At 51.3% G+C, this 69,307-nt stretch overlaps 7 protein-coding genes across 7 annotated transcripts; 2 read left to right on the top strand and 5 right to left on the bottom strand.

Moving 5' to 3' along the window:
• Positions 1–21,680: 21,680 nt before the first annotated feature.
• LOC100900360 (cuticle protein 10.9) lies at positions 21,681–23,098 on the bottom strand. Its single transcript, XM_003746626.2, has 2 exons — positions 22,607–23,098; positions 21,681–22,447 (listed from the first exon to the last, which is right to left on the bottom strand). The coding sequence occupies exons 1-2, from the start codon at positions 22,610–22,612 to the stop codon at positions 21,950–21,952; spliced, it is 504 nt and encodes a 167-aa protein (XP_003746674.1). The 5' UTR covers positions 22,613–23,098; the 3' UTR covers positions 21,681–21,949.
• A 637-nt stretch (positions 23,099–23,735) lies between these two features.
• On the bottom strand, positions 23,736–26,626 carry LOC100900218 (COP9 signalosome complex subunit 1). The gene is made up of 8 exons (XM_018640790.1): positions 26,351–26,626; positions 25,886–26,113; positions 25,527–25,728; positions 25,082–25,291; positions 24,802–24,968; positions 24,369–24,719; positions 24,106–24,261; positions 23,736–23,934 (listed from the first exon to the last, which is right to left on the bottom strand). The coding sequence occupies exons 1-8, from the start codon at positions 26,399–26,401 to the stop codon at positions 23,824–23,826; spliced, it is 1,476 nt and encodes a 491-aa protein (XP_018496306.1). The 5' UTR covers positions 26,402–26,626; the 3' UTR covers positions 23,736–23,823.
• Positions 26,627–27,318: 692 nt separating this feature from the next.
• Positions 27,319–30,419, bottom strand: LOC100900075 (COP9 signalosome complex subunit 1). Its single transcript, XM_003746624.1, has 9 exons — positions 30,270–30,419; positions 29,728–29,946; positions 29,379–29,580; positions 29,067–29,276; positions 28,763–28,929; positions 28,330–28,680; positions 28,078–28,233; positions 27,854–27,938; positions 27,319–27,512 (listed from the first exon to the last, which is right to left on the bottom strand). The coding sequence occupies exons 1-9, from the start codon at positions 30,318–30,320 to the stop codon at positions 27,406–27,408; spliced, it is 1,548 nt and encodes a 515-aa protein (XP_003746672.1). The 5' UTR covers positions 30,321–30,419; the 3' UTR covers positions 27,319–27,405.
• Positions 30,420–32,272: 1,853 nt separating this feature from the next.
• LOC100897935 (uncharacterized) lies at positions 32,273–33,757 on the bottom strand. The gene has a single exon (XM_003746692.1). The coding sequence runs from the start codon at positions 33,755–33,757 to the stop codon at positions 32,273–32,275; it is 1,485 nt and encodes a 494-aa protein (XP_003746740.1).
• Positions 33,758–40,437: 6,680 nt separating this feature from the next.
• numb (NUMB endocytic adaptor protein) lies at positions 40,438–45,676 on the top strand. The gene is made up of 7 exons (XM_029112417.1): positions 40,438–40,519; positions 41,783–41,950; positions 43,636–43,716; positions 43,911–44,036; positions 44,168–44,490; positions 44,705–45,281; positions 45,402–45,676. The coding sequence occupies exons 2-7, from the start codon at positions 41,785–41,787 to the stop codon at positions 45,674–45,676; spliced, it is 1,548 nt and encodes a 515-aa protein (XP_028968250.1). The 5' UTR covers positions 40,438–40,519; positions 41,783–41,784.
• Positions 45,677–48,025: 2,349 nt separating this feature from the next.
• Positions 48,026–53,387, bottom strand: Arp8 (Actin-related protein 8). Its single transcript, XM_029112408.1, has 6 exons — positions 53,271–53,387; positions 52,742–52,925; positions 51,925–52,585; positions 51,404–51,819; positions 51,002–51,176; positions 48,026–48,347 (listed from the first exon to the last, which is right to left on the bottom strand). Exons 2-6 carry the CDS (start codon positions 52,916–52,918, stop codon positions 48,172–48,174), a joined length of 1,605 nt encoding a protein of 534 aa, XP_028968241.1. The 5' UTR covers positions 52,919–52,925; positions 53,271–53,387; the 3' UTR covers positions 48,026–48,171.
• On the top strand, positions 49,522–51,174 carry LOC114828404 (protein kinase gsk3-like). The gene has a single exon (XM_029112409.1). The coding sequence runs from the start codon at positions 49,753–49,755 to the stop codon at positions 50,851–50,853; it is 1,101 nt and encodes a 366-aa protein (XP_028968242.1). The 5' UTR covers positions 49,522–49,752; the 3' UTR covers positions 50,854–51,174.
• Positions 53,388–69,307: the final 15,920 nt, after the last annotated feature.

Here is a 69,307-nt window from a genome sequence, read left to right as displayed (position 1 = left end):
GGGAGAAGAAATCACTCAGAGCGCTTTGACTTCCAATCGGACTGTTATTCTCTAGTGCCGAGCTCAACAATCGCAGAACTTGCCTCTTATCTGGGGCATCAGAGTCACCGAGGTGTCGCAACGAAGTGTTCCATCTCTCGACGTAGAGAGCGGGAGACGGAAAAAAAACATCTCGGTGAGGAGTTGGTGCTTGCCGCCGCGCCGTCGCGGACGATCACGGGTGGTCGGCCAAGCAGCCGGTCTGGCTTTTTCTCGCTCCGCTTGCTTCCTCGGACAACAAGGTCTACCGCCGCGCCGCCGTGTTGTCAGAACCGAGAGAACGGATGTGCTCCGTCTCAAGAGAGAGAGACGACGTCCATGCCGGTTCAGAAAAGACGGAGGGGATGTCTGTCGAGCAGCTCCTCGGCGCGAACAAACTCCCGATGGATCAGTGAACTACAAATCTTTAAATCCCTCATCACACCAGCAAGCCACGCAACGGTGCAGTCTGTCCGCGGACGGCCGAAGGCGACTTGCGAACGTTTCTACGAGCAGCTTGTTGTGGCTCTTTCCGTGGGTATAGTATGAGTTCGGTAGGAACAAAATGCGATTTCCATTGTTCGGCGACCGTGGATAATCCCGCAATCAGCTCCCGTCATGATCGTATGAAGCGCGCTCGGACGATTCAATGGGAAGGCTCTCTGATCCGCGGCTCGATAGGGAATTGAAATGTTTTTCTCCTTTTCTCGTTCAAAGGGGTCTTCGCCATTGTCTCCATCCCCCGCCCCTCCGCCTCCCCTTGTACGGATTGACAACTCAGTCGCGGCTGCCAGGTTTAATCTCGTCCGTCTTCTTTCTTCTCAATTCTGCGCCACTCGAAGGTTCGCTCAATGAACTCCCCATTACACTCGTCATTTTTTCACTTCGGAAAAATCAGAGACAGATCTCCGGGAAGCTGATGGAAGCCAACAGGTTGACGGAGCCGCTCCCTGCCGCTCTCGCCCGCTCGCGAATGATTTCCAGCGCATTCGGACGCCTACTCACTCAGTCCGCTCGAGACGGAGACAACTCACCTAACCCGATTTCCTTTCTCTTTGCGGTTGGTACCAAATGAGGAAACACCGATTCACCGATGCCGACGCCGCCGCCTTCCTTGCCGGCAGCGACGACGGCGGCATCGTCGAACTGCACTCCTGGAGACGCACTACGATCCTCGATTAATAATTGAACGTGGAAAGACATTTCAGGTTGCGTTCGGAAGAGTCGGCAGCACACCTCACGCCCAGCACGTCTAACATTGCTCCCTAATTACGATTTAGGAATGATCGAGCTGATCTACTCCATGCGGAGTGTCGGACTGTCTGAGGGTTCGCGTGTTGGCTTCACCACGCTGTTGAGAACCTCAGGAGAGAGTTCCGGGACCCCGTCAGGAAAGGGCTTACCGGAGATGTACGACGTATCCGCCCAACAGGTCTTCTCCCGCTGAGGTTTTCTCTCTGTATATGTCTTCGATCCGCTGGTTCTTCCTCGATATTTCAAACGATATTTCAAACCCGACTTCCATCAACTCCAAAGATCCTACGAATTGAACTGGCTGAGGTATTTTCCGGCCTCTTATTCGTAGAATATACATATGTGCGTAAATCAGTCCGACTCGCGCCCGATGTGCGTTTCGCTCCAATGATGAAAGCATGCTCGCGTGTCACGCGATCTCGCACAACAATTATTGGGAGAGCACTTCGATTGTGGATGAGTGCAGGTCAAAGAAACAATAAACTTATTTTGCTTCGCTGTCCCGCACTCGCGAGGTGAACGAATAACAAGAGAAAGAGTATGAATTTTCATGTTGATTCTTGATCAATGGGAGCATCATTCACATACATGTAAGACGGGATCGAGGATTTGTCATTACGGATCCTGTCGGGTGGTCTGAGGCTTGTTCGCGGACGCGGCACTGTATAGCAGACTGGCAAGCCGAAAATATCGAATCTCCATAGAATTTCTTCTATCGAGTATTGGGAAGATTCCCCTCTTTGTTTCGGACATGTTGGTGAGGTTGTCGTTTCGAGAAGGGGTTCTCCGAGCTGGAAACCTGACCGAGGGAGACTCGAAATCTATGCGAGAACCCTGAAGGACCCCCCAAAGACCTATGGGGGAAGTTTTGTCGGAAGCCCTCTCTGACGACCACCTTAACTCAATCGACCTCCATACACTGGAGCAGCGCCTCACGAAAAAGCCTCCGCCGAGGCACATGTTTCCCTTATTGAGGTGCCGGTCGAGCTGAAGTTCCGAACCCCCCGTTGATCAACCGAAGTCCACGGCGAAATTCAATGAGGAGCAATCACCGTAGAGGGATTGATGTTTCTCTGAGTTCCAATCGTGATAAAACAGCAAGACAAAACTCCCGGAAGTTTTCCCCGAACCCGGGACAGAGAATCTCGAAACACTCAGATAATTTCTGCCACGCATGTTCTCCCGTCGCATTGTGCTGATAACAGAATAGTGAAGTTGTGTCCTGAGTGAACACTGGCCGAGTCGCAGGCAGACCGTCAGGCCGTCAGGTGACGTTGAGGTGACCCTATGAGCACTCATGCACTACGCTGCTTACGTGGCATCCAACCCCTAATCCATGTCTGCGCGGACGCCAAAAACTCAATAGATAATAGTATGCTATTAGCATGTACGTCGTAACCTAGGCTCGGGTTATCGGTGACAAGGGAGACGGTCTCGGGCATAAACGCACCGCCTGCCTTGAGAAAGGAAAAGGAGAAATCCCACAAGCCCATGATTCTGGATCATTACAAAAAACCAAAAGAAAGGAGATGTAGAGAAGGAGCTTCGGATTTAATGGCTCGTGTTTGGAGCTAATGTGGGCAAGAGTGTTGAGTACGCGTAATTCTTTTTGAAAGCTCCGTCAACACTTGAACAACCCGCCGCGACGGCTCCTTTGAAGAGACCGTGGTAGGGCAGGGGCGGCTGTTGAAAGAAACGGATTAGTCCACTCGCGAAAGTCTTGTTCGATGGTGATTGAATTAGCCACCGTTGTTCCCTGACAACATCGGCTCCCAACGCCCGCTCGACTCGGAGAGAAGTCGGAGGGAACCAAAGTAGGGCTTTTCGAGTCCGAAAAATTTCCGCCGCTCAGAACCGGACTCATCGGGAGCAATGCGATATAAGGTTCGGAACCATGGCTTTCGTTACGCATCGCTCGGAGCTGGACTCGAACGAACCGATCCAGACGATGGAATTTCGCTGCGCAACTTCCTCGGGAACTCTATTCGACTCCTTGAGCTCCGCGGACTCAGCCAGATACCGGAACAGTGCTCCATAGAGACCATACGCGACCGTTACCCTGTTTCGGTTTCAGGACGCAAGACAAAAAATCACCGCCGGAGGCTGATACGCACGTTGAGCGAGTTGTGCGTCGAGGTGAGTCTGCTCGCGGACAGATTGATAGATACATACATACATCGGAAAAGAGCCCGCTGAATGATCTGCTCGCAGAAAAGTGAGCGAGCAGGTAAGCAGACCCAGGTCTGAGCTCCTTTCGGAACGGCGAAATCGAATCAATTAATTGCCCGTGCAGGGAACGACAAAAAAATCAAGGGATAGAGACGAGATGGAAAAGAGAGAGATGCGCTAAATCGAGTTACTCCCCCAGCCGAGCCCAGGACGCGCTTCCTGAGCCCCTGTCTGAGGATTTGTACCGCTTCCCCTATTCCTCTTCCCGACGATCCATGCATGTTGCGAGTCGACGAACAATTAGCTCGCTGACTGATCCGCCGCGATTCGCTCCGGGTTCCTCCCGCCTCCGTCGACGGCTCGTCGTATGCGGCGATGAGCAGGGCTCGGCACTCATGGTAGAGTCGCGAAACTTGTCACCTGGAAGCACAAGATGAAATGATTCGCGTTCCGCACGGGGAGACGCCGAAAGCTCATCGTTTTATCAAGAGGGGCAGCAGCGATTCCAGGCCAATTGGAAGACAGCCGGATGGTTCCATGTCGCGGCTTCAATTTGAACACGATGTGGTAGTTGCATAGCTGGGTCCCATCGTTCTGATCCTCGGTGACGAAATCGTCAAGTTTCGGATTCAGAAGCGGAGCTCGGCGTGATGATGAATTCACGTACCATATATACGTATATTCTTCTAGCTAATCGTCAAGGCAGCTTGCCAGCAGCGTGTTCCGGTTGCCGAATAGTGTCAGCTCTACATAGCACCGCAGAGTTCTCATTTTACGCTCGCGGTCTCCATCCGCTGCTTTATATTCTGCGTCCACGCAACCAGACTCAAGTCGGGCTGCTGTCAGGTGGATGGGGGAAGATGTTCATAGAGAAGAGATGATTTTTCCGTCAACGCATCTCTCATCCGCCCGCTAGCTACGAATATCCGCGCTACTGAGCTCTTGCTTATATCCGGCGACCGGCGACGATAGTTTTCCGAGCGTAACGTAACAACGATGTTCTCTCAACGCGTCGAGAAGCTAGCGTTCCCAAGAAGAGCGAAGTCAGTCAATTCTACGGCGATGAGGCGGCGCCGAGCGCGTTCGTGTATCTGCGGCGAAAAACTCTACACATGTGAATCTCTCCGAACCGCCGACTTTCGATGAGGCAACAACGTCGGAAACTGTTCGACCGAGTGATTGCGCACGGCGAGCTGTTGTCAAACCCGTCCACGAGCCACCAGCGTTTTCCTTAATAACTTGAGCTTGTAATGATTTGCATCCCCTTATTTACCTGATGTTCACTCATGCCGCCGCCGTCATTTTGCCGAGAGCCTAAATCCTGCTGCTTCCTGCCGTCGCGTCGCCGACTCGGATCTACATCCGTCGTGTTCGCGAGCCTTTGCGTGCTTCCTTGTTCCTCTCCCTTCGCTTTCCTCAACGTACTCCGAACCGCCGCTGACGATGCATAAGGCTCGTGGTGGGGAATCACTCTTGATTCCCGATACTTGCATGCTTTCTGCAGAAAACGGGTGCTCCTTGACGAGGGAATTCCCAAATGGTGTTTTTCGAAAATCCCCCTTGAGCGTAGGACGTTCTAGCACGTATCGAAATTGGTACCGACATACGAATCACCGAGACATCCGTAGCTCTATGTACATGTAGTCGTAGAGCTCGCTCCTTGGAACGTTCGGGTTTCGTGTATGGGAACCGCGTAGGTGACGGGAACAAAGAACGCGATACAGGGCCCGCTCTGGCGCATTGGAGCTGGTCACATACACACGCAAAACGCCGAACGATAGAACGCGGGATGCCGTGCTACGGCGAGAGTTGTTACGATCTGGCTCGGGGCAGTAATTAGAGGCTGAATCATGACGCGGACGATACTTTTCCAGCGGTGAACCCGAAAATCTGGCGTAGCGGTGGAAAAATGCAGTTCGCCGCTGTGTCAAGATATGCGACACCTCGCACTGCGAGCTCGTCCGCTCTCTGGAGAACTGGTCATTCCTCCCCATCAACGGTATTTCCCCTCATCGAATTTTGCGGTACTGGAGCATTTCTGTGTGGTCACGGATCTAGCGGTCCGACGGGAACACGATGTTCGACTGGTCACCTCTATGGATTCATCAAAGGATAGGAATCAGATTGTGGTCTGACAAGATTGCAGGTATAGAACCTTCCATTCTGCTGGCGACGATGTTTTGCTAATGAGGACATTAATCTCCGATGTAGTGAAGTAATGAGCGCTCATCTTTATCGCTCCCGTTTCCGTAAGCGTCGATCACCCACTAGGGAGCGATTACCATAGCAACCGAGCCTTATTTCCTTTGCGTGGAAAGAGTGCGCCAGCGTGTATGCGCCAGCGTGTATGCGCCAGTCGAGTCACAGGCTGCAAGACACAACACCGCATGTCGCATGCTCCGGCAAACTTCATTTCCCAGTCGGAATCTCAGCTACTCGGTCCCGGTATACGGGACCTGAGTTATCGTCACTCGCCGAGACCAAGAACTCGATGATCTTGACGTCGCGGGAACGTACCGATTCTTTCAGAGATCTGAATGAGTCTCCGCTCTGGAACCTGCGTGAAGAGAAACAGGATGACCATCGGGAGCTTCCATCTGGAGTAATATACTGAGATCACGTAGAATTCAATCCTTCGACGAAGTTCTTGGCTCCCCTCGGCGACGTAACGAGGTTTGGGCGCCCACGAAGAATGTCTCCGCTTTTTCGCAGGGAAAATTTCGGCACATGATTCGCAGCGCCAGGACTCCGTTCATTTCCGCAGATTTCAGAGGAATTGTTGTTCTTCGAGGGATTCCGCCCCGGAATCTCGAGGGGCGTCGTAGTCGGAAACTCAATTTGAGTGTCATTTTAGTTTGCTGAATTCGTTTCCAGCGAAAATACGTCGTTCGCTCGCCGGTCTCCCTCGCTTCCGGAGTCAGCGTTGTTGTCATCACGAGAACTCTTTGGTGTCCTTCTTGAACTCATGATGTATGATGCGAACACCCGGAAGGTTTTTCTTCGGGACCAGGATGAATAGTCCCTCCGATCTCCAGATCCAATCTGCGATCGCTCGCGAGATTCAAACCGATTGAGCTCGTCTATCGAGCGACGAGTGGGGATCCGGAGCTGCTAGAAGGTCAGCATTGTCCGACACAGATAGACCGACTCCTTCTGCGTAGCGTATCGGATCCAGGTGCCAGAGCACCAACAACGAAGACAATCATCACGAACTGTAGGTGGTGGGAATCTTCAGATTTTACGAGTCTTCAAATGGAGGAACACTTTTCTCCCGCCCTTGGGCTCGTTGCGGAAAAAATGTCGAAAATCTTCCGTGACAGCGAACATTCGTTCGGAGGGAAAAGTTCTCGCTTCGAACGTCGGGCCTCTTGGAAGATTCGTCTCGACGCCTGAGCTGCGGCATTCACACGAGTTCGGGGTCGCGAGAGACAGCTGCGAGCACGCCGTTCACTCGACCACCGCGCGTGTCCCAGAGGGGAAGAGGGGGAAATTTCTTTTCCTATAAATGAAACTGTAAGGAGACCCCAGTCTTCTTCGGAGCGAATCTCGCAACTTCACAATAGTGGAACCGCAGAGTAGATCCCGGTATTCGCTCACCCGATAGGGAAAGCTCCGGAGCGAGCTTCAACAGGCCGAGGGCTTCTGGTAGCTCATTTGCAACGAGCCGGATAATGTTCACAGTCCCGTCGTGAACGTATGCAAGTCCCTAAAAACGAAGGAATCCCGAAGATTGGAGAGGAATGGCTCGTTGCGTCCGCCCCCGCTGAATCGTCAAAAGCTACGCTGCGACTCTGAATGAGAAACGGCAGATTTCGCGCCCACGCTCGTACCGTGAGATCGTCACGCCACTCACCCAGGACATTCAATACCTTCGGTGTTCTCGATAGCCGGATTCGCGTTGGACCTCGTGTCGGAACCCGTGAGCGACCTAGCCCGTTAGAATGCTGCGAAAATCATGCGAACTTTGGTGTCCGTCTACTCCTCCTTCGCTGAGTGTGGTTGTCACGATTACGAAAACAACTCGTAACGGGAGAGTTGAATTTCAATGAGGCATGAGAAGGTCCGCATCGTCTTGCTCTCACGCGCGCGGACTTCAACTTCCGTGCGTTCGGAGAACCGACTTCTAGAATCTCGAAGCTGTGCGGTGCGACGAATACTTGAACCAAACACCTTTGAAACCATGAGCCACTTGCGGCAGGCCATCCCAGCTGGGGATATCTCCTGGCACGAGCGATCTGCGAGAGTCGTGCAATGCATTTGGTCTTTCGGAGCTTCAGGTGGAAACGGCCTCGCGCATTCCCAGCGTTGGAAATTGCCGGATTCCAGCTAGGGGTCCAAGATTGAGTCTCGAAGGTTGACTCCGATCGTTTGTCGCATCGAGTTTCGGTTTGCCGGATATTGAAGTCAACATGCTCGGAGGGATCTCTAATCGCAAATTTGGCGCCTCGCAAACAGCGGCGAATTTAATTTATCTTCCGAAACGTCATTCGTATTGTCCCGTTGGCCGAGGAATGAGATTCCGCTTCGACGAAGGGTCACGCGGGGAGATCGATCGGGCTTTTCGAATTGAGCTCTAAACCACTCATTCCGCGGCAAATTCGGATTGGTAATTTTTCCTTCTTCCTCTTCCTCTCGCTTGACCTTTTCCCGTAGAATCCACGCAGTTCCGGGTCGGAGAAGGATTGCTTGGACTTTTGACCCCATTCCGGCCGCCTCCGAATACTTCTCCGAGTGAGAAGTCTTCGGGTATTCGTTTCTGCTGATCTATCATAAAAGAAAACCATCATCTCATCTACGGAGGCCAATCTGATAGGGACCTCACGAAGACCATAACAAGTCGGAAGGCATCGAGCTCGCCGGGAGCGAGCCGAGCGCTTAACGACCTCATCGCTTATCGACGTTATCGTAGAACTCTTCAATTATGCTCGGGCTAACTTGCTCAGATTCCCTTGGGCAGTCCTGTTTCGCTCTTCCCGCGTCCAAAGTTTCCTCCAGCGCACCCCCAAGGTCGGACTTGTTCCCCCTGCTCAGATGGAGAGCTTCTACAAGAGTTTTCACCCGTTCTTCTCCCATCGGCACCCCACGCCTCATGAGTTCCAGAATCATGTCTTCCCTCGGGGAGTCCGGTCGCCCTTCCATCTATTCGAGAATTTTCGCCCATCGCATCATTCCAGAGCATGAGCAAGTATTCCAGCCATGCATTGGGGAACTCATGGTGTGATACACAAGGAAGTTCGGCCGAGTTCAGCGAATGAGGAATCGCATTCACTCGAAGTCGGATTTTTTGGAGCTACCCACGCGATCTTCCCGTCAACCTTGAAGAGCCGTCATCTCATCGGGTTATGGGATGAGACTTCTTTTATTGGCTGTACTTACCTTCTTTGATATATTTGGACTCATTCGTGACGTTCGGACGTAAATTGAGGCCGTACATTCAATAATCGTGCATTTCGGACCTTTCTATGAGTCCGGTGGCTCATTCCTGGTCTATAAGATCCGCGCGAGCATTCCTTTATCCGGATATCCATCGAGTCTGGAAAAAGACTCGAAGCACTTCTCGACGAGCAACATCCGCCACCATTCAGCGAAGGATCGAGCTCACTTGGAGATTTATCCCCTCCGGGCTGCCCGTTCCCGCATGAGTCGATTCCTCACTCTGAGACCGGGTCGAAATCGCCTGTGGAGAGCCGGATAAGCGGATATTCCCCCGTTGAGGCCGAAAAAGAACTCCCCATCGGAGCCGGGAGGCGGACAATCCGCGCGGCCCAGGACCTGTCCGCTTACGTGTCGTCTCTCTCCGATGAGCGATTGACGATCACATGCCGAGCCGAGTTTTGAGGCGGTGGGCTCACTCAGAGCGCGTGGTCGTTGGTTGCCTGTGAGCATTCCGCCCTGAAACAATATTTCAACTCGATCACTAATTGCGCTGAGTCTGCGGGGCAATCTACATTAACTTATCTCGTCCGTGACTGAGCAATCAACAGGCCAATTAACGACATTAAAGTAAGCATTCGGATGATTAATAAGGCGAAAGGCTGCGGAAACCCTCGCTCGACAGAACCCAGAGACCGCAACACGAGGGAATTTCATTTGCTTACGGCTGCCGCAAGGACGTTCTAATGCTATTGCTATTAATCTTCCGCGTAAGAGTCACGGATGTCTACAGAAGTATTTCCCCCGGCGGCGTTTTTTTCGGGAACGAAACAGCAAATGACCGATCCTACCGCAATTCGGGGGAGCCATATTCAAAATAGATACTCTTCGATGGAGTTTCGAGACACTGGGGTGAATTCGCAGTCGCTCCAGCTCCAAAGTACACAAGGTGGAGCAGCCAAGACGGGAAGTCCGACAGGATGTTGTCGCAGAGCTCCCACGTCGTCGCTAAAAACGAACTACTGTCGCCAACCTATTAACGGACAGCGGACGCAAACACCCGACGAAGTAGCTCGCCTTCTCGCGCCTCACTTGACACTGGCAGCTCGCCGTTCTCTAACCAGCTGTCCTCTTCTTCTTTTTCTCCGGCCCACCCATCGCTATCCCTCAGCCACCTCTCGCGCTGCCGTCGACACAATGTTTGTTCAAGAGGCGCATGGCGTACACACAAACTTCCACACTTTCGGTTGCGTGCATTTTCTCTCGCGTCTCATCACTCTCGCAGCCAGAAAGTCACACGCTTCAGCGTCCCAGCTCTCGAGTTTTTGTTCCTCTCTGAAATTTCGGAGGCGAATCGACTCTCGATGCCTACCGCAGAGCATCAGATCGGCGACTCTCCGCGTTCCCCGACTGAGGGCGAGACGAGGCATATCTGCCCTATTCGATGCTCTCATTCCTCCTCGCGGACCGCGGGGTTCCCTCACGCGAGGGTTTTGCGACATCGAACTCCCGCCATTTCTCTCCCCTGCTCAACCCCTGCCGAAGCCCACTTAGGCTGTTCCCGCATGAATCTTGAAGCACGTATAACCCAACCACCTGTGTTCGTGGATGCTGCCTCTCGTCGCTTTATGCCGACGTCTGTGTCAGTGCCATATGGCGCTTTTTACGGCGGCCGACTCCGGCTTGACGTCTCCCGGTATGAGGGAAAAATCTCCGAGTCAGCACTTCGCGATCGGTAAACGTCGGCCGGGGAGAGATTGTATAACAGCCGAGAGGCTGGATGCCATTTGGTTGACCTGGGAGGAAAAAAACGCGGGAACGCAAGCGATATCCACTTCGTACCGCGTTCTCGCGTCAACGGAGGCGATTATTATCAGCACGATATGGAATCAGCCGAGCGTGAGCATCCAAGAAGCGACGGAGACGCGAGTCCGAAGCATACTGGACGAACAGCGAGGAAGAAACGACAAGCTCATGCTTCAGCGGATACCGAGTTCCGGAAAAGTCGAAGATATTATGCGTGTGTATTCAATACGTCAAAAAGGGAATTCCGCATAGACGATCGAGCTCCTCAGCTAGATTATAGCCGATTTTTTATACGATGCGCAATTTTCTCCAAGCAGCGGCTCGAGATCCAGAACGAAACCGAGAGCTCTGGAGTCGTCCGTTCGTCCGGCTCGGACTCCGCTATTTCCTGAGCATAGCGAGTCTAGCCCGTGGCAGCTTCGGTTAGTGGTATATCTTTCCCAGCAGAGCGGCAGTTCCGTGCGGAACCGTAGCGGACTTCTCTGTTCGTGTTGGTGGCATAAGCATGTTGGACGCGAACGCTCGTACCTAATCTATGCGTCAAGCTCACAATACGCGCGGGCTTTTGCTTGCGGCAACCTTCCTCCAATGGACTGCGTCCTATGCTCCCGACTTTGTTCAAGAACCCCGGCGGAAGCTTTGTTATTTGAGAGGGTCAGGCCAAGCGAAAGGTTAGTGGTCGAGCTCGGGGCGATCTTGTTCCTAATTCGGCTCCTATTACCTACCTACCTACGACCCGCCATGCCCTGGCACGATGAATGGAGTTTGAGGACTGGAGTTTTGGAGGATGTTTGCCAGCTTCTAATATTTCCTAGAACAATTTCAGAGGGGGCTCTTCCTCCATTCAGCCGTTTCCTGCATATGCAGTGGAGCAGATTAGTCAGCCAGCCGGCCAGCCGGTCGGTCGGTCAAAGGATTCGCCGTTGTATAAAGCAGTAATCGCACATGCTTGGCGGGGACCATAATAACCATCCGTCTACGTAGATGAGCTTTGAGCTGTGGCAGGGAGTACGAGATAGGGATCGGGACCCGAAGGATTGGATTGCGAAGTTGAACACAATCGCGGAACCAGTGAAGCCGCCTCCCGCACTGACGAGGAAGAGAGCGAGCGAGGATGCGCCAAGTCACGAATCTCGACCCCGGCCCGCCTGCCTTCCAGCCGTTCGGCTTTGTTCTGCAATCAGGATACAACGACTCGGACCCAAATACTTTCCGTGGTTCTCTAAATCGACGATAAAGACCGGGTAGAGATCGATCTCTGGGGCTTCTGCAGAAGAGAGAGCGGATACTTGGAACGATATCAGATAATTCGATCGGATGAAAACACCGATAATTGGACGGACGCCCAAAGGGTCCAACTAGCGAATCAGGCCATGATTACTCGGCTGATGTACCCGGAATCACTTGTCGTGCAAACGCCTATCGCAATCGGCGCCCACACGCCCATTCGCCCTTAGCGGGATACCGATTTCGAGCTTGAATTTCCCATGATACCAGAGCATCTGATATATTTTCTTACTAAGGAATAATCCCCCTGCCGGAGGAGATGCATCTCGTATTCGATTCGTATCTGACGTCGTTGACTCACTCCGATTCGTATGCTGTCTACCTTCTCTGTCAATTGTACGTCGGAGACGCTCGCTGCCAACGATCTCCAGCTGTTACGACCAACGCTGCGAATGGACCGTGACTGCGGCATCAATCGGACTCTCAGCGACCAAGTCGATACAAGAGGCCGATCTCTGCGTCATCGAGGTCGCTCTCGCCAATGATGTGGGGAAAGAGAGCTTGATCGTTGTGTGCCGGTACCGTGATTAATATACTCCGTGGATAGTCAGATTCCGACCTTCTAGCTCTCGCCTTCGCTGAGCTCGCGTCGATAGGTTCTCGCCTCCGGGAGGCATGTGTGACATGCTGACAATTCCCCGAGTGTCAGCTCACATCGACCTGTGTAGGTTCGTGATCAGCTCGACGGGAGCTTCAGAGCTCATGACGATCCCGAACGTAGAAGCGAGCCTGGGTCGAAACCTCCATTTTTTCCGGCTTGCCTCCCCGCTTCCCATCTTTGTTGGCAGCCCGCCATCACTGTCCGTTTGGAACAATTATTGTCCGTCTGACTGTTGTCGATGGATAGGACGGAGAGAACCGATTTTGAGATTCGGGGCGCCCTACGGACTGACTCCCGAGGGGGAATTCCGGAAACGACCTTGACTGTACCGCGATCCCCGGAAGTAAAGAGCAACAACGCCCCGCACTCGCCTTGCTTGGAGTCGAATGCCTAATATTCTCCGGAACACCAATCTTTCTCTTCGAGTCCATGATCGCGCCGATCCCTTCCGCAGACGATACTTTCCTATTCGGGAGCGGAAGTTTTTCCCGAGAGTTCTGAATATGCGTCACCGACTCGGCAGCAAACATCGGAGGAGGACGGAAGTTTTCCCAAAGACATTGGCTCGCGGGCAAAAAGTGAGGCACAAGCGCAGCGCCGCTCTGGACCGGTTTTTCATGGAGGGACGAGATGTAAGAGTACGAGCTCTGTGACACGGCTCCTCCACGCACGCCTTCCGGAGAATCGTGAATTTTCCATGAACTTAAAATTTTGTCTCGAGCGAATGCCTGCGTCGGGATCTCCAGAAGTTCTACAGAGTCTGCCCGGTTACTCGCACCCTTTCAAGAGTTCGAAACGGCCTCATTTTGAAATATTGGAACTTGCCTCGAGTTGGTGGAGGCCTAAAATGAGCACGCTAAATATAGAGGAACATCCTAGAGAGCATCCTTTGAAGTCGAACTGATGAGCGATGCCGCGGGGCTAGACTATGCTGGTTCCTGAAGTACCCGCTTCGACTCTAGATTTCATCTCGGGCCTCCCAGCGGGTGGGAGTCGCATATGCGCTATGTACACCTCTCCCGGGAGGCAAAACCCGGATACTTCTCCTGCCGTACAAACGATATCGTCCTTCTAGGTAGTTCCGTCCCAAGACCTCCGTTTGGAGGCACCGAGTGATTCCGCGAGCGAGAACCAGCTCGGTCTATCCGTCGCCGCACGTTCCTCTCCTCCGGCACTAAGGAGAGAGAAAGTCAGCTGATTCGTCGAGGAACTGACAGCCCTTGTTCAGTTCATTCGTCTTCATTGGCATTGACTGAAAATTGGAGAGCACCGAACAGAAAGGGGTTCGCTTCAGGCGGAGAAATTTCGAGAGCGAAGCTATATTTTTCTTCATGTCAGAGTTATATACAATCTATCGGTGTCTATTCACTATTTTCCTTCCTCTTTCAGAGAAAGCGAATTCGGTGCTGTTCTGCTCGAGAGCTCTGTCTATGAAAAAAAACTTCCGCTCAGACGCTTCGCAGAACGTGGCACGGAAAATCTTGGGTCACGATCAGCTTCCAAGCCCAGGTCGGTGTTCTCCGTTTCCCCGACAGAATCGAAAATTAGAGTTCCTCATTGCAAAGAACAATGAATCTTTTCACGTTGCCTTCTTCTGGCACTGAAGCAACGGCTAGCCTGGCAAGGCCGGGCGAAGGAGAAACGGGCTGGGTGTCAATTTGGCGGGGGCGAAAATGGAGCAGCCTTTCCGAAGCTAGCTTCACCGGACAACCGAGCCTCAATATGGCATGCTAGCAGCATACAAGCAGACGAGCGAACGGGGAGACGGGCTGGATAGACTCACTAGCTTGCCTCCTTTCCACTAATGGAGGAAAGCTATTTAGCTACAAATATGACATGGGAGATCTGGGGAAGAAGTAATCGACAACAAGCCTCGGAAGTAGTAAAGAAATATCTATTACCTCCTACATATATGTGGTGCATTGTCTGAAACGAGGGCACCTGCCCGAAGAGTCGTTACACTTCCATTTTTTCGGTGGCTGACATATCCGGTGCCCAAATGTCTGTCATTCCGCGAGCCAGCTCCCTGATTCCAGAAGAGCTTTCGAGAGCTCGGCTTGACCCTTCCATAATCCGCTCATCCATGGATCGAAGTGGTCGACGATCTCCGGCTTGAGATTTCCATGGGAAAAATTTGCGAGGGCCACGCATCTTTCTCTTTTTCCCTTTCCAGCTTATTGGAGGCCGTCGCCAGGGATTCATCCTATTTGCGCGGGGAGGTACGCGAAAGCTCTTTGATTGAGTGAACGAGACCGTTCCGAGCGATAAGAATGAATTCGACGCTGGGGAAGGTTAATGAACATGACGCGAGCGTAAATGGACTGATTGACGAATAAACGGCTCGCCGCGCTGCCAGGAGCAGATGTCGAGCCGCAGATTCCTGCCGGGGATTCTCGCTCTGGAGATGATTGCTCGGAAAGCTGATGCTCGATTTCGAAGGAAACACTCGCGGAGAAAAGCGGCTACACCCGCAGCTAGCGCTGGGCAACTTCTTTGGAGAACCGAGTTCCAGCTCACATGTCCAGTCTGACTCATCGGTGTTTCTCAGTCAGTCAGATAAGGTTTGACGCATGGAAGGCGCGTTTTAATGAATACTTTCTGTGGTAATTGAAATCAGATGATCTCTCTCTCAAGAAGCGCGGGGAATTATTCCGAGGCGTTGTTATTGGCTCAGCATTCCCGTAGGATTCCATGCTCGCGCAGGCTACGACTCTCGGCCAGTTATAAAATGTACCGCTCACCTATGCAGGCGCAGGCTCCGGTCCCGATCCAATATGCGACTGCGAGTCGAGAAAAGCAAGGGCAGAACAGGAGAATTTAGGAATTGAAACGTCGCTGTTTCTCTCCATGTAATCTCTCGAATTCCATAGTGCGCCGAGCTAACGAGTCCCGAGGTCAGCGTAGCGGCCGTGGGCATCGGGATCGTTGGCGAAGAGAAACCCGAGGTGCGCGAGCGTAACGAGATTTTAATGTGGAGCCCGCCGACCGTTCGACTCACCAAACGAACGAACGAACGAACCAGCGCAAGTGTTGGGAGCCTGAGACAGATTCTGTTTTATGGTAGAAGTTTTCGCGGCAAGCTTATCTGCTTGCCTTACTGTTTTATCTCCCGGTAAATAAAACAAGATACGACGTCGCCAGGCCATCGACCATCACACTCGTTGTAGGCCCAATGACGCCTCTCGCTTCGGTTGGTGCTGCTCGCTCGCTCGCCCCGCGGCTAGAGCCCGTTCGCCGATTCTGTCTCGGATACCCATCCAGCATTGCGTCTCTCCCACAAATCTCGGCTCCTTGCACGCGGAGGTGGGATCTCCGATCGCGCCCCCTGGAGAAGTATCCCTGAGAATGAGCAGATATCTTGAGTTTTGCCTCACATCGGATTCCAGCCCGAGTTTCGGCTCGTTCTCGAGCAAATAGTTGTCGTACCTCCTCGTCAAGAGTGTCCCAACCATGATCTTTCGCTAGAGTCCCCTACGCAGCGAGGGCATGAGAGTATTTGCGTTCTGCTCCTGATGGAGGCGGGCACGCCAAGCTTATTTTGAACCATGGACATTAGCCAACTTCCTGCCCACATGTGCCCCTTTTCGTACCAAGTGCAAGTGCGAACGAAGACGCTCGTCACCCTCGACCCGAACGCGATTCATTTTTTGTTGAACGATCTGCTCTCACAGCACCCCGGTCGCAGGAACTCCCGTGGTGACGGTGTACCGCCGCTGGCTCGATGATTCCAGGGCGACGACCGAGGGCATTTTGTGAGCGAGATCTTCCCGGGCTTCCCGAGCACCTGGGGAGAGGAATAATTCATTATTTCCGAAGGACTTACACCCAGATTCGAGCCTCTTCTCTTTATCGCCCGGCAAGCGAGCCTCTCCTCACGAGCTTGTCGAGCGCTTCTCCGCGTGTGGTTAGACAGGACGCGACGTCACTGATTGGAAGTCTAGATTTTATTAAACCTTCAGTCTACCAAGCCACTCAGTCACCTCTCCTGCTAATCACTGTCTAGCCCACCGTCTCACTGTCTGAACGCCCGCCAGCCCGCCTGCCTATCTGCCTGCTCACTTGGCTCGACTGCTTACGTGCTGTTATTATGTCATTCTGTCAGCGCGTTCGCAGTGATACTTTCCTTGTGAAGAGATGTCCCCGAGCTCCACAGAGTGACATCGCAGTCGGCGTCCTTGCACGCCGAAGCTCCTTCGGTGCCTCACAGCTCGTCTCTTGTCCGGTCTATCCCAAGCGACTGATCCGCCTGGAGATCTCCGAGGTCCCGCCCAAGGTTCCGTGAAACGTCGGCTCCGAGGACATGCATCGGGAATTCCACGACTCGAGAACGAGAGTTCTGGGTATGCGAGTGTACCGCCATGCAGAACACCCGTGTTCGAGAGCATCGGCAGGGAAATGAAAACTGATAGCTTCCCGATGAATAAGAAGATTTGAAGTGACTCAAGTGAAAGTTAGAGGTTGCAGCGAACTTGCTCAGATACCTTAATTGAATCAGCTGTCTGACGATGCGGAAGCAAGCAGCAGTTTTTCCTGTAATCTTGCTCCGCATTTATTCTCCAATACGAGAGCAGTGTAAAACTTCGAATGAACTTGAAGTGACTACGTCTGTCTGTTCGGCGCGTTTCAGTCCTGTTCGAGTCTTTATGGGAAGCCGAATAGAGCATCATTTCAGCGACAGAAGGACAGAAGACGGTCCCGTGGATCCGTCAGCGAGTCGCGCCGTCCACAACGAAAGTCATCACAGCGTCAAGCGACAGCAGAATCTTAGGCACCTCTTGCGAGGCTCCTTTACTGTGTCTGTTTTCCAATTGACACTTCCTTTTAGAGCCTGACGAACGGTAAATCAATTCCTCAATCAATTAATTTCAATTTGATTCCGAGTTGGCTTAGGCCCTAGGGAGCTGTCTGTGCTCTGTCGATGGTCCTCTATCGACAATGGCGACGTCTTCCCCTGCGGGAAACCCCGGGCAGTAGTGAAAGCCGCGACCGACTTTCCTGTCTGGCTAATGTCGCGTCTGAAGGATCAGATGCTGTCGATCGACCTTGTCTTCGGAAATCTCTCCTACTGTCTCGCGAGCCCTCCTCTCGGACGGCGTCTTCTCGTCCCTCTCGGAAGATGAGCGCAAAAGTGAAAAAGAATCTACCGTCGATGGTGACCGATGAGGAGACACGTAATCATAAATACTCCATCGCTCACCATCCGATAACACCAAATGGTGTTTTTTCCGCTATCTCTCGACTGAGATCGAAAATGATCCGGTCTTCTACAATCTGATCGAGCACATTGAAGGGCTTGCTCTAATTGGAAGGCACCCCGAGCGGGGCTTTTGCGAGAGAGAGATGGGAATCATCCCAATGGAATGTCATCCGTTCGGCGATGCTTGCTTGCACACTCGACGAGAGCATGGCAATTATTTCGCAAGGCCCTCACCACGCGCGGTCGTTCATGGAGCTATTCCGAACAGGAAGGCAACTACGATTCATCGATCACGAATCGAGATTGATAGCGGGCCTCATTCTGCGGAAGGTGCATCCCTCGAGCTTCGACTCTCCCGGAATCATTTGGCAACCCGACCCCCCGGCTTTGGAAGCAGCGCCCATCACTGGTAGGCCGGCACGGAATGCTGGGTCGTCTTTCTCTCTTTTTCTATTTATTGTCGTGGACGTGGACGTCTTCCTGCAGAAACGTGATGTGTCATGTTAGTCGTCTTTGCTGCGGAAATTAGTCCTAGTGCGCCGCGCCAGTGCGCCAGCCGGCAGGCCAACCGGTCCGAGCGGCCGATGGACGAACGGGCACCGAGTTGGGAGATGAATATTGCGGTGGTCAGTCGCTTCTGACCGTAATTTTCTCCCCTGGCAGCCGGAAATTGGTCTAAAACTTAAGCGAGGGCCGGTATCTGCCGTTCCATCGCACCGATTTACATCCCGTCCTCGTGTACCCGTATTCGCGCTCGTTCCATTGACGAGAATCAACCGCCTGCATTTCATTCCAGCGAGGATTCGCTCGGGGTCGATTTTCGTTCTCGCAACCGAATCCAAGTCTCGCGGTAAGCAATGGATTCCTCTCCGCTCTCCGTGGTCTACGCAGTCGGGACTACGAGGGACCGGTCGAGCCCGGTCAGGGAAACCTGGGAAAACCGCCAGTTGGAGCCATTTGCTTTGATTCTCAGCGAGAGTGGAACGGCAGCGCAATGAACGAGCCGAGACGTTTCCCGCTCGAGCGGGGATGGCGCTCCTCGGAATCGGGACTCGTCTATTTCTGTGGATAAAGGCGGCTGATATCGATTCCGGGGGCGGGCTCGAAATAGTTTTTTGTCCACCTGTGATCGGAGCCTGAAGCTTCTCGGTTCGTGTCTGAAAGCGAGAATCCCTTCGGAGAAAACAACGAAAAACCTGACTCGTGCCACTGGAGGTCTTCCCTCCTCCTCGCCCCGCTCACTACTGTTATGGAACATTCGGAGCGACGCGATTACCGGCTCTGAACTTTTCGCCCGGAATATCTCCTTCCGATTCCTATCGGATCAGTGGATACGAGGCGAGGGTTTGGTGCTCGCTCTCTTCAGAAGCTCGGAACATGTGTCGTTCGCCGTAGAGCTCCATATTCCGATCGCGCTGAAGTCGGATCTGATACCGTTTCCCTTGAATAATTCCACCTGAATAGGGAATCGGTCTCCCGAGATAAGCCAAACGGTCGGTCGGTCACGTACTCGTCATTCGTTATTGTTGTTCTCGTGGCGACGAGCTCCTCCACAACCTTTAATCGGCTTACGTCTCTCCCGCCTGGCATTCTGTTTTTTCTTCTTCTTCTCAAAGCTCTCCTCTATCCAGGGCTTCTGAGATGGAGCGGGGCGGGTGAGAGGCCGGATGGAGGAAGTTTTCCTGGGTAAGCCATGGGTGCACGTGTCCTCCTATTTCTTTCTCGTTTCGTGGCGTCATCACCTCAATCATCTCTCCCCGGGGCGATCCCGGGTTTGGAGCTTCATCCGAAACCAGAGCTCAGATAAACAAATCAAGCCAAAACGAAGGGTTCCGGAAGCGGAAACCCCCCTTCCCGACACCGAAAGATTGTTGCTCCGTCTCCCTCTCGGAGTGTTTGAAAAATGATTTTTGCCGGTCAAAATCGAGACCCTTAGGCCCGATCGGGGTCGCGAACGAAGGGGAGCGGGACTCTGATTCCCTCTGAGGATCAGCTCTCGCCGAAATCACGAGCTCTACCGCTTCCAACGAGTTTGCATGCTCCGTCTGGGTTCAATTCCGATGCTGTGATCACTCAGAAGGCGGATGAGGAGTTTAACGTCGAGAAATCGATTTGACCTGCAGTTCGATGGAGCATTACCCACTACAGCGAGTATTTTGCTCTACGTGCCAAATCAGAACCGAAGCGTACGGCCCCTCCAGGCTGAGACCCTGGCTCCAGGATGCGATTCCATCGGTGTCCAGATGAATGTTGGAGACCCTCACTCGCCTGCCACTATCCGGCGCAGGAGTGGATAGTTTGTTGCTGTATGGTTACCGCTGGGCGCGATGGATAGATCCTCAGTACGGTCCAGTGCATGTCTTCTGATGACCATTGGGAAACTTGACTATGGTCGCACCGAGGAGTGAGGGCCAAGCTGTAAAATGCTCTCAATCCACTGCGTAAGCTTGGGAGCCAAACAGAAAAGTCCGGCATGTGATATCAGCCTTGGAATTCCACGCTAGACCAAGCCATCCATCGGAGCTCTGAGCGCTCACCTGGTAGTCTGAGCGTCGGAGGCAGACTGAGTCATTGTAAGTGATGGCGTACAGCGAACGGGTTCACGTCGCTCTGCTAAATAATTCCCGCGCACAGGAAATAGCAAAGTGAAGACCCTCATACGAGATGACTCCCCATCCTTTGCTGAATGCTCCCCGGAGTCGAACTTTCTCCCCACAAATAGTTTTTGTTTTGCTTCGCTGACGAGGACGGAGTCAGGACCCATCACGACGGCTGACTTCGCGAGGCAGGAAAGTTCTCCATCGAATGAAACGGTCAAGCCGCTCCCGGAGCCTCTCATCATGACTTCATACCCTGAAGTTCCCGCAGTGTAGTTTGAGAGGAAACTCGCATGTATGCTCCCCACTATGCAGAAGGGTTCGCATGAGCAACGTAGGATGACGGTCGTCTGCGCGCCTTGCACTGTCGCGGTCCCGGAGTAGCTGGCAGAATACTGTGCTGACGCGAACGACCTTCGCAGACCTCGCGATCCTGTACGATATCTACGCATGAACTTGCTCACATGCCCGGGAAGCAATCCAACAGAACTTCTTGTTCTGGTCACACGGAGTAGGCTTGCTCTCCCGTCGCGAGGAACATCACGACTCAGGAGGGAAAAATAATCACGTGATAACTTCCGATGAAAAGCAAGGCTCGAGGTGTTCGAAATGGAGCTCGCCGGAGCGAATGCGGGAGCTACCAACACCCTTCGGCATTCAGACCCCTCCAAAGAAGGAGATAGTTCTAAGACCGCGCCGGGCATTGTAGTCCATCGCGTTATCAGCACAATGTATGATGCAAATCGATGTCCCCCCTCTCATTGGGATCGATACGCATTTGGACATATTCCAGAATTGAGCCCCATCGGCGGAAATCCGAAGGTGCTGGGGCGGAACTTGTTGCCACTCCCCGCGAATTTCGTCCTGCTCGGGATGAATACAGTGAGCTCCGCTTAGTAGGAACACATCGGGACCAGGCGATTTCGATCCGAATAGGCGGAGGATCCGATTAACCGGAGCTCAAATCAACGGAAACCACGGACTGGGACTCTCCAAGAGCGATCCGATTAAGCGGAGGATCCCTTTAACCGGTGTTCCCATAAAGCGGATTTCACCGTATCCAGATCGGCCTCCGATATCGCATCGCTGGAGAAAGTCTGCCGGAAATCTTCCCTCCATCCAGGAAACGCGGGAACAACATAGAGTGGAGCGGCTCCCCGCTGGACATCCAGAGAAGAATGGTAACTGACGAGAGGAGAACGATTCCGACGCATCCAGGGGATCAGATGAGATTGGGTTCCTAAGATTTGGGGCGCAAGCTTCAGCTCGGACTGGAATGTGAGGTATAAGAAAAGCGGCGGATGGCAATTTTTTCCCTGATGAAATTATACCGATTCGGAGAATGAGTGTCGGCTAAGAAACGAGAATCGACTAGAGGAAAAAATTATCGTTCCATATATTTATTATTGGGATATAGGGGAAGGTAGTCAAGTCAGCTTCCATGTCTCTGTCGCTTCTTTAATCGTCTGAGCCTGGAAAGTCTCCTCTAAATCTCCTAAGTTGTGTTGACATGTGTAGAGAATGGAACCTACCTGAATAAAAAATGAACGCGAGGTGAACCACGAACGCCATCCGTAAAAACGATGAGCTAATTCATGGGGAAACGTCAAGAATTTTCAACTCTGTACGAACAGAAATATTACGCGCTCAGGACTGTCCTGGAACTCCCGCGAAGGTCCCGTATGACGGGAGAGCGATTTGGTTGTTAACCTGTCGCAATTGAATTTGGGGACGAGCTGCATACGAAATCTGTCTCTCAGGAGGAGCCTGAGGTCCGTACTGCACGGCGGCCTCGGCACCGGTGATGGCTGACGAGGTGATGATTACGTCGGCGGGATTTTTAGACTCGGTTCCCAGCTCATTGGTGTTCACCTCAGCACGATATCCGTTCTCATCTGCCACGTAGTTCACGGTCCGCGTACGTCCGTCGGCCAGAGTGATCGAGTACGATCCCTGCACTCGGCCTTGCCCGTCCCCGCTTTCCTGGTGGGAATGACCCCCTTCTGCCCCGTCGGAGGAGTAGGCGAAGTTATATGGGGTGGGAACGTTGTCGTACTGATTGGGAATGTACGCTCCGGAGTTATCGATGGCGTTAACCCGCAATTGGGCGCGCGCGGCAACCGCGAGAGTCAAAACGATGACAAACTGTAACAAGCATGGACGAGAACTTTAATTCCCACCACAAGCTTCCTGAACACTCGAGCGAAATCATGACGAATGCTGCGAACTGGATGCAGTATACTGTCTGAAACGCGGAGCACCCAACGACGGAATCACCGTGTTGCCGCAGAAAACGATAAGCACCTTCATGATCGTCTGATTCTTGAGACACTTGACGGGGGAAAACAGCGAATTCGTTGATTATATAGTCCTTCTCCGCGCAGAAACGACAAGAACATCTTCGGTGCTTCAACTCTCTCGCACGCCACCGGCGACGGTTCCGTGTCTGCGCTCTGGCAGCATGTTATCTCCAAGAGAATCTCAATGAACCACGATCGTTGCGCCGCTGGCTGCTCGGCCGTGGATCGAGCAGAATACCAAACAGATCCGCGGCTTTCCCATTCTCCGTCTCATTCGTACGAGGGATCCGAGAACTCTCCGCTAATTCGAATTATCACCGAGAAATTATCACCCGATCATAAGCGGTTTCTTTGTCAAAAGAAAGCACCGCCGAAAAATGGAGAAAATGGCTCCCGCCATTCTCTCCATTTTTCAGAATGTGCAGTTTCAACATTATCGGGGGCTCCATCCATTTTCGGGGGATCCGCATCACAATGCGTTGTCTCCAGCTCGAGTCTCTCTCTATCTCGTGAACTACACGAAGAAATATAATTATTCGGAATGGAAAGGTAAAGCCAGAGCCGCCGTCTCTTTGTTGTGGCTCTGGGAATGACTTACGTTACGCATCTGTTTGGATTACAGTCCCGATAACCTTTCGATGACCTCGTGAGCTTGGCACAATAAGAGACTTCACTTCGATTCTTTTGATTTGGCTCATGAGTCGACGCTTCCAAAGTTGTGCGGACTCGACGGAGCATGTGTAACATAAAAAAAATCGGATATTGACAGAGATGCGTATATTCGGGAGACGTCGATACGTGACGAGGGTTTCAATGATTGCGGATCTGGAATCTTGGCACCATTTTATAACATAAGATCATGCTGAACTCTCAGCTAGTATAACAATCAGCTGTGACCCGTCGCCCATGCAAGCGTCGGTTCTTCGCTCTCCGAGTTTGCGAACCTAGGTTCAGCAGCTACTCTCCGGGAAATCGGAGATTTGCCGCTATATATCTTCATTTTCTGTGGTTCCCAAATATTACGGCTATAGCGAAGGGATGCACGCTGGACAGAGTTGGTATCGAGCACAACGAGAGAGACCAGATCATCTCAACACATGATCACATTGATGACACAGCGAAATTTTGAACAGCCCAGCTTTATTAAAGAAGGAGGCCACCAAGTTTGTACAGGAAGAATTGACGAGTACAAGCTCCACTTAGGACACAGACAGGTTCCGTTCACAAGTTTTTGTTTTCCCTCTCACCGTTCACAATACACGTGGCCATCATACGCGGCGGACATTTGACCACGATTCGATGCTTTATCAGAGTGGCTCTCAGCATCAGTGCCTGCAATAGGGAAGCACGCTTCGTGAAAACGAGCCGAAGATCTTCCCCGCCTAAGCACTCTCGCTCTTTTCCGCAATAGCTTTAGCATGTCAGAATTTGTACTAATACCCTTCAAACGTATATCGCGTCTGCCGAGAGTGTCGATCGCTCCGACGGAACGTGCGCACTCACCTTAGTCCTTCGCTCGAGCTCGTCGCCGATTTCGACGCATTTCTGGAACGTTGTCGTTCTCTGGTCGACGTCTCTCGCATAAACGATCTTGTTCTGAGAGTCAATCCTCGCCTGGATCTGATTATCCAGGATGAGTTGCATGATTTCCTCTTCAACCTGAAATCAAGAGGAAGGGTTCCAGGAATGCCCTCGTAACAAAATCCACCACGGAAGCGTCGGCGGTTGCACGGGTGCGAATAAACTCGAATATAGGCAGTCCCCACCTGCTGGACGGTTGTGTTGAATGCCGATGCCATTCGATTCATATCCGCGCTGCTATACGGCGAAAAGTATTGGATCCAGGCGCGCTTCCGAATCTGACCATAGAGTGCGGAAACATGAGGGGCCAAGTAGATGTCCAGCAGGAGGTTGTCTTGGATCGAGTCGAGGAGAGCGAGACATTGTCCGTAGCGGCTTTCGTAGAAGTACTGGATAATGTCCCGCAGCTGGGGATCCAGTTCGAGGAACTGCTTGAAGTTCTGCTGGTTGATTATGTTGCGAGCGAGCTCCGCCCGATCGAAAGAGGCCAAGGCACAAAGTCCGGCGTACATTGCTACATCCCTCGCAGCCATGATCTGAAACGGTGGAATATCGTTTGTGGGTAGGTAATTCAAAGTCATTTTATCATTTGACAGCGCTTCTCAGTTCTGAACTCACATCGGGGAAATCGCAGTTGTACGCATTCGCTTGCAGGAAATGGAGAGCTGCTTTTTTATATTTCTTCGTTGCGAGAGCCGCTATACCTCGGCAGCAGCGCAGTTTGTCAATAATCGTAGGACTGACCGAGTCCGTACTCGGGCCTGCCTGCGTCGTCGCAGAAGTTGCTAAAAAGCGGGACAGATGAAAAAGAATACGCGAGCGATGGGTCCGAGCACCTTTGTCGGTGCCTGGACATCATCCCTCAGAGCCTAGATACCATCAAGGAATCGATACGCACCGATAATGACTTCCGGTGTGTTTTCAGCTTTAGTCACGTAGCTCTCAACATGCTGCCAATACTGGAGATAGACCGAGACGCGTGTCACGTTCAAACAGTAATCGATTACGTGTCTCCCCGACGTACAGTAATCGCGAGCTCGAGCGAAAGATCGCAAGGCGTTGTTCAGATCGCCGCAATCGAGATAATGTTCACCGAGATCGTCAGTGCCTGCAAGCGACAAATACTCATTATCTACATGATTTCAGCTTCGAGGGAGGCTCAACGGGACAGTTATCGGAGAGATACGTTGCAGGTACATCTCCTCGAAGGCAGGAATGAGAAACCTTCGAGAATGAAACATCATGGGAGGACGAAACGTGGATGATCATCAAGAGAGATGACTTCGCCCAATGTCGGCCATCCGACGAGTCTGAGGAGCGAGTTCCGACGTCCGGATATTCACCTCGTCGAATGCTTTCCTTGATGGAGTTCGCCTTGTAGTTCTTGAGATCATTGTCGAGCTTCTCCGTTTTTAGGGCGACTTGCTTCAATCGAGAGTCTACCCAATGAGCGTCAACCTGGGGGAGTTCGTAGGTATCCGCCACGTCTGGAACACCCTGCGCATTGGCGGCTTGTAGAGCATCGCAAAGCTTTCGGAAGACTTCCTGAAAAGCAGATTCCGATTCTCTCTATGTTATTCTTCCCCGCTTCCGAGGCTTCCGAGGCTCGGTGTTCGTTGGACGCTCGATAGACTATCCCTCGGAAACATCCTGAGCATGTTTTCGAATGCTGGGAATTCGAAGGGGAACGAACGACGCTCACCTGATATTTGTTTACATTTAGTGTCCCCATGACGTGATCCAAGGCCAATCTCAGAGCCTCTATTCGCATTGGCGGACACCGGTCGGCGATGAAAAGCAATCTGTTGAGTTTCGCGAGTCCTGTGTACTGCGCCGCATACATTTCCAATTCGAAGGTTGGATTCAGGACGGAAACAACCTCTTCCGAAGTCGCTTCGGCTTCGTCGACAACCATCGGCTCCTGATTCGGCTGGTGGAGAAGGCAATCATTCAACTTTCTCAATATAATGATAAGATTCCCAGGCAACTCGCTCGGCAGTCCGAGAAACTAGAGCCATTCGGATACGCTCTGAGCAGAGCATGTAGGTAGAGACCATCATGAAAACCGTCGCGGTCGGTTACCTCGACACATCGTTAGATCTCAGTTAGATCTTAGCATCGGAACAGCTAAGCATCAGTTGGATGACACGCGGCTCGATCGCCTCACCTGATTGTGGACCTGCTGCGGCAAATCCAAATGCCGCATTCTGGGTAACATTTTTAGGAGTTTATCAAGGGTTGTCGAGAAGCACAGAGGTAGTTGATTCGGCAGCGCCGTCACTGCACGTGCACACGGTCCCCGCAGCACCCGTGACCGACACTCCTGGACTTTGGGCTCTTCGTTGATACGGCGAATTTCCCGTATAGGCCCTCGTATGCTCGAAGTGGGGCGGAATCTTACGCGCAGAAAAAGAACGCGGGATAGAATCCCACAAACAAGTGATCTATCCTCGGGAGAGAGTGGAGGGGCGATGATGTCAATGATCTTTGATGGATATCGTGGCGGCCTCGGGCGGGTTTCCCTGGCGTCTCCGAATTCAGAGGCTACAGTCCCATGCAGCTCGAGCCTATGACCAAGCTCAACAGATACCCTCTGGATTAAGGCTTCAACAATCATCTGAAACGCGCGTAGATTCTGCGGCATTCATCTCCTCTCGTCCGCATCTTTTTGATTCCGGTTTCCTCGAGCGCATAGTATCGGACTCGGTTGATTCAAGGCGCGGAGGTATTCAATGGCAAGACAGTCATTTGACCCGCGATGACGACCTAGGCGGTTCCCGGGGGGAGGGGAAGAAGAAAGGGCCCATTCATCGGAGAATATTGAACTTGAAATTATGTTGTGGTCATCTCTATCGTACTAGTTTCTCTACAGCCGGAGCTTTCGCTCTGAAATTCAGAAAGAAGCTCGGAGCTGGCGCGCCTTCGCGCAGTCGGCATTCCGGGTCGGAAAATATCGAGATCGGAGAAGATGAATATTTCGAACTCGAAGGTAATTCTAATTAGATGATTGCATAATTCAGATCATAGCGAAAATATAGCTCTTTATTTGCTTCCACATTTTCCCGATTCGAAGCGATAACATTCAGAAAGGTTCCAGGCGAATGGGAGTCGGCGAAATCCTCCAAAGTGATTTCGAGCTCTAGCATCGCCCCAATCCCTGAAACGCGTATCCCAAACGAGTCTTATTTTCAATTCATCCAGGGAGTAAGGGACCCGATCTTTTCACCGATGTTTGTTCCGTGTCCAGACTGTCCACGAAATTTGGTTCGAGTCTGAAACCTCCGTTTTCATTACCCTCTCAGCTGAAGCTCTCTTCTTCCTCTCGTCCTCTGAAAAATGAGCGAATTGCAGCGCAAAATGAACTTGCCTCCTAACGTTCTGAGACTGCACAACTTTATTGGAGACAAAATGGAAGACGAGGACTTTTAGAATCCATGGATACCATATCTCGGGAACCATCTGGAGAACGCATGCGAGATTGCGAGAAATCGGAGAAGAGCATGCTAAGAGACCAATATCATGGCGGTAAGCGGAGCCTCGGATTCTCGGAGTGGAAGATCTTGGGGATATGCTCATGAAACCAGATGGGAGTAAAACTCCTTGCCTGTACATCCGGGATCATTCTCAACGCAGACCGTATCCGATCACAGGTTTCTGACCCCCCTCTCACCATTCATTGCCACTGTTGTCGTCAGACGCGGTGGACATTTGACAATGACGTGATGCTTTATCAATGTTGCTCTTAGCATCAGAGCCTGGAACGGTGAAAAGTGCCGATGAGCAGGAGCCGCAGGAAACAAGAAATAAAACGGGTGCGGTTTTCGCTTCGCCGCTACTCGAGACTCTTTCTCGGAAAGAAGGAGGTGGCTGTTCGGCCGGAGCATAAAAACTAACTCTGGTTTTCCGCTCGAGCTCCTTGCCAATCTCGACGCATTTCTGGAATGTTGTCGTTCTCTGATCTACGTCCTTAGCGTGGACGATCTTGTTGTGTGAATCAATCCTGGCCTGGATTTGATTGTCCAAGATGAGTTGCATGATTTCCTCTTCAACCTGCGTTCAAGGGAAACAATCAGCTCTCTAGAATAATCATCGAGCCCGAGCCGACTTGAGCGAGGTCTCGATAAGCTCAGCGAAAGCGCTGCTGACCTGCCGCACAGTAGTGTTGAAGGCTGAGGCCATCCGATTCATATCCGCGCTGATATACGGCGAAAAATACTGTATCCAGGCACGCTTCCGAATCAGGCTGTACAGGGAGGATACATGAGGGGCCAAGTAGATGTCTAATAGTAGGTTGTCTCGGATCGAGTCGAGGAGCGCGAGACATTTCCCGTATCGACTTTCGTAGAAGTACTGGATAGTATCCCGCAATTGGGGATCGAGTTCGAGGAACTGCTTGGAGTTCTGCTGGTTGATGATTTCCCGCGAGAGCTCGGCCCGATTGAAGGAGGCCAATGCGCACAACCCGGCGTATACCGCGATGTCCTTGGCGGCCATAATCTGAATGAACGCAAAGTCAGATCAGAACGTTCGACCTGATTCCCCGATGTGCTCCATGGGCGGAGAATTGACTCATACTCACATCAGGGAAGTCGCAGCTGTACGCATTGATTTGCAAGAAATGAAGAGCAGCCTTCTTGTACTTCTTCGAAGCAAGATGCGCTAGACCTTTGCAGCAGCGGAACCTATTGACAATCGCAGGACTGACAACATCTCGGTTGGGGCCCGGTTCGTTTGAGCCAGAAGTCGCTGAAAAAAGTCGGCGAACACAGTAGGGTCAGTGAGGAAATGAATAATAAGTAAGGAAACGAGCGAAAAAAAGAACTGATCGGATCATCAACGATCAACGGAAGGATACTCCTAACTCACAAGGATTCGATGCTCACCTTCGATGAATTCTGGTGTATTCTCTGCTTTAGTGACATAGCTTTCGATGTGCTGCCAATACTGGAGGTAGACAGAAACTCGCGTCACATTCAAACAGTAATCGATTACGTGTCTTCCCGAAGTGCAGTAATCTCGAGCTCGAGCGAAAGCACGCAAGGCGTTGTTCAAGTCACCGCAGTCAAGGTAGTGATCTCCGAGATCGTCGGTGCCTGCAGGAAACAATTGAGATATGTAAGCGTGAAATCAGGGAAAGATTACAGGGAAAAGGTCGGGAGCAATACCTTGAGGTGACAGTGTTCCCAAATATCTACCTCGGCGGATGCTTTCTTTGATGGAGTTGGCCTTGTAGTTTTTAAGATCGTTGTCGAGCTTCTCTGTTTTGACTGCGACTTGCTTCAGTCGGGAGTCCACCCACTGAGTGTCAATCTGCGGAAGATCCTGCACGTCCGCCGAATCGGGGAATCCTTGCGAACGGGCATCTTGTAGAGCTTCGCAGAGTTTTTTGAAGATTACCTGGAGGATGGAGTTTCATTCTATCGAAGTTTCTCGCATCAGACACCAAGTGGACGGCCCTCAGAGCCCATCAATCACCGAGAATCCGCTTGAGAATAATCTGATCGACCATCACCGCTCAGAAATCGGAAGCGGAAATTCGCTCACCTGGTATTTATTCACGTTGAGTGTTCCCTTGACGTGATCCATAGCCAATCTCAGAGCCTCGATCCGCATCGGCGGACAGCGGTCGGCGATGAATAACAATCTGTTGAGTTTCGCGTACCCTACGTACTGCGCCGCATAAATTTCTAGGTCGAAAGTGGGACTCTGGACTGAAACGACCTCTTCGGGTCGTTCTTCGGCTTCGTCGACCACCATCGGCTCCTGATACGGACCATGGAGAAGGAGATCATGAATCATGATGTTCAGACAGTATGAGAGCCAGTGTTTTTAAATTTATTTACCCGCATTCATCATTCACCAGAACCCGAAATATTCCAGAATATCGATGCGTCGTCGATACACGGGTCGAAACCCTTGTATGAATTCGTGATCCATGGAAGATCCTCTCGACTCATACGCGAAGGCGATCAGCACAGATGGCGGATTCCAGAGACCTCGGCGAGTCGAAGCGTGAATCTGGCGCTTCGGAAATCATTATGAGCGCAGAGAAATTTCCCTCCACACTCACGGTCCGAGAAGCTTACCTGATGATGGACCTGATGGGGCAACTCCAAGCTCCGCACTCTCGGTAGCATTTTCAAGGGCTGACGCAGCGCAGAATGGTACAGGAGGAGATTTTCCGAGCGGCACCCACACGTAAACACGAATCTTGTGGCACTTATCGCGGCAACTTCCCCGCGGGATTCATCCAGAGCTTTATGTTATTGCGGTATCAGTCAACCTTCACCGAGCATCGACGAATCCACTGTTGCTGGTTGCGTTTCGACCAGCGAAGACACTCTCTGGCTGGGAAGAGAACGTGCACGCTCTCCGTTATTTTTTCCTTGCCGAGCGAAGGTGTGAAAATCCCGAGAGGGAGTCAATCATCCCCCGCTTGAAGGGGAGCGGTGACTACCGAAGAGTGGAGCCGTGGGCGAGAGCTGTTGAGACCAGACATTCGAAACGCGTATATTCACCTCCCCAGCCCGAGCTTTCCGCTTTGCGCGTACTCTCTCTCAGACAGATGAGGATCCGAAGATTCAAGGAAGAGAAGATCTTCTAAAGATCCTCTAATCTCTACGCCCATGATGGAAGAGCGAATTCTCTTCGGACGAAAGTCCTCCGTTCAGATAAAGCCCACGTCTGGGCTCAGTCAGGATTAGGGCACGGATTTTCATGCATTAAGACATGCGTCTATGCATGCAGAATATGCGGATAAATATGAGGATTAACATGCAGAAATGAGCGGAACGTATGCGGAAATAGGCGGAAACATGCAGAAATATGCGAATGCATTCGAAAATAAGCGGGAAAACGCAGAAATATGCGAATATATGCAGACATATGCGAACATATGCAGACATATGCGAACATATGCAGAAATATGCGAAACTATGCGCGAGTTTACTGAATGCATGCAGTATGCATACGTATACCGTAGTGTCCGAGAAACACGCAGAAGGGGAAACGGTCGCGCGGATGAACGCTGCGACAAGGAAAATACCGCATCTCTTCGAGAGGGGCACTCATCCGTGCTCGGGTATCTCTCCAGAGCTTTGGATCATAATATGTTGATCGAGAGCCCCGGAAGGGCGCTATCCATGAGGACCGACGGGTGGTCTAGTGGTTAGCGCGTTTGTCGTTTCTCGTGCATAGCCGCAACGACGCCGCTCGCGCGGGAGGCGGTGTGGGTTCGATCCCTGCCGCCGGAGAAATATGCCGGTACTCGGCCTTGATCCTCCTCGGTACATTTGCTCTATGGATCCGTCCTCGGAAGCAATGTGAATAACAGTACCCGGGACGTTAAACCTTGGCTGTGTGGTCTAGCCCGAAAAAGTTTTATCCATCAGTCAGGCACCTCACTGAATGTACAGAGAAGAAAGGGAATGCCTTTTTTGTGGGAAGAAAATGGAATCGGCACGCTGCATGTCCAGATGAGTTTTCGGTGATGGCACTCTCAAGAGGCATCGCGATGATTCGGGGAGACAGGAGAGCTCTTTCAGACCGAGAAATTACTAGATAGAAATCAAGGGATTCGGAATCAGACTCTGGAGGTTTCAGAAGAGTTTTGAGCGAGGCTAGAATATGCGCAAGATAAAGGGGCCCAGGAGCGAATGTGACGAACTCTTGTATCTGACGAGATCGACATTTCGCTTGTTGTTCAGCCGAAGCGAGTGAGCTGCCCGTCCGAGATCCAAGCATGAGCAACTTCAATCTCAATCCAGGCTCCCCGGCCATCCTCATCTTGCGATTTCCTATAGATCTTGTGAAGTTTGTCCCGTTTCCTCATTGATCGAACCAGACCGGGGGTGACCCAGTCCTTCATTGGGGCGAAGCGTCGACTGACCCTGGTCAGTGAAGTACGTAGTACGATCTCGCAATGCACATGAGCTCATATGGAGAGGCAGTGATGACTTGCCGAGTACCGAGAAGGATCGATCGCTTCTCTGAGGGTTCTCATCTAGGTAATGCCGCAAAACGGGACGATACTCTACATTGAACGCAGGAATTAGGGAATAGAAATCGTGTATTTGAAGGAGACATCGAATCATGACTCTCTATTACAAGCTATTACGACATACTCTCTCAAATGGGCCGCCGTCAGTCCATTCCTGTTCTCCCGGAGAATATTCTTCAAGATCGAAAAGCTTCTCTCGACGTCACACGAGACGATAGGCGCGAATTCGAAACTCGTGAATTGTGCAACACTGTACTCTAAATCACTCGGGAGCTCCCCACCCGATGAAGAACCGTCGAGCAAACTTCGGATCTCTCGCAGCGTTTGCAAGCCGACATTGCGTGCTAGGACGGCTTCGAATTTTTCTTTGACCGGGAACAATTTTTGACGTCTCGTGAAGTTGATCGTTGATCCGAAATCCTCAAGATGTTTTAAGGATTCCCGGAGAGATGCGCCGCTAGCCTCAAGCAAGGTGATCGTCCTGGGGAGAGTGTTCAAGCTCGATGATATCAGAACCAAATCGTTCCGGATAGATTCTAGTCCGAACAAGTGTTGAGCTTCGCCGATTGCCGTCGAGTCTTCGGAATCTAAGTGTGACCTGACGAAGTTTTTCAGCGGTTCGAAGTGTTCGCCGTAGTACAGGGCCGCATTTATCCAGGTCCCCCAACGTGTCACTACGGGTTGCGGCGGGAGGGGAATGCCGCCCAGCATACTACGGAAAGCTTCCACACGCAACGGAGCCTTTAGAAAAATTTTCTTCACCGATGCAATCAATCGGTCGACATTGGGAAAAATTTTCCTTGCTTGCTCCGCGACTCGGTGTAATGCGTGCGCGACGCATGTGACATGAATCATGTTAGGAAAAAACACCTTGAGGCTCTTCCCGGCTGCGATCATGTACGGAGCTGCATCGCTTACGAACAGTAGGACTTTCTCGTGTCGCACCTCATTCTGCCAGAGTTTCTCCACGCTTTTGTAGAAGACTGTCGCTACGGTGTGCGCGTTGGTTCTCTCCACAATTTCACAATTCATGATATACGGGCGGCCGGGCGCGTTGTTGTTGAGGGCTCCAATGATGACATGGGCTACGCTCCTACCCATGAAATCAGTTGTTTCGTCGATAGAAATCCAGATCGCGGATTCGCCAATGCTCTCTCGAATTTCCGCCATTTTCTGCTCGTAGATTTCGTGAACATAGAACTTACGAAGAGTCGACTCGTTCGGGATTATTCTAGTCGTGTAAGTCTCCAAGAAGTTCTTGAGAGTCGGATTCTCCAGCTTGTAAACGGGTATATCCGCGGCCAGCAACGCCCTGCACAAATCCAGCGGGAAGGGCGCTACATCAGACATGCACGTAGCAGCCTGTAGTCTAGCCTCTTCTTCCTGTCTTTTCCGCAAGCGTTCGAGAGCTTTCTGATGCGAGCTCGTCCCGATATGCTGGCTCAAATTGAAGCGCCGGGCGCCTGGGAAAGGCTTGGAACAGGCTTTGCAGATGACTGCCGTCTCATTGCACGAAAACACGTCTTCTCCGAACTCGCTGACTAGTTCGGGAAATTCTTTCTTGGTTCTTGGCATACTTAGAGATGGAACCGAGCGCAGTACGAAGAGAAGACTGACGGCACCAAGAGTGTTCTCGCAAGTGATCATTGACTGATCTGCGCTGCTCCCCGAATGTTGCGATGTGGGAGGCGAACACATATGATGAGACTGGGCTCAGAGCTCAGTCTCACAATTAGAGCTTTTTTGTCGATCTAGATGTTTCGAGAATGCACCGTTGAGTCAAGATGCAAGAAATCGTCACCATGGCTCGGAATAATTCGAATCCTTCGATCTCTTCAGAATCTTCCTGAAGCATGCGGATTAATGCGGGTGTATGCGAGAAAATGCGAATATATGCATATTTAAAAGCGTTATATGCCTATATAAGCATTATATGCCTGAATAAGCATTATATGCATATATATGCATTATATGCATATATATGCATTCCATGCGTAAATATGCGTGATATGCGGATATATGAAAGTTCATGAAAATCCGTGCCCTAGTCAGGATGCTTACTCCCACGCGCCGGATTTCACGGCGCATCCGGTGCTATTACCTCCAGAGAGTACACACCAACATACGACGTCAAAAACTCTCTGGCTCTGTGGAGGTTTGCGGACGATCTCCATACATTTGAGAGGGATGAGTTTTGATTTTTTCTCTCCGAAAAGCGGACCCGAATTAATCGACGTGGGTCTGCGGTTTGCTCCTTGGAGGAGAATACCGTGTCGGGATTCGGGATCGATTTCCTGCAGACTCGCGGCTTGTATGACCGGTACCCTTCAACCGCGGAGACCGGGTCCGTGAGCTCCCAGCGTGCTAAGTAGCGTTTAAGACTGCCAAATCAGCGTATGTAGAGCGTCGTTCCTCTCGGAACCTTAGACCCGGAATTCAGATCGAACGGCTAAAGGATTGTGACCGTTCCAGATGAGTGCACTGACGGATGATCAAAGCACCGTGAGCTTCTGTTCGAGAGCCGCGTAGCCCAACCGCTGTCGCCATCTGGCTCCTTCATCCCCGCATGGATAGAGAGTCGTTCATCGATGTAGATCGGGAGAATATGTATCTGTTCACATCTCTCGGGCGGGCAGCAAATGCCGAGGACCCGCCATCCCGAATCGTTCCATCCAAAGGGGGAACTTGGAGCCTTCGGATTCGGAGCGGCTCCTCGATTGGGAATTCCATTGGTCACGTCGATCTCTGGGTGCGGAGCGATATTGATGAGAAACGTATGGAGACTTGCTAGTCTCTTCTCTTGTCTCTCCGACGGAGAATGAGAATCTACAAGGTTGTAGAGATCGGATTTCTAACCGTATGATCTCCGAAACGCAAGTCCTTTTCTCGGAAGACTCCTCTGCTCCATCGAGAGACTTCATTTTGCGCGGATTTCGTCCACATGGGAAGGAAGCAGAAGTCCATGTGACGGGTCATACGGTCGATAGAGTGCATTTTTTGTGAGCTGGAGTCGCGGCGATCTCCACCCACCGAGGAAGCCTTGGTTCCGAGTGGCGAATTCTGGCTAACGGCCGCTCCCTCCCTACCCTCTATTCGACGCTGACCGCCATCTAGAATACATCAGGCGCGGCTCGATGATCAATAGTAATGTAATATGCGATTGAGATCAGACGTGCAGTGAAACTTATGCGAGGAGTTCCGCGGGCAGGAGCCGTCAGAAGGAAGATCTTCCGTCAGGGGAGAGGGAAGAATGATGTCGATGATCTTTATTGGAATCCCAGGCCTCCCCCTTATAGAATACGACTGTCTGGTATGTGGTGAAAGATGAATAAGTCAGCCTTTGACGTCGGCCTCTCGGGAACGCACCACGATCTTATCCGATAAATCTGAGTCTCCGCTGGATCAGCTCTGGCTCCAATTTCATCGCGCTGAGTCAGGCCTGGATTGTACGGGCCCAAGCTACGTAGATCAGGTCTGGATCACGCGTAGATCTGAGTAGGTCTAGGTTCTCTTGAGGTTCGGAAAGAGGTTTGGCTGAGATAAAACCCGGTGAGCGTAGAAATCATGGTCAAACAGCGATCTGTCGCTGCCATCGATAATGCCGGAAAACTGAATGTAGGAAAAAAGAATTGGACCAGCCCGGTCTAGGAAAGAAGTTGAGCAGTGATCATCGACATCATTGTCTTCACTCTCCTGGACACAGACCCCATTCCGGGGAGTTTTACCCCGCGTTCTTTCTGTACGCTCCGAAGTTAAACTTGGCAGACGTGCTATTTCACGATATATCGGGCATTTGTACGAGCGACCAAAAAGTACGGCGTACAATTTTTGAGGCCGAATTCCATGTCTAGTTTTCCGCCAGCCCCACAAAAGTCTGGATGTGTGTGCGTAAGAGTGTTTGGCTGTACTAGCAGAAGTCGGGCCTTAGCGAGCGAGTGAAGGAAAGGAAGGCACTCCTGCTACTCTGGTGGACAAGAGGAGTTCTTATCCCAATCGGTTCCGAAGTGATAAACGTGTGCTACATCCCAGTGATAGTGTGGGCCTGACAAAAGGCCACAAGAGTTCTGGATCCGTGTCTGTCATGCCCTCGATAGCTGTGTAGATGCCACTTGCACGAGAGTGAACGACGAATTAAGCGAATCGAGCACTTCAATTCGGCGAACCTTCGTGGAGATGGCTCCGTAGAGCTCCACTAAACGATTCATCACGGAGGGGTATATCTACCAAGGTAAGGAATAAACAACCGGCCTTTCCATTCTCGGCCACTTTGTCGTCGCAGCTAGTTTTCTACCCAGTGCTTTGAGTTCGGTGCGGCTCTGGACGTCCTCGGGAGCGCAATTGACAGGTCCGCTCTGCCCTGATTTCGTTACGAAAGTGCGAAACTGTCATTTTCTTGCTTGACGTTCCAGTACATTCTCTCGGAGAGCTCCCTTAACCTCGTTTGGTCGGTGAGCGGGACCGTCAGTGTCCACTGGCTCCGAGCGAGTTCGACGATCAATTCTGTGTCTGTCTGCATCTGTTTTCGATCTTGGTGGCATCGATAGATTTAAGCGGCAACAATTTACGCCACCGTACCCTGTCAATGGCGCAAGGGTCACCATTTCACGTCGTTCGAGCCGAGCTTGTCAAAACGTAGCTCTTTTGGAGCGCCGTAACCCCTCTTTCGTGGATGTGCCCCATCGAAATCAATTGTTGAGCTCGAACAGCGCCGGCAGTGTCGGCCGCCGGTCGTACGGCAGCTGGAACCCTGAGAGAAGAGAATAGTGGACCGCGGCAACGACTGACCAAGGAGTTCCCCAAAAGTGCTGATTGACGTCATTGTTGCAAAGATTGCTGCCCTCTCGGTCAGTCGGCGAAGCAGATGAATCACTCCGCCACCAGCTTGAATTCTTCCTTCGGTGACTCGGAGCCAAACCGTCCACAGGTTTGCGGAAATACCTCGGCGGGAACTTATCGAGTCATTGAATACAAAGGACCTACGATTCCTTGGCAGTTTGTTGTCTCAATCATTGGAAAAAAATATCGTGGGGTCGCTCTCAGCGGGGACGAGCAGCGCGCTCTCAAAAAGGATCCTGTTCCGCAACCCTATTGGGAGGGAAACGAGTTTTACCGCAGAGATATCGGCCAATGTGCCCCGCTGTCTGAATGAAGGGTACTGCCCGATGAGTTCTCCGTGGAGAAGGGAAACTACCGGAACCGGGAACTACCGTACATCATGAATGTCAAAGTACCGAATTCCATCGGTTCATGCGACGGCCTTGACGAGGTCGTTGTCAGTGCTGACGGATGTTGTACGCTCGATACAACTCACGGAGTTCTTCAGTCGCATCGGGGATCTATCTGATTGATCGTTTCCGCCGCTTGGATCCGCATCCGAGGCTATGGATCAATTCCGAACGCAAACGAGAACAAAACATCTGGATAATCGGATCATGTGGCTCCATTAGAGACTCTATTTCGAGCTCCGCCGATGAATGAGAAAACAAGCAGGATACCTGCTCGGGAGCGTGGAAAGAAGCTCGTTAAAGAAAGATTGCAGCGATTACAAGCGTCGCGCACCTGTACGAGAGCTCGCGTCGAACCCCATATCGTTGGAAGAGTCGATGGGGTCGAAAGAAACCTCATCGGTATATCCGGTGGATGTTTTTTTCCACGACAGTTGCCTCAGGTTTTTGGAACCCCAAATCAGTTTCTACATCCCGGTCATCCGGTCCGCTCGCTAGTCCATTTGCGTCATCGGCCTCGAGCAAATTGAGCTCAGCTGGACCAGACTATCAAATCATTGAGGACGATCTCATCAATTATTCAAGACAAACTTTTAGACGGGAATCCCGCTCTCTGGCGAACCCATTGGAACCGGGTTTTCAAACGGCTCGATTAGTCAGCGGAACTCGTACCATAGCCGAGGATTGTTACGCAACACCTCAAAGTGACCGCCAAGAAAATCGAAATGGATTCCGGGGAATTCGACAGAGATGGATGTGACATCATCGATTGGGAATAGTTTCTGGATATCCAGAGAGGTCTATTGAGTCATTTAGTAGAAAGACTTGCGTGAAAGTGAGGTCGATCCGACGAATACCGGGTTTTCCGAGCGGCGCGGATAAGCGACAAGAGGCACCTCAGCTTTTAATATTCATCGACTGTCGGCTATTATGGTGGTTATTTTTTTGCCTCCGCGTGGGTGTGATTCATATAGGTAAGAAGTTTCTTTCCGTCCCCGGCCCGATGACCTTGGGTACGACTGTTTATATTTGTAGTGCGCCGCGTAGTCAAGTAGACGGAGATATTCTTTGTTCCGAGCGTTGGGTCCGCTCAGATGGAGAACTCAGTCATTCACACCGATCAGTCACGAGAGGGAACAGAGCGTGGACTGACGTTAAGCAACATCGTCAGCTGCCGTCGCTTTCTGCGATTTCTTTTGTTTCTGTGTATATCCCTGGGGAGTTTCCACTTCCTAGAGTAGGGACCGACACGGACACGCTTTCCACGTTTCATCGAGGGAGTGTCCCAGAAAGAGCCCATCCGCGTATTGGGCATTGGTCAAGCCTCGAGTGAGGAGCCGTAGTCGTGTCCATCGCATAGCACGGGGACGTATGGCGCGCTAAGCATACGGAACACTCCCCGGCGCTCCGAGAGACAGCCTCCTATACGTGAATTGTGACTGGAAGAGCGCGATCCGATCCTGCGCGAATCACGGAACTCGCGACGGCGGGCAGGTGGGCACCTGGAGTCTGGCGCCGGATTGCTACTCGGCAGACTGGAAAACTTTCCTCCCGACGACTTTGATGTGGGCGCCTCCACTTATTCCGCACCAGTTGACCCTCTTCGCGAGGAGTTCTTGGCAGCAACTCAATTCCCGGGGCAGACACCCTTGTGGTGGAGCTCACGGAACGGAGGCTAAAGCTAGACAATTCAGCGTCTATTCCGGGGGGAAGGGGCATCGCTTGATCAGCTCTGACCAATCAGGGGAGCGCAAAGCGGTCGCAGAATTCTAGCCCAACGCCTAGGATGAGGGTCCCCTATAATTGATTGCTCGGGACACCATATCGAGAGACGCCACGGAATCCCGTGCGGACGAGGCTGAATATTTCCGGGTATATGTAAATATTCCCATTCACTGACCTCGATGATGTTCTCTCGTCGGGGCGATCTCCGCAATTGGCTTCGAATATACTGGTCTGATCGTGATTTTTTCATACTCCTCTTGCTCCTTGAGATACTCGCATGAATTTTTCTTCACGAGGGAAGATGAATCTCATTATACGTAAAGGTCGGAGGATGAAGAACGCAGCGGCGAGGCGGACCGCTGACTTATCCCAGAAGAGTCCGCCCGTCTGAAAAAGACAGGTTAGGCGAATAACCTTCAATTCGGGATAATCAAGTCTATCCATGTGGGTGACTGCGCGTCGATCGCGAGCGTCGGTTTTCTTCAGGAAGTTGGCGGAGACTCGATCGAACCCGGAAACGAGGAAGCTTCGCCCGAGCTCCCGAGCAAAATATGCCATTATGGCAGTGAAAAGCTGCGCCGACGCGACGCGCTATCATCGAAAGCTCGTAAAAGGCACTTGCTGTTTGTATTGTTATTTCCAAGAGCAATAATCTCCGAGCCAGTTCGATCGCACTCGATGCGGTCTGCAATCCTCTCATGCGGCGCTCGCGGACGTCCATCTCTCGGACAGTAAATTTCTGATCGGCTCGCGAATCCTTTCGCTAGACTTGTCACAGGAGCCGACCTGGGTGATATCGAATATCAGGACTCCGACCGCGTCGCATCTCTGTCTGCACTGGAAGCCGATTTTTTCTCGATTCGAAGTCAGAGGATTCTCAAGCTCATGTCGCTGGGCCGCGAGACCCGCATCAAAGCATCAAACGAAAACACACGCAGTCAGGCGCGGAAAATGTCAAACAACCGTGAATTCGTTGCGCGGCGTAAACCTAATGATTTTAATTTGTTTCCCCTGGTATGTCCCTTGGATCTGCCGGCACAGCCGAGTTTGAATTTGCATGTTTCGAATATATCACTCTGAACTGATCACAATCATGAATTCCGGACGCCTACGGAGCACGGCAACGAAGAGTCGCTATTCGGTAGATGAATTTTTTTTAACACTGCACCTCGTTTGATATGTTTTGTTTATTTTTCGTTTTGTAGTTTTCTTCTTCGATCGGCCGTTCCCACCCGCAGCTGACCACCAGACGCTATGGGCAACCAGAGCTCACAGCTAGCGGGTCCGGCCGCAGCCACAGAAGAGCCCGAGTCGCTCCCGCAACTAAAACGAGGTTTTAGTCTTAGGCGGAGTAAACGGCTTTCGAAACGATTTAGGAGCACCAAAAGTGAGTTCGACAGGACAAAGATTCGAAACTTGAACTACCATGTAGCACTACTACCGTGCTCGTCGTCTGTCGCTCTTGTACTCAGCACTAACCGCACGCTAAAATCTTACGTAGGAGGTTTTCGACAAATCCCCGCCCAATGCTCCGGACTTTCTTAACAATCAGTTACCCATCCCCCGGATATGTATACGCTTAAATTCTCGCCATCAATCGTTTCGGATGCTATCGCTCAGAATGCCGCTTCTAATAGTAACGCCCACGCTGTAGCACACGGTCACTATCCCATCGACCCAGTGCGGTCTGCAATTTCTCGATGATGGGGCTCCCGCGTTGGCTGCAAATACGAGCGATTCACCAGATCGACGTCATTCTGCGGCGGTCGAGCTCGAGCCGACGGGCAGCATACCTGCCCTGACGTACAGACGACGTGTAACACGCGACTCCACACGCAATGATGCACGCAATCCGGCTCGTCGCTGTTTCGTGATAGAGCACGGATTGTATGGGCTTGTGATGTCACTAACTAAGTACCTACGTCCGAGTCTCTCGCTCTCCTCCACTTTCGCTCGCGATGCACGACGCATCCCGCCCCGCGCCTTTGTTTTATGGTTGATTTGCTTGTGTTCGGGCAGTCGGGAGCCCCATCGATTGTTCGTAATTCCGGGTTTGTCCGAGCGTGCTCGAGGGTTCTCTGTCGAGCAGCTGCACGGTCTGTACCTCTACACCTGCAGCGAACTTCGATCGATCATCGTGCTCCGGGCTCTTGAGGTTCAGGCGCTCAGCGAATATGCAGGCCTGAGGAATATTCCGGTCGACGCTGCCGTCCTCTACGACCAGGATTCACTTCGAAATATGCTTGACAGGATCTGTGAGGAGACTGACCCTTGCGAATACTGAAGGGGACTCGAGGGGAGACTCTCCAAAGTGGGGCTTATTCCCTAATCCATCTCGAGAAGAATAATTGCACCCGAGATGATCCCAAACCGTTTGGGAGTTCCTGGCGCATCTTGGGGTCTGAACATGTTCCGACATACTATGATGTCAAGCATCGATATCTCCTGACGTTCAATCGTTTCGAATCGCCAACTCCGCCGTTCGATTCGGCTTATGCCGAATCATAGATAGAGAGAAAGAGATGATACCCTATGATCGCTTTATTAACCTTTCGAAGATGTGTTTCGAGCTAATCTGTCCGCAGGAGTTTCCAGCGAACTCATGATGGTTATTCGTCTACTATCATTCATCATTCAAATAACCTTTCAGGCATGGACCGGCTTCGGCGGAGTTTCCGGGAGTCATTTCGTCGTAAAAAGGATGTCTCTGAGACGTGTAGTCCGCAACTCTGGGCGGCGGACGAGATCGCTGTTCGTCAAGGGGACTGTTCATTTCACGTCAAGTACCTCGGATCTGTGGAAGTGTTCGAGTCCAGAGGTAAATTGAGCCACAGACGGAGGGCTCGTCTAAGACACTCAAATACACAAAACGAAGCACAGTCGTCAAACTTCGATGCAATGGTCTAGGGATGATCGAGGGCTAAGGAAGACAATTATCCAGAATCACTTAGGTCTCTTAAAGGGGGTAGGGTTATTTGTAAGCTTTCCGATGAGGACATCCCTCTCCTGCCACCGATCGATGGGTCATTCCTCTACGCAGCTCTGAGCAGGCGGAATCACGTCGAAAGTACGTTTCCGAAGACATGATACTAAGGCCTTAGCAGAGCACAGCCTCAGGATGTGCGCCGTAGTGCGAAGAATATCTATCACTTCTCTCAGCCAACTCGCGCCTTCCATATCTACCCAAAGAAGCACCGAATGATATAAATAAACTTGTCGGCGTCGCTCCTCGTTGGGAAAAATAGTCGAGCGATTCGGGAAAACTGTTTCCCGTGGTCTTGCGGGAGAGGAACTCACTGCTTCCTGCTTCCATCCCTCGATTGGGCTGAGGAGGAACTTCCCAATCATTTTTCCTCGATGAATCGTCCTCTCCCGTGGGAATCCTGCAGACGGTCCCTGTTCTCCCGCCCAACTTTGAAATTAGTTCAGAAAGTATTTTAAAGGGTGGGTCTCTCCCGATTCCCGAGCTGTTCTCCATCACGAAACGATGCGATGAAAGAGCGTTGGAACCGAGTTCCGTGGGATCGAATCGTACCTGCAGCCGATGGAAGGGGCGAATGCAGCCGAGCTAGAAGTGATCGCCCGAAACCTCAGTACAGTCGGCTCCGTCCTCTCGCTTTCGCGTCAACAATGGAGGAACAAGCGACTCCGGAAGGCAGCGAGCCAACTCGGGACTAGAACGTTTATTCTGGTCGAAGGGCCGATGCATCCTGAGAATCAAATCGACCGATATCCTTTAATGAGATTCCCGAATGACCCGATCTCGGAAATCGTTCGACAGACCAACACTCTCAGCCGAGACGGATCTGTTGGCATTTCCTGGAATTCATCCGCGACGGTTGTGCCGACCGACGATCAATTGTCGTCGGTTGTGTGAAAGTCAAACGTCCTGAACAGTCGAGTCTCATGTCTCATTCGAACGCTTCACGTTCATAGCCTATGTTTCCTCCCGAGTCCATCGATCGTTTCTCAGCGAGAGCGGCTCCCCGACGAGACGGTCTGGGGAAGGATAATTGATTCTTAACTAGTTCAGTGGGGTATTAATAGATGCGACACGATTGGTTGCAACAAGTATCACGAGGGTGCTCACTCGATCCAGGAGCCGGAGTTTTGTGCGCTGAGAATCTAATCAACCCAGGCCAGGAGCCTTGAGCTTCCGCATTGAATGAGAGTTGGTCTTGGGATCCCGAATAGTAGAGTGGTTTCAGAGATGCTTGTCCACGCCGTCCGCTCGTACGTATCATCTGCAATGTTTATGCACGTTTCCCCCGAGATCATGCCCAACAACAGCCTCCGAGAATCTCCCTCCCTTGACCGGTGGGAATTCTCCTTCTCGAAGCTGTCAGAATCAGGAATTCGGCTCTGGAATCTCGAGGGCCATTTCGGCGGCTTACCAATGGACTGCGGGTGGCGGGAGGCCAGGTATTAGCGACCACGTCTCCCAGATCAGGGGACCCCTGAGAGGAATCGACCGGCTCCGCTGAATTCCCTTTCGGTTTCCAGGCATGACAGTCTGCGAGGAAGCGTTGAAAACCCTCCGAAACTCGAGAAAGCGACCGGTGAAAGGCATATTATACGTTACAGGTAAAGATCTTTAGAGGACCGCGACTTGACCTTGCATCTGCATTTTTTTTTTAAAGAAGCATAAAACTTTTCTCACTCCTCGGTCAAGAGGATTGCGGAACATGGAATGATTTACATACCTGAGTTCTTGCCCAGCCAGAAGAAAAATTTTTCGCAGGCCTATAACTCCCGAGTCTGATTACCCCTTTTCACAGGCGATGGACTTCGCGTTGTTGACGACGAGACCAAGGATTTGATCCTAGATCAAACGATAGAAAAAGTTTCCTTCTGTGCTCCCGATCGAAATTACGAGAAAGGTTTTTCATACATTTGTCGAGATGGTAAGCGTTCCGCAGAGTCGCTGCGAGGCTTTTCCCTGGAAGTATGATTCGCTCCGAGCATAGGAAGCAGCAACCGGCGTGACCTGTGGCTCGTTCGCTCATTCGTTTGCTTATATTGAAACAAATTGCAGGCACGACACGCCGTTGGATGTGCCACGGATTCCAAGCAATAAAAGATTCCGGCGAACGTCTTTCGCACGCCGTCGGTTGCGCATTCGCCGTTTGTCTCGAACGGAAGCAACACCGAGACAAGGAATCCAAAGAGGCAGCTTTACAGGCGGTGACCTTGCAGCAGGGTCATCAAGGTCAACCCGGTTATCCCTCATCCGTGACGGCAACCGTCGCCACGACGGCCACCCCCGCCACCAACGCAACGAAGGAGAACAATAACTTCAGAAGAGCAGCTTCTATGCGCTGCACTTCTTCAGCTATTCGTGCTCCGATCGATCCTCAGGTGAGATCTTCGCCCGAATCCTTGATGTGATCGCGGTGAATAATTATGAAACGTAGAAGGCCGTAATCTGGCAGAACCCGTGAGACTCCGTCATCTGATTCCTGGAATTGAGTGATCCTCAAATTATATAAATATTCCATTTCGATTGTCTTAATTATATTAATGTAATAATACATGATCGGCCGCGAGTGAAATCAGAGATTTTCTTCCGCAGGAGTGTAAACCGTCCCAAATTCCTCCGGTGAAAGCCGTAGTGAATCCGTACGCAATCGAGCGACCTCACGCAACCCCGTCAATGCTTGAGCGGCAGGGCTCCTTTCGAGGCCTGGGCACTCTGGGTGCTCAGTCTCCTTTCAAACGCCAGCTGTCGCTCAGGATCAACGACCTGCCATCGAATAGACAGAGGCAACGTTCAATGAGCCTCGATACGGAGGCTACCCAAGGACTCGTTAGGGATGCCGGAGGTTACCTCCAACAGGCCATCCCCGAGAGCTCCCCACTGGGCAGTCAGCAGGCGTTGAATGACGGTGGGATCAATAATCCTGTCTCTGTGCTGTCGACGTCTCTCCCGCAGAACCCCATTGGTGTAACCGGTGGCGTTGTTGGCGGAGCACCGGCCGCTGTTGGAGATGCGGAATCTAGCCTCGACATCAGCGCCATGTGCCAACAGTTGTCACTGGGGCTAGATCTGCTAACCTCGAACACCGAGAGTGCGTCCACTGCAAAAACCACCATTTCATCACAACCCCTAGACCCCTTCGATAGTCCCGTGCATAACGGCACTTCATCAGGTGACTTCTCTGGCTCGACTTATCGATTTCCACGGCAAACTGAATACTTCCCCAGGATTCAGCGCCCGCCCTTGAGATCGGAAGGAACATCTAGAAATTAAAACACCCTCTCGCTTCCAGGTTTCCCAGATCTGACCTTGCCCCCCACCTCCACGAACCCCTGGGCGGGTTCTAGTTCTAGTGGGCGCGGTAGTTCCGCGTCTTCTGTCTCTTCGCCGCGACTCCCGCACCAGCGAGCAGGTCAACTCGGCCAGCTGCGAAGTCAGAGTCTGTGCGATCCCGCACGAGCAGATTCCACGATTCCTCGATACTCTTCGACAAACCCCTTCATATCCGACATAGCTCTTCAAAAACAACAAAAGGTCACAAACACGGCCTTCGAAGTGAGATTGTAGATTAGCACGGGATTAGATGAGTGAAAATATTCCATAATCCTTCCTTAGCTCCCTCTACCAGCTCGACTAGAACATCGACGTCAATGTTAGCGTCCGAGACTGCTGCAAGACTGCAGACGAATAGCAGCAGCGCTGACGACAACAAGGAGATCTATGAGAGAGACAGCTCCAACACAGAACTGATTTGCCGTTCTATTGGCGCTTTTCCATAACATTTTCCCTGCATCAAACCCGGTCTCGTGATTTTACCTGTTGGGAGGACGACGGATCGAGGGCTCGATGTCGACGGAGATGATTGCGGACTCAGCCGCATCGTTCCTTGTCGGTGACCTCTGATTATTCGTTTCGGAGGACTCAGTCAGAAAGACGGCTTCACCATCGAGAATATTTTATTTATTATTCTTCGGTCCATCCAATCACTGGCGGCATACGACACCGTCGTATTCGATGGCGAAACAACCGCTATATCCCAGTGCGAGGATCCTGCAACCGCCAGCTCAGTGACATTGATCGGTCTGACTGTCGATATTCGGCAACGCCGATCTCCTACAAAACGAATCATGAAAAAGCCCCAAAATACAGTGAGATGTTTCGGCTCCCGTTTTGGGCCTCTAGAAACAGAGAGAGGTGAGGAGAGAGGGTCAGGCCTCGTAGTTGATCGACGGCTCGAAAACGGCTCGTCTTACGCAGTGAGATAACACACTTACAGCTACGGGACTTGGTAGGCCGGACTAATTTTCTGATGAACTTTCTGTGTCGTCCGCGCTCGGCGGGGCTGAAGCGAACCTCTCGACAGGTAGCGCTCCTTGGTTCGAGTAGACGATGATATCATTCTGAGGTGGATAGTCTGGCGAGAGGAAAGAGCTGCAAGGAGCCCAATTCCGCATTAGTCGGCACATTTCGCAAAGCATTCCATAAGAACATTGCTCCGATATCGAGTGTAGGGAAAACATCATCAAATGACAACACATCGTTTCTGCATTTCTCACTTCTGACCTTTCCAACGGCATTCGACGGCAGCGGAGCTCTGCTTATATGCATTGTCTGCTCTAGGAAGGAATTGAGAGAGAATTGAAAGAGAGTAAGCAATCATTGAGAGAAATCCCGAGGGGAATCGTTCAGTGATCGCTTCTTCGGATTTCAGGCCTAATCTCGAGAATCGCAGTGACTTGAGGTTTTATTTCAAGGATAAGCCATTCAATCAGCCAACAAGCGGCTGATTGAGAGCTTGCCGTCGCGGAGGCGTCGACGGGTCCCCATGCAATTTTGTAGAATTTTCATCGTTCCCCAAATCGTTGTCAATCCCGGTTGCTGATGATCTGAGAGAGTGTAATCCTTGATTTACTGTGCGGGGACAGGACGGCCGCAAGCGTGTGACCTGCCCGAAGCTTGCATAAGGGAGGGAAGCTTCCCTATGACCGTCCGCCCTCTCGAAAGCTATATCGCAGCTCTTGTCCAGAAGTTATAAATAGAATTATTAACTTATTTATATTTAAACGCTCGCCGATTGTCGCAGGCGGATTGTGCGGATGATCTTAGCCGGACGCGAACCGACCGGAAAACAGTTGAACGGAGGGGGATACAGTTACTTACAATGATGATTATGATGACTCCATCATGGCAATCATCATGATTGCGTCGATTGATCAGATTATTATCTTTATTATTATTGTATACCTTAACAGCGGTCGGGGATTTTATCGAGGCAAGCTAGAGATTATATTGCTGTGGGATACGATCCATCCTAACGATGAATTGGTCAGCCTGGCTTTTGTGTGTCGGCTTTTGCGATAGTGCAGAGATATATGATGATCAGGTTAAGGATGAGACTTGTATCTGAGCACCAAGGCCAATAAAGTACCCGTAAATACAAAGCTCGCTGATTTGTGCTCCCTACCAGGCTTCCCGAAGAGAGCGATATCATCCGTATGATGTTGTTCAACTTTCACGCTTTTTCAGGAATTTACAACGCCGAGCTGAGAGTGGGTCATTTCAGCCGCTAGGAACTGATTGGGCAGGCAGGAGGGCCTCGACCCGCGATAAAATTCTTCGAAATCGGCAGGAAAGCACTGAATCGGTATCGAATAAAGACCGAAATTCGTAATCTTTGACGCGCTGATAGAAATGAGCATTTTCGATCGCGGCCTTCTCGTTATCATCGACGACAAAACGAGCCTCAGAGAGACACGCTCACCGCGATGGGAGAGATTCTCCACTTCATACCGCGGGGAAAAAGAGATTGGGGGAGAACGAAAATATTCCGGTATTTTGAGCATTCCGCCTGAAGATGTACAATCTATGAATAGGTTTCCGCCTCTGCGCTTGCCGAAAGTCAAGGAAAAAAATATATCATTTCAGCCTTCTCCTTTATTCCTTCTCATGCGGAGGAACACCAAGCACGACATGTCTGCGTGGTTCGAGGATACCCGCTACGAAATTCAGAATACTCTACGCTTCATTATACAGCCCCATATTTCGCTTTTCATTCTACCATGTCACCATCCGAAAACAGCTCGCTCCCTGAGAACTTTGCTGCCGAAGCGGGTCCACTCTCTGCTGGTGATCCAGAGTTCTTGACTAGTATCGAGATGAGTCATGAGAGCAGCTCCTCGCCACACGCAACAATCAGCCGGTAGGTCTTTCGGCTGGGTGGAAATCTCGATGATATCGTCTGGAATGAGCAATCGATGAGCGAGACCGGACTCTTTCTTCCTCTTTATATGTTTGTCTAGCAAGAACGCTGCTGATGAGCTCTGAGTATGGCAGAGGACTGAATACTCCAGCAAAGGATGGAACGAGCACACCGTACGATCGTTCGAACCGCGGAAGCCATTCCGCCGCGGAGAGATTCAGAGGATGTGCCAGGAGCAGAGGCTAGCGGCCAGACGTTTTCTCGTGTTTACCATCATCCAAAATAAAAGTCAGAGCGTTCGCGAGCACCTCAGCAGACTTCTGCTCAATGCGCTACTATCGGCCGAGAGCCAATGCTGGCATCGCTCCAGCGTGAGACATTATTTAGTTTTGAGAAAGCCAACGTCTTTGTCGCCGAAAATATGTACGTTGCCGTGTCTCCTGTGTAGCTCTCGTGATGTCTGAGAGTAGAGTCGGTGAACCCTCGATGCAAGATTCTGAGTCCTCGAGAGCCAATCCACCGGAAACTTATAATTGAGCTATCCCAGCAATGAGCCAATCTAACGCTCGAATTTCCAGTGGATACCGAGAGTCGAGAATCTCGCTGGCATTGGAGCCGTATGTTTCTTGCTTACATTGTGTCGGATCACCGAATCCGTCCCCTTCCTTGATCATTTGAATTAGCTGACACTGGTTGGGAGGCGACCAGGGCTCCGGTGAGCTCAGAGTACGTTGACTCGTGATCGTCCCCGACTCCCGATGATGACATAACCCGTTATCGCATCGCTCCGATGTTGGACCGGGCTGTTCGAAGAGAGAGCCTCAGCACTCAGCAGTCGTTAGTGTGTTGAACTGTTTGTGCGGCGTGCGGCTCCGTGGTTTTTTATTTCACACGAGCCGCGGTTTCGCATGTCCATCCTCTCGACATCGACGTCATCGGTCTTCGATGTCGTGCTCAGCTGTAATCGAACGAACACGCACCCACGTGATTCGCGCGCTGGCTGTCACCCGTTAGGAGAGCGCATGAAACGGGCGATCGGAACAATTATTGTCCGTCGAAGATCCAACCTCGAAACCAGTGAACTGTGATGACAAATAGTTCCGCTCATGCGCTGTACCGATCTGCGCTATGAATTCATCGCCTGCGAACTGAGCACCTCGCTTTCGAGTCCACGGCGCGCTCGATGCCGGGGAGCTGTGCTGCTCTCACTCGCAGAGTGACAACGAAGTGCGTCAGTGACTCTCCGGAAAACTTCTTCCCCATCTACGTTCATTTGTGTTTGTTCCGGTGTTCAGAAGCACCTGGGCAGTAGCGGAAAGAGTGGGGACTCTCCATTCGCACAACGAAGAATTCCTCCGAGTCAGCTGACAGCGACAAGGATTTCCACCTCCGTAACCCGAAACCCTCATAGTGTGAAAGGGGAGCCCACCGGGACCCGAAACCGATGTCGACAGCCATGGATACGGGAGATTCGAGCGGGGAGATGTCGTCGGCGTCGAGCGTCGACTTCGACGATCCCATGGATTGGAAAGTCGCTGCAGTACATGGGGTCGACTCCGAAACGAAAACATCTTCTCTCACTTATCGGCCACGCCGTTTCATTGCGAAGGGCAATTTCGGTTACATAACGCGAATCCTGACGTCTGAGAGGGAAACTTTCGCATTGAAGCAAATCGACTTGAGGACTCGAGCCGCAATGCAAGAGATAAATATCATGCTGCTCCTGAAGCACCCGAATCTAGTGAGAATCAAGTACTATTACAAAGAGCGTTTCACTAAAAACCACATCCGAGTCTTCATCATAATGGAGTTCCTTCCCAGATCGCTCGTGGAGCACATAATCCGCCGCCACGAAAAACAGCTGATGCTCATGCACGAGGAAATCGCTTCGATCATGTTCCAAATTCTCCGGGGCCTCGAGCACATGCATAGACGGAACATCGCTCACCGTGATATCAAACCGCACAACGTCCTTATCGACGTGCACCAACAAATAGTGAAAATTTGTGATTTCGGTTCCGCGAAGAACATCAAGGACCCGAAAAGCCCCAATCTGACGTACGTGTGCTCTCGGTGGTACAGAGCCCCGGAGCTGCTTCAGCAGAACGCCGAGTATACAACAAAAGTGGACATATGGTCGTGTGGCTGCGTCCTGGGCGAACTCGTCCTGCTAAGGCCCATGTTCCGCGGGGCCGACACCGTGGATCAGTGGGCGTGCATCAGGGACATCCTAGGATCTCCCTCAGCCGAAGAAGCTAAGGAGATTGGCATGCGACCGGGCGTGAACGACCACCAAGTGCAGAGGAAAAATCTCAGCGATATTTTCGGGGATAGAGCCCCCCAAGCCGTGATTGATCTTTTCGAGAAATTGCTCAAGTATGCTCATCGTTCCCGGCCGACTGCTTGGAGCGCACTGGCTCATCCTGCTTTCAATGTTCTCAAGAATCACGAATTCCGCTCTTCTTACCCACACTTGTTCAACTTCACCGACGAGGAGCTCACTTACGAGCCCGACATCAATCAGCCGTTCCAGGCGGAAATCTAGGTCTTTGACTCGCCGTCGAGTCTGTTTACCGATGAACAGTCTACTCGGATAAAGCAGCTCGATGCGAGCAAGGAAATCTTTTGTGGAAACAATGTTCTTCTTCTGAGTTCCTAGATAGAGATCGATGCGGAGAGCGTAACCAATGTACCTTTGAACGATTGTGGCATCCGCGTGGAAAGACGATTCTTTAACCATTTGGCCACGCCTTTGAAGTTGGCTAGTCCTCCACCAACGATGAGAATGTTCGACAGCATTTTCCTTTTAACGTCCTCGTTCTCGCACCGGTCGACAGACTGCAGCAAGACGACGTCGATTCCGAGTACCTGTGATGTGAGCAAGTAGAGTTTGCAACGGATTCGATCCTCCACGAATGTCATATCAAGATATACGCGATAATGTATCAGACATCAGTTAAGGATAGTACGGTATCGAGGATAAAACGCAGAGATGTATTTTCATTTTAGTTACGGGCCCGAGTCACCGTCTCCGAGCTGAATCGAATCTTTGACATGACGTTCTGGGTTCGGTATTTGCTGGAACTTTCTCTCACCTGCGAAACTGGGATCGTTTCCTGACGGACGGGATCTTTGAGATCGACAGGCATTCCATCTTCGTCTTCCCCATCTTCGAACTCAGCGTCTCCTCGACGTCGCTGAGTTTGTAGAATATAGAAATCATCGTGGGGATCTTGGGGATCCGCGGCTTGAGGCGCGTAGAGATGGCTTCCCTTATGTCCGGTCAGAGACAGAACTTCAGGAGCGAAAAAACCAAGAACACACTTCATCGCCTCATCCTGAACTGAGACCGGGAAGACTTGGGGACCAGCTCTCCCAGGAGGCGAATAGGCGACTTCCCCGTCGACCGAGCCGCAATGGTCGAGGTCTAGGTGGCAGAATTTTTCTTTGACCTTCTCCAATAATCGTGCGTCGTACACAATATCGGGGTTGGGGTTCCGCCACTGCATACCTCCCTGCAAAACACGGCGTGAGTATTTTTTCGCGGGTTCGATCCGGAGGGAAACGATCGGAGTTAAGCTGTCACTTCCGATGAACTTACGGGAATCGCATTTACGCACCTTGAAGAGAAAACACATCAGCTGGGTCATGTCGCCTCCCCCGAATTCCATGAGGACTCGCGTCTGTTTCAAGGAAATGCCATCCTCCACACAAGCAACCAGGGTTTTCGACTCACCGACGTCGATTACGCACGCTGTGGGATTTCCAGCTCCGAAAGCAGCGCACACGCCTTCGAGGTGAACGAAAACTTTTCGGAAGCCCATCTCGTTGAACATCATATCGAGCATTCGCTTGACGTGTTCACCAATGTACACGTCGCCTATGACCAGAACCGCGCAGAGGTTTTTCGGTTCTGCTTTGAGTTTCTCTGTCACGGCCCACATCCAAATGTCAAAGAGATCATGGAGAGCGGAGAACATGCTCCCGCCAGGTCCTCTATGGAGGTGCAGTCGACCTTTTTTCATTGGCCACTGCAAATTGAAGTTCGCTGATGGGGACAGATTGAGAGCGTCCTCGCCGAAGACGTTTTGTTGCGTTTGTTCGGGTTCGTGATAATCGCTTCCGATGTCTAGCGTCACACGACCGACGTTGAGAGGATCCGCTTCATCGATATCGGACCTTTTGACTCCTTGTGAGGTATCGCTGTTAGCGAGGACGTTCCCCAACTGCTCCGCCTTGTCGTTCACGTAGCGGAATAATTCCTGTGATCGGATTGTCTGGAAAGGTTGCGACTCAGAATCAGACCCTGCTGCGGCTCTCTCAGCGATCAATTAAAACGACGCGACGGCGGATATTATGCCCAATGGCCAGGCTTCGAATCCTCCTAACCGATGAGTTCTGCCACGAGAACATCAGATGCAGTCGGTACTCACTTTCGGCAGGTATGGCTGAGATTTCGGGGCTGAGGGAGTCTTTAGCCGGCGAGCGACACAATGCGGGAAGACAAGAGGAGCGCTCTGAGTCGCGAACCCTATGCGGAGGTTTCTGCTGCCCGGATGGATCACGATGACTTCTGATGGCTTGGTCCATGTCGCCGAAGGGTCCTCCATGTGGCAACTGCAAACGAAATCGTCCTTTATGCTAATGAATTTGGCTAGGGCGCGCATCTCCTGTGTATAGAAGGCACACGTCGCGAAAGTTCATCCACAGATGGGAAAACACTGCGAATGCTACCGGAAAAAAATCAAGGCGAGCCTGACGAATGTCCATCCATAGAGCGATCGATGGGAAACTGAGCAGAAGCGTTCATCGTGAGAATTCCTTCCAAGCCGACAGACGGGACTCCGTAATTCTAGTGTTTCCGGGTTCGTTGGGACGGGAGCTCTACGGTGCTCCAGAGGAGCGCTCAAGGTTTCTCGAATATCAAGGTTCGGCGGGGCTTCCACGCCACGGAATACTCACCCCGGCTCGGATGATTCACTGCTGATCCTCGTGATCAAAGGGCGGGAGAGAACGTACGCTGAGCGAAATACTCATTGGAAGTGAACGACTTGTGAGAATTATTGAGTGAGCTTTTCCGCCGACATCTGTTTGGACATGGCAGTAGCTCAGAGCCGAGCACCCAGCTCATTGCCGTGGCGCGCATCGACCGACTCTCGGCTCTCGGCTTTCGGCACACGAAATGATAGGCGCGCCAGCGAGGGACTCCGTGTGCCACCGAGTGTTGTCTCGCAGCAATTGCTTCTCGATGCGCGCGAGCTCCACGCGCGGGAAATTTCTCTCGTCTGGGGATCGCAATCGTCGAGTATCTCATATCTCAAGCGACTTTCCATTCGACTCCAGAAGCATCCGCAGGCTGGATCCTTGGGATCGAATGGAGGATCGCGAGCCTCTCGCGAGAGTGGTGACGATCCCGCGATCATACGAGACTTGCGGAGCTCGATCTGCTCTACTGTTCACATGGATCATCGACGGGGAGAGCCGTCATGCTCCTAGTTGGCGAAAGAGGGGTCATCGCGGGACTTATCGATCCCGGTCGTTATTTCGCTCGGAAGACGATCCTGACGGGAGGTCGGTCCTGATGGCGACAAAAACACGTCGAGGGCACGTGGCGTCCCCAATTTCCCATTTTCCCTCGACCCGTTCCCGGAACGTGGAGCTCATTCTTTCGGTTCCTCCTTTCGCTCTATCGGCCTATACGAATTCCCATGTTTCTGTCTTCAAACAGTTGCTTCAACCTGACGTTGACTACGAGAATAGAGGCCTCTCGGCTCGAGTTTCGATGTCCGTCTGGAAGGCGTCGCGAAAAAATTCCGTGATGGTAAAGCTCCTGAGAGATGCGGGAGGAAACGTGTAATTATTATGACGACATCTGATGCATATTCATGATTTCGTGATTAAACGCCCCTCGTTACGTTACGTCGGCATAAGATCATCATCAGGCTGGGACACACACCACTAAGCAACAAGCCCTTCAGGCTTCCTGCCCCCCTGAGATGTCGTGGTCGTTATCGATGTCAACGTCGCAATAAAAATGATAAGAGCTCCTTTGTGACAATAGAAAGGCTCATCCCCTTGCTCCCCATGCAGGAATTGATCCTCGTCGAAAGATGGGGGGAAACGATGATTTTCCTTTGAATAGTAAAGTGAATGATAAATGATAATACGTAGAGATCCGGAACAACAGGATCTGGAGGTCGTAATCGAACTTCACAGCTTGACCGAGGAGGTGAAGCTTTCCACAAGTCTATCCCATGCCATGACGAACGCGGGCCTGTTTTAATGAAAACTGGAGAATATTTCGGAAAATGTCTCGGACCATTTGTCACTCGTTGCTTCCAAATATCATCGATCGAGCCGAGTCGTACGTGAGCGGTGGGTTCGCCCGTTCGCCCGCTCGCTCGACGATCGTATGTCGAGACAATTATCTCGCGCAGCAGACGAGGAAACTTCAATTTGCAATGAACAGATTATCGCTTTCCTTGGGCGAATGTCGTTGACGGAAGAAGTAGTCACCGACTGGTGGTGGATCGCGTGTGTCACTTCTCCTCGGCAGTCTCCTCCTTCGTCCACGTTGTCGTCAAATGACGTTTCCTGCGCTTTCGAATTAGTCGCAGCTGCGAGACGGCATCGGTTTCGACGAGAACGGAAAGCATTCAGGTCATGACTGGAGGCCTGGTGGTTCAAACGACTCGCTGCTCAAATCGACCGCTTACTTCCCTACAGAGCCTTGTGTGGATATAAGTTATCGCCTTCTGGCAAAGTTTCAATGACACAGAGCTTATCTCAGCTGATCGGAAAGATTTGGGATCGGGAGAATCTCATTTGTAAAGATTGGAGCAGAGACCCCTCTTGAAGCTTCGGCCGAGCTTTCCCGCCGACAAGCGCGTTTTCTTGTGAGTTTTCCATCCTCCGCTGGATGCAGGCAGACTCAAATCTACGGAGACTCGCGGCTGAGTTCCTCGCGCAGTGTTTCATTCATTACCTCAGAGCCAAGAGACGCATGTGGGGGAGGAGAAGGAAAGGAGGAGATCGGAATGCCCCGGGATAGAATCGGAAGTGAAGACGAGAGACGAGGTGGATTGAGTCTTTGATACTTCGAGGATGACGACCGACAACCGTACCCTGAGCAGCGTCGATGTCGAGTCAGTGATCCATTCCCGGAATTTCGAGATTCACAGGAGCCTCGCGAGTGGCATTCAGGGTGAGCTCGCCCATTTTTCGGTGTCGGTATCCGGGGCTGGCTCATTCGGCTGGGAGAAAAAAAATAAAAAATTACCGGCCCTAACCGGCCAGACGTCATGCATTCAGAACCCCTTGATCAAGGTTCCCAGAGCCATACGATCGATTATTGTTATCAAAGCTGATCCGCTCGGCAAGTCTGGACAGAAACCTGGCCATGTCAAGTGCCTTTCTGCCCCAGCTTCCAGCGATTCTGCTAAGGGAACATCCGGAGCTAAGCTTCGCACTTTGCACAAACATCCTTTCAACTCCAAGTGAGACCAAAAGCATTGAAGTGTATCCGTTGCCCTCGAAGCTTTGACTAGTGTCTGACTGAGCTCTGATTCGGGAGTTTGACTCACGTGTGCCTCACTCGGTGGGTTTTATCTGGTAAAAGCTCACCCAAAGGGTCGGTAGAACCTTTTCCGTGCAACGGAAGTAATTGCGTTCAGAGACAGGGAGTCTCCGGTCGAACTCCCCATAGGGGAGGGGTCATCTTCGCGGCATCCTTGCCTCTGGGGACGTCGCTTCACTCACTTATGGGACCAGAATCCTCCTTAGGGGCTTGGGCTTCCGCAGGCCCAGCTACATATCTCATGACTCTTACTCCCACAAACGCTGCGTTAAAGGCCGGGAGCCGTTGGGATGCGACTTTATGAGCTGAGCATGCAAATTCTGCTCTCTCATGGGGCGAAGTCGAACCCGATCTTGCTCTACGATTCCACTAGACGCGTGTCACGTCAGTCCTCCAACCAAGCATACTCCTATATTCCACACTCCACAAAATATTATTCCGGAGACATCGGAGGTTGGTCGCTTCGGAGGTAGAGTCGCTCATGTGTTCTTCGATCATCACCCCCACATCGACGCTCCGGCGTTGATTTTTCAGAGAACCAGAGACGCGTCGTTGCAACGAACCTTCTCCCCACTCCAAGGAAGCGCTCTAAGCGAGCGGTTCACTACTCAGGACCCTAGGAAAATCAGTCAAGGTGTCCTCGTATGTGATTCGCTCAAGGGGCGCCAAGTTCTGTTCGGGGAAATCACGGGAGTTGGGTCCATACATTTTCGGGCGCTAATTGAGCTCTCTAGTCGATGAATCAATTCTCTTTGGGAATGAATCGACGAAACTCCGGGGAGCCTGGAGTTGATCGGAGAGCGTGCGGGTGCCAGTGTTCGGCCAAGGCGAAGGAGGGATTCCGATTCTACATGTACGCTCCGCTCCGGTGATCTTTGGCCCTTGCGCTAGACGTCTGACGATGAGTAACCCTCTTTGAGTTCCATATTCTCTGCTCGGTCACTCACTCCGCTTCCTGGGCCATGAGTGAAGCTCAGCAAGTCGTCGAGAATTTTGAAGAGAATGTTTCTTTTTTGTCGACTTATTCGTTAAGTTGAACAGTCGAAATAATGCGCACTGCCAAAGCCGCTACACCGGTTGACAGCTTGAGCTCGACTGTCTTCTGGGTCCCCCATTCTTTCGTCTCGTCCGTCTGCAGCGCGAAGCGAGAAGGGAACACAGTCAACACAAAATCAGAAAATCGATCGATCGAAATTCGCTGTTTCTTTCTTCAGAGGTGCTGAGCACCGACGGAGCTGCGACTGACGCTTCGTCTCCTATTATGTATTTCTTCTTTCTTTCTGATCCACAGTACAATCTGCAGGAGGACCATTCGATGAGAAAGGAAAGCACGTTCTGTTCGTGATTCGATCTCCACCTCAAAGGTCTGATCTCGGTCGGAAATCGCGGATACAAGTTTCGACCCTTTCACAGGTCACTAGCGACAATCATGGTCTCTTTTCCGCATTTTTGGAAGTTTCGGAGAATCCGAGGGCCCGCTCCCGAGTCGTCTCCCCGCTATCTCCCCTCTCTCCTGTCAGGCCGAATCAATTATTGCCGATATCATTGACATCCGAAGACTTCATTCGGACATCTAATTTCCGAAACTTCATCTCTGATTTATTCCCAGGGGACTTCCAACGAAGAAGGGAGCGTTTCGAACGTGCCACAAGTCATCTGAGGGAAATCGGACAAGCGAGAAAACGGAATTTCTCAATAATTCACCTCGAAACAGTGCCTTTTCACGAAACAGATCCGAATCAGACGAAGACAAGCGAGCCTATTCACGCTCGACGTCCGACCGGAGATAAACAATAAATCCTGAAGCAATGAGATTTAGTGCTCGAGGATTACTTTCGTTTCGAATCCTCCAAATGGGATTTTCCTGAGGCGCCAGTAACGAAGCAAGATTCCCTGATCCGGAGCTTCTGAAAGACGTTCAGGTCGACGTCGGTCGTGGAGAATGGGGAGTCCCGGTTGGGAAACGAACTTGGAAATATCATATCCTGGAAAGAGCTCCGTAGCTCGGTGTTCCCGGGTTGATGGTTCTCTCATGGAGACAAGAGAAGAAAATTATATCGGGTGAAGTCAAATGTTTTTAAAAGAAAATTTTTTTTTCGGAATCTACGGATATGTTTCCGTTCATTAGCTGAGCCGCTCCATCGAGCAAATCGGGCGGGGCCTCCCCCGCGAATGGGCCGGACGGTCGAGCTCATTCCATTCCAGGCGCTCATCTCACTCCGGGGAACAAATCTGCCCGTGCAAGAAATATCGGAGGTTTCGGCAGTGAGGTCCGATCGCGTCCGACCGCTCAGACCTACGATGTGAATGTATGTACAGTAAGACCTCGCTTATCGCGACCTCATTCATCGCGACCTCGCTATATCGCGGTTTTTTTTCCCGAGCATAAAATTATGGAAAACGAAGAATTGCCGCGCATACTGCGAGCAATGCCTGGCGTAGTCGTTAGAATGCACGGAGAGGTTCCCGAGAGATTGATGCGAGCTCTGAAAGTAGAGACGGCATCTCAGAACTCGGTGCGTGCAGACGTCCACAGTTTGTGGGAATAATAGACTTGGACTGATACAAGGAGCCCTAATTCATATGTAGTCCATGAAGCGTACAGTCTCAAGAATTGTGCATTGTGACATAGCAGCTTACCACAGAGACTGGTTATCGATAAAGTAAAGGATAACTCTCCGAACAATAATTGTCCTCCCCGCTGAGAGCGTTGAAGCTCCAAGTCGGAACACCACTCCCCAGGATAACCGAATCCTTGTTCGCGGATTCCCACTTATCGCGGAAGCCTCCGGAACCGATTGACCGCGATAAGCGAGGTCTTACTGTATTTATCTCTGTAGATGAATGGGGCATCGGAATTATCAGGCATTCTTATTATGATCATGAGGCATTATCATCAGGGGCATATATCGCCTAGACCAGGGCTCACGATTTTTCAGCCCCTCCTACGTCAAAATGTCATCAAGGAAAATCTCTCAACTTCATCGACGTAGGCAGAAGTCCTTGTTGCTCAGCAGAAAACGAAGGCCCATCAAGAGTGAGCGCCGAGAGAAAAGAACAAAGCGAAGACAGAAAAATATGGCAACCATTTAAGAGACGGAAGGCAAAGCACGTAATCCGATCTCAGCATCTGAGAAAGAGACGAACGGTGGATCGGGCACTCCTAGCTCATCCAAGTTTCGCCCAGCGCTGACTGCGCGCAGACGGGGCCACGGAAGGGGGAGCCCGTTGAGTGTCATTCATTCCCGTTAGCATCGCGGCAGCTACCTAATCGACCCGTGGGCCGCTTGTTGGTGCTGTCTCTCCTCGACGAGGATGCTTATTATTGCTGTTGGGTGCGTTCCGGACATATAATCGCTACGTTATCATACAGCAATTGTCGAGCACCCAAAGGGCTGATTCTCCGTAGAATGGCTGCCGGATTTGCTTCTATTCTCGAGACTTCAAGTTTCTCCACGGATCTCTTCTGGAACTCGATCCATAAGCGAAACGTTGATACATCGGATGCAGAACTAGGCGGCATCGAGAAGCGAAGTAAGCTTCGTAATGCCGATCTCGCGCCCAGGACACTTCTCGACCTGGAAATTTTCACTTGACCCACACACTTGATGCACTTGAGAAGCAGCAACCAATTTCTCGGGGAGGTTGTCAGTGGGCGAACTTCCGGGAACTTTCGGTTTCGAGAGGTTTCTGGAAATTCGTTCGACAGGATTCACCGACGAAGTATCCGTGAACCAACCGTAGCCATCGTAGACGCAAACGTCTCCGCGGGGGAAAGTTCCAACGAGTGACGCTTGGGGCAGACTCTCGCGCTCGGGGGTCCATTGGGAAAAACTCTCTAAAGCCGTCATCCCGTGACGAAAAATAGAGGATATCGGCATCATCGTTGTCGATAGACAACCTGTTTGCATCCGCCGTGAGATCGATGCGTCGCCCGCGAAGGGACTCACTGGCATGAGACACGAGGCAGCATCCGAATCCCCCTACCAATCCCCGACCAATATGAGATCCGAGTCACAGAATGTCGGAAGCGAAGGTCACTGAGCGTGACAAGAGACCAGGGATATGAAGCATATCTCAGCCCGCCGAGGGAACCGACAGAAGATGCTCCAACTGCCAACCAGTACACATGTAGGTACACGCGTCGCACGACATTTTTCCATCTCGACAGGAAGCGGGGTCTTTGAGAGGTCGACCATCCGAGCCACATGGAATGGAATGATTCATAGATCGAGTCAGTACCCGATTCTATCCTATCCCCGGAACTACATAGAACACGGTGTAGGTCTCCCGATTGATGGATGATCGATTCTTGCCTAAACCGATTGGACAGGCGGGAGAGAATGCGGAGTCTTCGAGAAATCTCAATATTTCGATCGTGTTTGTCGGGATATCATCAACACGGTATAATGAGTGCCGAGGACGGATGATCGGTGGCCTTCTACCAGGGATTTCTACTTCGCACACTTGTCAGTATCGTCGGAAGCTCTTGCAGAATTGCAGAGTTATTACTTCCACAGTCCCGATTCCACCAAGATATGTGGGTGGAAACTTGGGCAGAGATGGAAATTGATAAGAATCGAAGATGTCCTTCTTCAAGATGTCTTTCAGGGTTTTTTCTTCACTCGCACCAGTCGAAGCTGGAATTCCTTTCCCATAAGAACCTTACGTGCCTTGCATCCGCAATGAAAACCTTTTCTTTCAGAGGAGCACAGGAGTACGGGAGGGACGAATATCGCTCATGCTCATCGCATGATCGGTCCAAACGGCTAGTCGAAGCTCTTCTTTCCCTTTCCGATTGAGGAAGGTTTAAAATGCTTCTCTCGATTCGCTCCAGCCATGTTAAAATTCAGCAGTCATTCTGTGGGCTGAAATAAATCGTGAGGCGTGGGACGTCTGTGCAGCCAACTAAAATTACCGTCCTGATAAGACTGTTCAGCGATGACCGCGTCGCCATTTCGAACGGAGCCCTGATGCCGATATGGGGCTCGAAGACTCATGGAATCTACTCGAAATATGCTCTCGATGAGCCAGACGAAAGAACCGAATTCTGGTACTACATACCAGGGAGGGGATGGAGCGAGACTCTCCCGTCGCCGCCGAGACGTGATGACGTATTTGCCTCACTCTATCTTGCATACGAATCTACCTGTGAAGATCCCCGAACCTGGATACGTCTACGCGGCGAGCATGTCATTATAGCTTCTGCCGAGAAACTTATCGGGTTGACGCTGGGAATCCGCTGCTGATCCGGTGCCGGTGGTGGGTATTCCGGGGCTTCATCCACGCCGCAGCTCTAGCAGTGCAACTTTGAAGGAGGAAATCCGACTTGAGGCAAAGTCGGGATTTGGCCGTCGGGCAACAGGTTCCTCCCCCTGTCTCTGGAATCGAGTCGAGCACTTCGACCGAACGAGACTTTTCCCCTCGTGTTGTTTGCTGCTATCTTCAACATCCTTTCACAATCGAAAATTCGATGGATGGCTGACGAAGCCAGAATATATATTTTTTTTCGGTGAGAAATTGATGGATCCTCCAAGAAGTCTCCGGTTTCGTCGCAAGATTCTAGTCTATCGAATCGTCGAGTGAGAGGAATCACGTCCTATCAGGTATAACATACGGGCCATCCTGACGGGAGAGAATCGCCGTCCTGAGACTCCCAAATTATTTATAAGTCCACAAGCAGAATAAAAGTCGAAACGGGAGCTTTATTCGAGGCCACAGACGGTGCACGAACGTGTCGCGTACAGTGGAAGATCTGATCAGTCGATCTCCATTTGTCTGTGAAACAGACAAACGATCCGTCCGGAGAACGGTAGCACATAAAAATCGCACTACTCCAAGAAATAGTGGACCGGTCGGCGCGTATCGCGCTAATCTCCACATGACGGCGGACCATTGAAAATTCTTGGAAACAAAAGCTGAGCACAGCTACTGTCTGCTCGCCCTCTCTTGAAATTGTTGAGTTCGGTGGTTGCCCCTGCCGACCTGAATATTCATTCTGAGGATCCGAAAACCCTCCTTCCCAACTTCGCGAATCCTAGGATGGCTGGATCGCACGACGTTCTCGGTCGGGAAGAGTCGCGTCAAGTCAGGTTACAATCCAGAGATTCATTCCCCGAGCCCTCGATTAATACGAATGCGGTTACTCATCGTTCGATGAGACCATCGTCATCTCCGTGGTTGTCATAGTCGTCGTTGGTCATGCTGGTTGCGGCTTCTCGCCGGCGCGGAATGCGCGACGGCGCCTAGCCTCCATTGTGATTTGCTTCAACCTGTTCGATAGGAGTGAGAAGACATTCGGCAGAGAGCCGGCTCCGATGGAGAAAGCATTCTAAAGGAACGAGCTGCGAATGTTTCGCCTCAAGTGACTGCATCGGAGTGAGAAGCGATGAGACATTCTGTGGGAGAGAGAATGAAATGCAGGATCCGTGAATGCCACCGTGGCATATGTCGCTTGGGGTCTCGAGCAGTCTACGTCTGCTTCCTGCGTTTGCTTCGAGGGCATTAGCTGCATCAGGAGCCGCCGGGATATCGATATCTGAGTTTGAAAGCTTCCCGGATAAACTGACGGGAGTAAAAAAGCGCGTGGCGGTGACTTCTGGGCTACAGGCTGAAAAGGGAGTGGTTCCCGGTCGTTCCTCGACGGGAATGTGGCGTCATGCGCTGCGAGCCAGAAGATGATACCAGATTCTCGCTCAATCTGACAAGTATGACTTACAATTATTAGAGTCACCTGGGGGGACATCGGAGGCGGGTGGAGGAAGATATCAAGTGATCAGGTCTCAGGCGGGAAGATCACTTAGGGGAAGACTGGCTCCAGCGCTTCTTTCGCAGCTCGTGTTCATAATCCTTAGCCAAACTATGTGCGGTCGATTCGAAGGGGCTGGACAACACAATGACCGTGCAGTCGTTTTAGCGATACAAGCTCATCGTCCGACTTTTTTACGACGTGGCTCCGAAGCTTGAATTCCGTCAGCTTCTGTTGATGAGCGTGTCCAGTTGCTCGCTCAAGACTCTGAATCTACTTTTCGGTGATTAACATCGAGACAAAAAAAGCTCATTTTGGAAAATCGAAGGGTTTGGCCGAGCCAAATAAGCGGCAGCTCCGAGCTATGTGACCATGCAGCTGAGCCATATTAGCGGTTGGCTGACTGGTAGGCGGTGATGCGGGAAGCCTACAGAACAGGCGAGCTGGATACATACATAAGTACGCGGAGAAGCAGTCGGTGGTGGATCACGGTTTGACAAAATCCTTCCCGGAAGCCCCAAAAATTGAGAAAATGAGTGTGGCTGGTGAGAGTGAGATAATAATTTCCGTCGGCCTCTGAGGTTCCCATGTTGAGTCTGGTATGGGCCCCGGTTAGACTGAATGCCGGTGTGGGCCGGGGCCGATACTCCTCCGCCTGAAAACGATGACATAAGACGGCGCTCTCTGACAATCGGGCTGTGTGTCGCTCATTTGGGTATTGGGAATCAAGGGATACACCCATCGGTTGGGGAATGAGCGGTGCATAGACAAACATCATTCTTTGCTAGAAGAGTGCCGGGAGGCGACGATAATAAGAAGACCGATTAACGGAATCGACCGTCAATCAGTTCCTGATGTCACGACCCGACTTTTTACTCTACCAAAGTAGTGTGGCAGGTGCCGAGGGTCCACGCGATTTTTACCTCGGATTCTAATTCACGTGATTCTTGATCACCGCAAACTCGAGCAGGTCTTTTCCGGCTCGGCGAAATTTATATGACGGAGCTTTGCAAATAGCTGCACTTGACTGTGTGCCCTGAATAGGAAAATCACCTATTGCTCCTCATTGATTCGGGTCAGTTTTTAGCAAATCTCGAACGGAGGTACGCTCATTAGCATGACGGGGAACAATAGTTTCCTTGTCCTAACACCAAGTGACGAGCTCGAGCACGGGTCCCGTGTTCCTGATAAAATCCAGAGGACGACAAGTGTATGGCTTCTCGCCGGTATCATGACAAGCCACGGTGGCGGGCTCATCCCGAACAAACACTGATTAGGGAAGGGTGACGCTCTAACGTTGGTCGCCGGGACCCCGCGGTGATCAGTACATCCAATGAGCCGCAGAAATACGTGCTTCAGTCTATTCGCGAGTTCGAGAGATCGAAGGTCGGAGAGATAACGTGACTGCTCCGGAACAAGTCGACAATGCGATAACAGCCCCGAAACGAGCAGATTCATCCAAGCATAAATCATTCCTGTCCGCGCGTACTTTCCCGACGAGCGCCGTCCCTGCACCTATTCGACAATTCCGGTCCGTGGCTTGCCATGGGTCGGGGGACATCGACGGACATCGATCTTTTGATGGGATCGAATTCCGAGAATTCGAGTTATGTTCCGTATTTCCTCAAAACTCCCTCGAAATCACTTTGAACTACCCGAACATCGGTAATATTCCTCGTTCGGCATCCCATCGAGTCTACTGGTAGGCTCGTACAGTTCGACAACCTGATGAATTTGATGGAGCGAGATACTGGATTCGAGCGATGCCTCGCCCGCCTTCGAGGCATCGACGCAAACGAAGTACCGCATGTGCCTTCGGAGAAGTCAGAGAAGACGAAACCACGATCATCCAAAAATTTGCATCGACTGTTTATATGTGCGTTTGTTTATTCATCTGCTCGGACCATCCTGATCATATCGCTACATCATTCGAATCGTTGGAAGTCGAACGGGTCGTTCGACTCGATGACTCGAAGCGTTGACTTTTGCGACGCGCTACCCGACGCTGTTTTGGTGCGCGCCGCGGCTTGACAAATGAGACCACGGACGATCTGTCATCTCCCTGAAATGCGGCTGCTTCTATCTTCTGAAAAATCAGCCATTCAGCTCCTCGGTCGCGTCAGTATCTATTTCGGAACGAGTACGTTCGAGATGGAGGACTCAACCACCGTGCGAAAAGGAGACGGAATATTACCTGCGAGAGCAAGATAAAATCTCTACCTGATTCGGACATTCTCATCTGAATGATGTGAGAGGGATTCCTGTTGATTTCGGAGATCGTTTGTTCCCTAGGACAAGTTACAGAGCGGACGGAGCTCATACGAACAACGCACCTAGTCCCTGGGACCCTGTCATCAGGCTTTTGGTCAGTCCTCGATCTCTCCAGTCACTTCATCAGTCTTTTGGCGCTGGACAGTAGCCGAAGTGGAAGATATGGGCCGTTTCGACGACGATAGATGGCGATCGGAAGAGACCGATAAAAATTTAGTCGGAGCTAATGAAGTAAATGAGAAGAATGGAGACTCTGACCCGAAAAAACGACCGTCACTTCTGTCACGATTGAGCTTCCGAAATGGTTCCGATCAGCAAAGCTACGGAACTCAGAGTCGCCAAGGAAATCTTGTCTCTACGCTGAAATTCTTTTCCCACGATGGTCCGCCATCGGAAGAGTGAGCGAGTAAACGATCCGGTACAAGATGTGTGTCTCGATCAGGGGTGCGCCAATGCACGCGAGCAGCTATAACTACAGAAAGAAAATGCTCAGCGAGGAGCGGAGGGAACACGAGTGGCTGTGCTCTCAGGATCCATCGTTGACTACGTCATCTTATCTGAACAGGATGACCACGGATCACCTTTTAAACCTTATCGGTGGCTTTGTTGGGCGCTGCTCTGAAGCGTGCCCGTCCCTTGGCATGGACATATACAGATGCATTGAGAGGATGTTCGCTCTTCTTCAATGGTTTCGACCGAAGCCTTCTTCTTCGCATTCCACATCTGAGCGCTTTTGAGGCATTGACAAAAAAATTATTCTCGGTACCGGATGAATGCATAGGCGAAGCATCAAGAAAGTCGACGAAAATTCGAGTGATGGGATCATTTCATTTCGGAAAAGGCTCTCCGAGGGAACCAGGAACCGAATCCCAGGATCTCCAATCGATGCGGTGGAGAAGTGCTCCGCGGGAAATGATCTACTGGCCCATGTGTGAACTGCTCAATGTGGATCCCGCCGGAAAGCTGATAAGAAGCGCCAAGCGATCAGCGTGTACTTTGCACTTTGCGGGGACGATTTCCACGTGCGAAACAAGGATCAAGGGTTCTTGCTGTGGGTTATGTCAGGCGAAAAGGTATTCCAATGGACCTGTTCATCCGATTGGTCGATTGCCTGCACATGCGTCCCAAGGTTATAATCGCGGTTCCGTCATGGATATTCATGCTTTTCCTATCAGTGGTATCTCCGAAGTTATTTTCCTACCTGTGATGCTATCTGCTTCTCTACTGCTGTCGCCTGCTTTCCGTCGTGACGGGATCATCGTCACCCGAAAACTCGCTTAAGGAAGTTCCTGCGGCTCGCGGTTCGCGTTGACAGATGACATCCATGACGAGAACGACATCATTTCGGAGCCGGTGCCGAATGTCACAAGGATAACAAAAAAAAAAGAAGACGCCGTTGTTGTTCGGTGACAACAATTTCATATCTTCGAGCTGAATTCTGACCCGGGCCGACATCAGATCTACTCTAATGGCCATGCTCCAAATTTTGATGTCAATCATTTAAAGTATTCCTCGAATCGCTTTCGGTATCTTTCCTTTCTCACCCAGGTATTCCGTCTTTTAGCTGCTGCTCTCCTTCCCTCTCGAACACGATTTTCCCTCAAGGGACACTGTTTGCGCCGCCATCGGAACAATTTTTCGTTGTCACTATTCAGAATGGAAGTTCGCGTCGCGATCCGACAGAACAGAAAGCATGAGATGATCCGACCGAGCGTTTCGGTTCTCTGTTTCCCCGAGCTATCGGGAGTATACGAAAGTAATCAACGGAGCTCCCCCAGGGATCGATTCCTCTATTCGCTCGTCATCATGTCTCTGACGGGACATCTCGAGCCCGATGTAATATGTAAGATCTCAGCTGTTTTAGGCGCTCGACGAAGAGCGGCGCGGCGCGTCAATCGAGAAACATATGCGCGCAGCGACTCGAGAGATGCCAATTCGAGCTTCTCTGGCGTTGGAGGCAGAAGTTTTCCACAGCACTCTACACTAGCCGGAAGCCCGGCAATTCTGGAGTCGAAGGCGGACCGGATGAATTCAGTCCTGAGCAGCGTTCCTGAAACTTTTCGTTTCGGTACTCCCGACTGACTCCTATTCGTTAGACAAATAGGAATCTGCTGACATCCGGGTTCCTTGCCGAGCCTTGGATTCAGGACCGCCATTGCCAGCGTTCTCCATCGGAGAATTAGATTCGAATTGATGAGGACCTTCGCGCTACATAAGGATTTTCGCGCATAAAGACGCGAATACCTCTTGGTCGGATGAATGAAATCTCGGAAGCTTAAGGTTGTGAGTCCGTTGACCGGAAATTGAGAGCAGCTCCAAACCTCTGAAGAATAATTCGGGGGAGTCGTCTGAATGGGAATCGATGACTCGGATGAGCAGCTCTTAAATGATGACCCAGAAGCCAAGTACGGCAAACTTTCGAAACAGGGTATTTTTCTTGAAACTACCACTGGAATGGTATTTCCTATATACCGCGTTCACGAATTAGCGCTGGAATGGTGTTTCCTATATACCGCGTCCACGGGCGACTCTGCGCTGTCATTTTGCGTTAGCTACGATGATCCGTCAACAATCGAGTGAAATCAGTGGTTATTTCCCGAAAACCTTGACAGAGTATTGAAATTGCAAATACTCCGCGCAGTCGTGACGAGCGACGTCTTCCTCAAGCTACTGGTATACCAGAATAGAAATTTCCACCGTATCAGAATATTCCACGATTGTGGTCGCAGCTACATGAAACTTGAACGAACAATGAGAGTCGTCTGATCGATTTGACGACTTGGTGGCTCGATTCAAAATTTCGAAGACGACATATCCGAAATCAGGCAGCCGTATTTTCCGAGTCGCACGCCAAGCGAAACTTGTCCAATAGAAAGGAAATCAAATACCCGATCGACGGAAGTTGAACGATCAAATACCATTCGCAGACGCACTGTCCCTGGTGTTTTCAGGGGTCTGTGATATTTTTCTCATAGGACCTGAAATATTCTTAATCAAGGAGAGGCACAGCGACTCTCCGCCGCCGATAAGTGCAACAATAATTATTGTCGCTTCAACCCTGATGACGTACCCTTCGGCCATTCATTCGTGGAGTCGGAGCTCCCTCGCCCCATTTCGTCATGGTGCTGATGACGAGGAGAAGACGGGACAACTCTTCTCTCGGTTTCCCCCATTATTTTTGGGCTCCCCGACATTTTAGTGCGTAATTTTCTCGTGATTCGCTGAATAATCTGTGCTAGCGTCGGCAACGGCAAATTCTATCGTGAATTTCACAGAAAACATCATTTTCTGAAGGACGTCTGAAGGTGTACCGAGGAAGTGGAAAGAGCGGTGTACCATGTCATGAAGCCTGGAGACGCTCTACCTCCACGGTGTTCGGCCTACCCAGGGTCTATGCGGCGAGACATGGGCGCCGATTTGAAGTCGATCTCGGCTTGGTCCAAGGACCACAAATCGAAGTAGACGGGATGGTACCATTTAACTTCGCGGTTTGTCTCAACGATCTTCAAAGTCTTCATTTTTCCTCCGATGATCGCGATCGCCTTAGAGCGTTCCTGGTATCACCATTATCTTCGGAATGTCCGTTTTGAGTCTCCTCCGGCACAAGAATGAGAATTCCTCACAGACTCCATGAGAGTGAGAGACACGTGAGTGAGTGAGTGAGTGAGTGTGTGCGCGACCGGGACAAAACAGAAGCAGAAAATAACTTCAGCCTTGCTCTTGAAATCCATGCCGCCAGATGGCACTGTTCGGCTCTGCTTGACAGTGGTGCGCCGTAACACCCTTTCCGAGCAGATACAGAACAGCTCACTGCAGCATCGGCCACATGTTGGAAACAAATAGTAGTGAAGGAGAATCAAGTGGAGAAGGTGGTCGCAGCACGTTGTAGACACGATAGTGGTACCGTCAAAACAAAATAAGCTGAGCGAGTGTAGTCGTGATTTCAAACGACGACTATAGAGTCGGATCGCGCTGAAACGAGAATCTCGGTTAGTCTTTTCGGATGTGAAAGCAAAACGAGTGAAAACCTGTGTGTGACCGCTCCGTTCTCAGGATAAACAAAACTTCGTTCGACACCCCGGATATCGTTTCGAGGATCGGAGTCACGCGACTCTTGTTTCGGTAGGTGCGCACATAACACGAAAACGTCAACCGCAAGGTGTTCTGAATACGCAAATTACCGGAACTCTTCCTCCGCCGCGCGAACTGTTCCTTCGAAACACAAAAATACTCGGGATGGGTGCCTTGTTGACAACCCGGAGAAAGAGTGTCACCTCGACCAGAAGTGATCCTTTGGGAAACGAAACAAAATGTGTGTGGCGAAATTCGAGCGGAAAACTTGAGAGAATGACGAAAACAATAGTCGAATGGAATCCAAGACGATCTCACGTTCTGGGATCAGCG

This window comes from Galendromus occidentalis, unplaced genomic scaffold (assembly GCF_000255335.2).
Source record: "Galendromus occidentalis unplaced genomic scaffold, Mocc_1.1 scf7180000077500, whole genome shotgun sequence".
NCBI classification, from domain to species: Eukaryota; Metazoa; Arthropoda; class Arachnida; order Mesostigmata; family Phytoseiidae; genus Galendromus; species Galendromus occidentalis.
Note: the sequence above shows the minus strand (reverse complement) of the source record. Positions and strands in the feature narration are given on the sequence as shown.

Excerpts from the sequence above, each read along its gene's own strand:
- LOC100900075 (XM_003746624.1), bottom strand. The coding sequence starts at position 30,320 with ATGCTACCGAGAGTGCGGAGCTTGGAGTTGCCCCATCAGGTCCATCAT. Across the intron at positions 29,277-29,378 it reads CAAAGAAAGCATCCGCCGAG|GCACCGACGATCTCGGAGAT; the intron begins GTAGATATTTGG and ends TGTTTCCTGCAG. Across the intron at positions 28,930-29,066 it reads TACACCAGAATTCATCGAAG|CGACTTCTGGCTCAAACGAA; the intron begins GTGAGCATCGAA and ends GACTTTTTTCAG.
- Arp8 (XM_029112408.1), bottom strand. The coding sequence starts at position 52,918 with ATGGAGGACCCTTCGGCGACATGGACCAAGCCATCAGAAGTCATCGTG. Across the intron at positions 51,820-51,924 it reads GTGTTTTCTCTTCAAGGTGC|GTATGCAGTGGCGGAACCCC; the intron begins GTAAATGCGATT and ends TTTTGCAGGGAG. Across the intron at positions 51,177-51,403 it reads AAACGATCCCAGTTTCGCAG|GTACTCGGAATCGACGTCGT; the intron begins GTGAGAGAAAGT and ends CTCACATCACAG.
- LOC114828404 (XM_029112409.1), top strand. The coding sequence starts at position 49,753 with ATGTCGACAGCCATGGATACGGGAGATTCGAGCGGGGAGATGTCGTCG.
- LOC100900218 (XM_018640790.1), bottom strand. The coding sequence starts at position 26,401 with ATGTTACCCAGAATGCGGCATTTGGATTTGCCGCAGCAGGTCCACAAT. Across the intron at positions 25,292-25,526 it reads CAAGGAAAGCATTCGACGAG|GCACTGACGATCTCGGTGAA; the intron begins GTGAATATCCGG and ends TGTCGCTTGCAG. Across the intron at positions 24,262-24,368 it reads TCAACACAACCGTCCAGCAG|GTTGAAGAGGAAATCATGCA; the intron begins GTGGGGACTGCC and ends TCTTGATTTCAG.
- LOC100897935 (XM_003746692.1), bottom strand. The coding sequence starts at position 33,757 with ATGCCAAGAACCAAGAAAGAATTTCCCGAACTAGTCAGCGAGTTCGGA.
- numb (XM_029112417.1), top strand. The coding sequence starts at position 41,785 with ATGGACCGGCTTCGGCGGAGTTTCCGGGAGTCATTTCGTCGTAAAAAG. Across the intron at positions 41,951-43,635 it reads GGAAGTGTTCGAGTCCAGAG|GCATGACAGTCTGCGAGGAA; the intron begins GTAAATTGAGCC and ends TTCGGTTTCCAG. Across the intron at positions 44,491-44,704 it reads GTGCTCCGATCGATCCTCAG|GAGTGTAAACCGTCCCAAAT; the intron begins GTGAGATCTTCG and ends TTTCTTCCGCAG.